Consider the following 72,089-nt stretch of genomic DNA (forward strand, 5'->3'; position numbering starts at 1 on the left):
GACCCCAGGCTCAGAAATCGGGGGTTTATATAGGAAAAGTTAGGGAGTTTGGCGCGGGTACACATAATTGGCTGATTCAAACATAAGTGGGCACATGACTACATTGATTACATCAGCAAGTAGTACGTGCAAATTGACATTCCAGCATTGTGGTAGGACAGTTTATTTTGGTTAGCAGGGGTCAAGTTAACCTTAAAGTAAAGGGAAGAAGGGGGAAAGTGGGTGACACCAGATGGTCCACAGCCTTGTGGAGATTGTTTATCCTCCATGGCCAGTTAGTTTTTGATGATTTGGCAGTCTTATTTTAGGCTTGTTTAGGTATGTTCAGGCCTCAGGCCTGTCCCTCTTTGTTTCTTTTTCTAAGTTCATTTGCTAGACTACAGATTCTGTGCTTTAATTATGGGCACTTAAATTTTAACTCCTTCAACATGAGAATTGCAAAAGCAGTGGAGGTGCTAGGTAAGTGCAGTAGAGATTTACCTAATAGGCAGGAGGCCCAGTTCAATTCCCAGCACTATACGCCCACACACAAAATCAAGGGATGAACTAAAATCTATATTTGTTTCAGATTCTATGACTATGTATGAATAAGATTAATCTAAGAAAATATTTGAATTGGTACTAATAATAGTGTTTTTAAGGTGTACTGGCTTAAACCTCAAAATAGAAATTTTGGCACAGAGCATGTCTATATATGAGCAACAACCAATTAGAGAATATAATGGTCTCATCCCCAATAGCAACGAAAACATCTAAGTTTTCAGGAATAAATCTAAAACAAATCACATGAAAAATATTTATGAAGAAAACTTCTCAAACTCCAGAAGTAACTGAGGAATGTGTGTGTGTGTGTGTGTGTACACTATTTATTTATACAGACATTCATATGCGTACCCAAAAACATACACCATTCATGCAAGAAAAAGTGTCAATATATTATAAAGAAGTCAGACCCCCTGCAGTTAAAGATTTAATTCTTTTTCCATAAGTGCATGTTAGTACAACAAGATTTTTATTTTTGGAAAATTTAACTGGATTTTTCTAAAACTCAAGTGAAACATAAATGACCAAAAATAATAAAAAGCAATTTAAGGAAGAAAAAAATAGAAGGACTTTTGCTAGCAAACATTAATACAGTTAGAATGATTCATACTCTGATATTGGTGCAATGTCAGACAAATATAAAAGCAGAACCAAATATGAAGCACAGAAACAAACTAATGCACAAAAGAAACTTCTTAAATGACAAATGGGGCACTATAATTCAGTGTGGAATGTATAGACTGTTCATTGAAAGATATCCGGGCAATTGGCTACCCATATGGAAAATAATAACATAATGTCAACATGCTGTGACAAAATAAATGCCAGATGCATAAAATATGTAGGAGGATATTTTTTAATTTAGAAAATGTAGGAGAATAGTTTAATGGTATGGAACATGGAAATATTTCCCAAGGAAGCCAAAAAACATAAATTTTGATAAATTGAACATCTTTGAAAAATACTACACTACCAAGGGTACCATAATAGTTTTTTTAAAAGTCACAGACTGTGAAAACAAAAATATTTGCCACACTCACAACTGACACAGTCTTAGTTTCAGGACCTATACAAAATTCCTAAAAATCAATTAGGAAGAAATAAACCATTCTTTAAGATATGACCTATGAAGATGAAAAAGAAAGTTCACTGAGGAAGAAATCTAAATAGCCAAGGTAAATGTGAAACAATGCTCCACTTCTACTAGGCAGGGAATTCAAATTAAGAAAATCATGAATTTTCATTTCACACTCATCCGATTGGCAAAAATGAACAAATGTGTTAATATTAAATATTGGCAAGGTTGAAATGGGAATTTTCATGAGTGCATATGGGAATCAGAAAACCACTATTTGGGTCAGGGTTCCAGCAGAAAACAGATGACACACTCAAAAGAAGTAACTGAAGAGAATTTAATGAACGAACTATTTACAAAGTTGAGAGAGTTAAGAGAAATTGACAAGGAATGGCGAAGCACCATAGGATTAATAATAGTAGGAAGCTGTACTGCCTTTAGGTTTGAAGGAAGTTGACAGGAACAGCTGTCTTTACTGGACTAGCTACTAGATGAATTTGAGGCAGAAACTGATAAACCATATCGCACTAGGTTTGGAACGTACTTCTCCCCCTCTTCTTATTGTTTCAGCATCGTAAAAATTTCATGTGTCTTCCTTGGTCCAGAGAAGAGGGTTTTTCATGGAGAAAGAAGCCAGTCTTTGCAAAGTTCTTCTACAGGACATCGTTTTTATCCCCTTTCCTCCTGTAGGTCCCTTGTTGTGCCCTGGACCCTGCATGCACAATGATATTTGGGCCTATATCCCCAAAAAGCTATCCCCGCAAAGCTGCCCAGTGTTGATTCACATGCTTTTCTTAGTTTCTTCTTTGCTTCAGGCATCTGAACATTTTCATTATTCCTTTTTCAAGACCAATTGAATATATAGAATGAATATAATGCAGTATATCTCTGTGTTAGAATTAGGGCCATTCACCTTACCCATTCTGCTATAGTGCTGGCCCCAAACATCTGAAGTACTTCTGTCTGATGTCCTGCCTTGGTTCTTTTCACTCCTAACATCCGACAGGTGAACCTAGGCATTTTTATCACTACATAGCCAGGATGATGAAAATCCTGCTAAAGACAACACTAAAAAGTTGTTTGCATCTTTATTTCAAAAGTTTAGAATGGTACTTAATTACCACAGAAACCAACCCAACTTCACTCATTGTATCCTTCCGCCCCTCAGCCTTCTCTGCTGTAGTTAGCAACAGGCGAGCACTTTGCAGGTCAAGCATCTTTGGCTCTGTCCTAATGCATCCCAGAAGCAGGAAATCCCAGAGTGCTCTTAGAATGGTCTGTAAAATTGTCAGCTGTGTTTTGAATACTCATAGGATTAGGGATGTTTGGATGAATTTCAAAATGTATTTCAGATTTTAAAGTATGTTTTATAAGAAAATAAACAGTTTGGTTATATTTCAAATATTGGTCTATTTTGATCAAGGACACTGCATTCAACCTGAGTTTCCTCTGTTTCCACTAATTTGTATTAGGAATCCAACACAGCATAAACTGGCTAGGCTTCAGATGTCTTTGTATGTGGGTGGGAAAACAGTCATGAGGATATTCAAAGGGCAGCAACGTTTTCAGAAGCACCAATAGGGACCTTTGTAGCAGTTCTAAATTTTCAGTAGATTTCCCCTCAATGGATATAAATATCCTTGAAAAGCCATGTGAATTGTATCACAGTAGTTCAGGAGGAATGTTTGCTTATTTCTCAGCTGAGATATTTCTGTAAACAATAGGTCCCCATGAGAAAGCCAGATTCCCAATGTGGTTGATAATAGTTTGCTATATTTGCCAAATTGGGGAGTTTGGCAATGTTCTATTTCTCTCTCTGACAGGAACTATTTCTTCATTCCAAGAGAATGATTATTTCAGAGCTACATATAAAAAATCAACAAGATGCTCATTTTTGGCTTCCCAGTTTAAGAGGCCTTTGGGTCCAGTGTCTGGTATGGCTGCAAGTCCTGTATTTAATAACTACTGAGTTGATGGTCTACAGTTAAAGTTTGCCTGACTATAAAAGAATCAAGGATGAAAATAGGAAGGTGTTAAGAGTTCTACTTTGAACATCTTGCTTATAACACCGGTTGATTTTCTTGGCTTTAATAAAATGTGACCAGTTGTGTATTCCCTCTTGAAGAATGCATAAGCATATTGATTTGTAAGCACATAGGACTAAGTAGTGTCCTTAAGAGCAAGACTCTAGTTTAGGCACTTTCACAAGCAGTATGTTATTTAATCTGAAACTATTTCTTTTGCAGGGGGGCAAAAGAAACATCAATCCAAGCCATTACTTTTTATGGCCAATTCCATTATCTCTTCTCCTATAATTTGTCTGCAATTCTTCTTTACCTCCTGTCCCTTAGCACTAAAGTCCTCATTCATACCTTGGTTGGAACACACACATCAAGAGGCTTTGACACTCAGGTGCAATTACCAGTGATGCATTTGCCTCCATGCAAATGTCAGGATGTAGCAGCAGAAAGGTTACCTCCCAGCACTGCAGGGATAATCACTCTGTGAAGTGCCAAACCTCCAGTTCGCTCCTCATCCTTTCCAGATCCAATGGGAGGTCTCTGGCATCAGTCACAGAAACTGATCCCTAAATCTGCATCTCCTGGGACAGTCACACTCAGGGGCCACCCCAGGTTTCCTTTTCTCTGAAGGCTCAGAGACAAATGTTCCTCTAGGAAACCGTAGGTGAGTTTGACTTAACCAGGATCCATTTTTGGAGGAATGGGTATTTACCTCCTGTCTTGTAAAGAGCTTCATTCAGTCTTTAGAGTGGTCAGTCATCTAGTTGATGTCCCCGGGGTTGAAAGTCAGGGGAATGTGCCATCTGGATTCATAATGAGTGCCTGGCATCTACCTCTTTCAGCCTCTGAAGAGCTCATCTCTTTGTCCCAGTCTTTAATTATTCCACTAAAGAGAAAAACAGGTGAAGCAAGAATCACTTCTGGGGCCTCGGGAGAGAGTGGGAGACAGCGATATAAAGAAAGAGGGGTGGGGAGAAGATGAAGAAGAGTGTTTTCGGCTCCCCTGGTCGTTGCTATTTTGCTCGGCTCACCAGTTTGGAGGAGGGGTGGGGACACACATGCTGGCTTTCTCTCCAACGCAGCTGAGACCTTTATGAAATCACTGCCGAGGCAGGGGCGGCAAGGCGCTATTTTTATCTCCAAATTGATTCAGCTGCAGTCGCTGCTGTGCCTCTGACTTCACTGCTTCCCGGCCCTCCCCCGGCTGTCCCCACTCCCAGCTTCAGCCCGATTTGGAGACTTATCTTCGGCTTCCTGCGCCACCCGCTTCCCCCTCCTCGCCGCTCCCTTTCCCTCCCGGCCTCGGCGGGCTGGGCGAGGGCAGGCTCCTGCCGGATACTGATAGTGACAGGAGCTGATAGTGCCGCAGGCTCTGACATCCCGCAGAGGCACGCGGCCAGCCAGCAGGAGCCTCTCCTGGCCAAGTCAGCATCTGATTGTTCACCCTCCAATTTACCCTGCCCTTGGGAATGGGGGTCCACAAAGAAAGTTCATCAATTGAAATGCTGCACGCCTGAACATTGGCCAAATGTGTCCCATCTGAGTACGGTCCATACTTTCAAAAGTGGTTGCTAGGAAGAAAGGACATTAACACGTTGGGCTTTTCATCTTCTCCTTCCGAGGTCGATGCGCTCGGTTCTGAAGCTCCTGGAGAGGGAGGCTTGCCTCGGAAGACTGGGAGAGTTCGCCTTGTTCGGGAAGGCAAAGGAACAGGGCATTATCTGCCACTCACCCTTGTTGTGCTTGTAATGTTTGGAGTTGCCTCTCCTCCCTCTCCCTGAAGGGCTGGAGCGCTTCCAAAGCCAGGTTTTCTATTCATGTCTCCATCCTCTGTGCTTAGCAAACGGGGATGACACTCAGAAATGTCTGTTTCCGTGAAATCACTGGGTAGGTTTTTTTTTTTTTTTTTTTTTTTTTTTTTTTAAGAACCAAAAAATACTATTAGAAAAACGGAAGAGTGTGTTTGTAGGGTGAGGATCAGGCTGTCTCAGCAACTCATGGGCTGATTGGCCAACTCTCTGACTTAACATGGATGCAGTGCTGAGCAGGAGGCCTGAGGAACACTGAGCTTCTGTGGCTGGGTGAGTGGGCTGACTGGTAAGTGAGGGAGGGAGGGACTCCCACTCAGGACAGGCAGTGACAGTCTCCCAGTAAAGGTGTGGAGATAGTGAGTGTCCTAGGAATGCTGACCTAGATCAGCCTACCTGCCATAGCAGGTCTGAGTGTCCCCTAAAATTCATGTGTGGAAACTTAATCACCAATGCCATGTTATTAAGAGGTGGATCCTTGAAAGTGATGGCTCTGCCTTCGTGAATGGGATTAACAACCTTCTAAATGGGTCTGAGGAAACCAGTTCACCTTGTCTGTCCCTTCTGTCATGTGAGGACCCAGCATCTGTTCCCTGTGAAAGATGCAGGAACAAGGTACCAATTTTAAAGCAGAGAGCAGCTCTCACCAGACACTGACTCTCTCAGTGCCTTGATCTTGGACCTCCAGAACAGTAAAAAATAAATTTCTGTTGTATACAAATGACCCAGCCTGTGGTCTTTTCTTATAGCAACACAAATGAGCTAAGACATCACCAGGGAGCCTACTATCTAACAAAGAAGATATGAGCAAATGTAAAATGCAACTTACAACAGCCTACCTAAAGTTAGATAGACAGTAAAGAGGAAAATGCCTAAGTAAGGCACAAATGTTGACTTTAAGGATGAAAACCTATGTCCTGTTTACTAAAAAATGGTTATATTTTGGATGTAAAATGATAAGAAGAACATTATTCTAGGCCTGTGCGGTGCAACACAGTAGCTACCAGCCACATGTGGCCATTTAAGTTTAAACTCGAGTCAATTAAAATGAAATAAAAAATTCAGTTCCTCAATTACACTTGCCAGTTCTCAAGTACTCAGTAGCCACATGGGACTAGTGACTACCATATTGATAGTCCATATCATGTTTATCACCGCACAACATTCTGTTGGACAGTCTTGCTTTAGAGTAAGAAACGTGAAGAAAGGCACTTGTATAGAAAATTCACTAACTTGGGGTGATGAGCATAGGATGAATAAAAGGAAGTAATTGGAAATAGGGGGACTAGAGGATGCAGGTTACCAAGTATGAGCCTCAATTATTAAGTATGTTATCCTCGGTGGTCAGCAAGCAGGGAAGTGACATGAACAGAGCAATGCACCTGAAAGATAAGTATAAGCACTGTGTCTAAGATAGTTCTGAGTGCTTTTTAATTTTCAGATCCTAACACCCCTTTTATCTTAATTTTCAAAACAAACTTGGATAGACAACAAAATATGGGGAAAAAATGTAAAACACTAGGACAAGCCAATTGGCCAAGGTCACTAGGGAGATGGAATAACATTGAAAACAGTCACAAAGAAACAAACAGAAAATTTCTCTTATCCGTGGAAAAACAGTTTCCTTCTCTCATCACATTACCCCATTCGTGAATTTTGCTTCTTACAGCAGAAGCTACTGATAATGCTACATTCCCTTCCAGGCATTGAATTACGGTATTAAAAACTGATAATCCTGAAGAAAAGACAAAAGGCTGTGACAGAGTGGCTTCAAATTTGACATAGGAAAGACAAAATCATAAGGACAAATCGGAGCCATTAAAACAAACCAACTCTAGGGAGAATTTATTCTCCACCAGGAACTGCACTAGGCTGTGTGACTGGCACCCCCTGGAGTTGGTCATGTCCAGTAGCCCAAATCATCCGCAATTGGAAGAGACAGCAGGTACCACCTAAATGCAGAAAGAAAACTGAGGCCCCCAACTGATGTCAGAGCAGCTCGTGCCTGCCTGAAAACGGTGCTGAAAATCGAGCATGGTATGAGTATTCCTGGGAAGGAAGACTTCTTAAAGACCTTCAAATCAGACTTCATGGATGGCTTTAAACTCAATGTTTGGGAAGAAGAGCATTAATTTGGTCATCAAGCCAATTTGGAATTGTCTTCTATTTTCTGCATCCTAGCTGAGTGCCCTGGATAAGCTAATTAACTTCTTTGACTCTAACTTTTCTCATCTATACATCTATAAAATGTAATTAATACTTATCAGAATTGTTGAGAGGATTCCATGTGAGACATATAAAGCATATATTGGGTACCCAGTATACATGGTTAAGCTTCCATAAAGATAGATGTGTGTTTTGTGTCATTTTTTTAAAATGTACTTGAAAAGGCAAATGGGATAGTCTGGTTCCAGGTCAGGAAAGCAAAGAACATTTATCAGACAGTAGTGAAGTCTCCATTCCCAGTCCTCAAGAATTATCATCCCTCTCTTAGAAAAAACAGAAAAATTTTCCAACTCCTTATTGAGAGACAGTAAATTCACCAAATATCATGTTTCCCTGCCATGGATTTGAAATGCAAACCGAATTGGGTTCTGAGAGAAGGTTTATATAGATTTAGTAAGGTGCAAACCCTAGCACCAAGATAAACTTGATTTCCATCACCCGTAAGAACACACTGCTTCAGGCCTAAGCTCCTGTCCCCTCCTGTTTTTAATCCTGCTTTCTTTCTAGACCCAAACAATGGAGCAAATTTTACTGGCCACCACATTCCCCATATGTTATTGCCTCCTTTGTACAGTTTTGCCATGTATTCTGGGTTTAAATAACTACAAGTATTTATAGGGCAGCTTCCTCTTCCAGGAAATGTAACAGTTACAACACAGAATATCAAGAAGTCTTCCCGACATTTTTTTTTTCTCTTGGTTTCTTATATTTGGGAAAAGGTTTTCTTCTAATAGTCACCAAACCTGCTGCCTCTCCCAATCTCTCAAACAAGACAAATCAAGACCTCCATTTTAATACGTGGGGCGGGGGGGGGGGGGGGGGGGGTCGTTTTGTTTTGTTTAAACAAAGACAGTATTTGAAGCAACAGAAACAAATGACTTCTAAAGCTTACTCTAAATCCCGTAAGAGGTAGGGGTGAGCAGATGCTGCTTCTTCCAGCAAAGCACTTCCAGTGACTCCAAGGATCTTGCTGGCTTAATTCCCTGCTGGCCCACACTAGCTAAGAAATAAGAAACCATGGTTTAAAACTACATTCATCTTTTCCAGGAACCTCTGAGAGCTTTGAGTGCACTTTTTTCATCATTCTTTTCCTTGCAGCCCCAATTACTCCAGGTACTTCTGGGTTTCTGGTCATTGAAGTTTCTTTTTAAATAGAGGTTGTGTGGTCAAGGGAGCAGCCTTCCTGCTGAGCCCAGGTCCTACTTGCAGGAAACAAATGCTTCTTTGGCATACTATGTGCGGCTCCAAATGCAACCTTTGTAGCATTAAGGTAAGAGGGTGGGGGGAGGGAGGGAGAGAGAGAGAAGGAGAGAGGTATTTATTTAACCTTTCTATAATTATGCTTTCAGTACTTTCCTGCTGTTTTCAGCGCACCTCCCAGTAGTCTCAGCAGCTCCTCAGTCTGAAGTGTACTGATGAAGGGCCACCTTGCCTCAGGCAAGAGAAACCTGGCTCCACCGAGCTGAAAGTTAGGGAGAGGTGATTCATCACAGCCCTGGTCTTTCTGCTTCTCTTACGCTTCCTGCAGAGAATGCCAGGCAGGCCTGCATTCCATAGCTCTTAATGACAGGACTCTGGGATGCTCCCAACCGAAGGCAGGGTGTGGTTGGGAAGAGGACTGCTTATTTTTGACAAGAAGAATTGTTCAATGAGAGCTTGCAATCTATGGAAATGACCTGGAGGGAAGTCGAAGGAAAACAACAGAAGAATGTTTTTTGCCAGGATATCTGAATCTTTGAACCACACCAGTGATTTTAAATGTGAAAATTTCCAGAGGCCTGATTTTAAAACATTTCTTTAAAAATGATTGATTTTTTGAGCAGTTAATTTGACCAAATTGATGGGATTGTGGAATAAATTACCAAACTTTCCTCTTGATTTGTAAGTGTATTTCTCCTTTGTGCATAGGAAAGAAAATCTCAAAACAGTAAAACAGCAATGGCATCACTTTTTTCTTGTAAAGCAGTCACATCCTCTCTGAGCTGGAAAACCCCAGCCAACTGAGGGTCTTAGCACTGGTGGTTCTTAAACTAATAAGAATTGGCTTGGGGCAGATCCTCTCCACATCTGAGCCCATAGTTCATATTGATGGAGTCATGTTACACATACATCATGGCCTGAAAGTGGGCTCTTTGCATAAATAGGAATGTCCATTATTGGCATGCAATGTTATTTCTAATAATATAATTCATGTTGATTTCATAATTATTCTTGTGCTTTCTATGACATAAGTACATTTTCCAAGTATTGACCATCAAAGACCATTTTATTCACCCCCAAAACAGCAACAAAATCTGAAACAAGCAGTGGCCATGAAAGTTAAAAAGTAGTTGAGCCTTCCTTTGCCCATCCCTACTATATAATCCCTAAATGTCCCTTTCCATGGAATATCCAGAAGATTAAATTAGATTAAGTGATATAATGGATGTGAAAATGTCTACCAGTGGCAAGCACATTGGTAGGTTCTTTTTTGGGGGAGGAAGAGTGGGGTACCAGGGCTTGAATTCAGGGGCACTCAACCACTGAGCCACATCCCCAGCCCTTTTTTGTATTTTATTTAGAGACAGGGTCTCATTGAGTTGCTTAGCACCTCTCTGTTGCTGAAGCTGGCTTTGAACTCCAGATCCTTCTACCTCAAACTCCTGAGCTGCTGGGATTACAGGTGTGTGCCACAGTGCCTGGCAAAATGTTAGGTTATTGATGAATATGTGTTTGCATCCTTTCAAACAGGTAAGACATGGTTCAGCCTCAATAGTGAGTTCATCTGTTGAGCAAAACAGGTACTTTCATAGAAGACTTTGACAAATGAAAAAGTGTCTTCCATATAGCTGTCCATCCTTAAGTAATATCCTAACTTGGAAAATGTAAAAAGCTCATTCTTTGCAACACAGAGAATATAATATCCATTACCTCTGGGAAGGATTGCATAAAATAATCATTCCTGTGAAGGAAGACAGGAATATGTGCAAGGAAATTAGAGACAGAAAGAGAAAGAGCTATAAAATTGATGAAATCCACATAACTGAGGCAGGACAACTGAACTTCAAAACTGGCACCTTGCCCAGCTACAGACAGAATTTGCTCAATATAATAGAATATTCACAGTAATGCCAAGAACTGGTACAATCAATGTGGCTACCAGATATGGAGCAAAGGACACGTGTCACAAACACTGATTCTGGAAAACTACAGAACCCCACAACAAAACAGAAACAGGATTTTTCCTATCTCTGCCCACAGGTGGAACTGAGATGTCAGCTGATAGGAGGGCCTATGACATGAGACAATTTGCATCCCTCCTGTCATCCCCACAACCACAGGAGGTCAACATTTATGTCACTATCTTAAAGATGAGGAACTTGAGATTACTTAATTTACCAAGGGTTGTCTCTGAGGCAGTTAAACAAGAAACAAGACCTGGGTGTGTTCAACTCTAAAGCCTTACCTCCTTACATCACACATGTCCGTATTTATACTTCTGCCTGGTTTGTATTCTTAATACACCTAAAATAATTGCAAGTGAAATACTATGCAGTTCATACGATGAGATATTTTATTATTATCAATGAATCCTGCAGTTATCCTGTGAAGGCCCCACGTAAAAATATCACCCCTAGTTACTTCTACAGATCTAAATCAAATCTAAGTGATCTCAGTTAATCTTTGTCAATATCAGGATGACCTCATTGAATAAAAATTGCAAGTAAATATTTCTGTCTCCAACTTTTACAAGGTACCTAGTTTTCAAGTGAAATTAGTTAGTAAAAATCTTCTTCAAAAGTTGTGTCATGGTTTAAAATACTGGATGCCATTGCCACTATCACAACTGATCATAGTCTTAAGACATGAAGTATTAACTGATCAAAGAGAAAAGCAGAGCTGTAGGGTGAAGCCAGATAGGGGCTGAGCCTGGCTTGCAGGCACCCTCTTCCTCTGTCTCCTCATCCGCCTTGGAGGGGAGCCTAAAGAGTTTCTGTTGCCCAGGGGACCTAGCTAGAAGATTCCTGATTTAAGCTGTTATTTTTGCAAACATTTTTTTCAGACTTAAGGCAGGCTGGTAGACGCCATCCATGTGAAGGTAATTCAGATATGACTCTGCCCTCAAAGTCAACGAGGGAGACAATAAGCTTCAGTCTCTTTTTTGTCAGTTTTCTGCCAAGGCATCATCTGCTGAGTCAGCCTAACACATGATTCTTCTAGTGCATAGCTCCATTTTGGTGCTCATTTAAACATTTACCTAGGAGACAAGCATGCCTGGATTCCTAAATACTAAAACACTTCTGGTATGTGTCTAGTCTGCTCACGTATTGGCCACAGGGTGGTGGGGAATGTGGAAGAATCTAGCTCTTTTCCCTTCTAATTTTATTTTTGCTAGTGATACAGTTTTTAAGTATACATATAATACTTAGAACAGCCAAGAAGCCAAACAATCAGTTTTTCACAAGTGTACATTGTATTTCTTTTTAAAAATTTTTTTAATTTGTTCTTTTTCATTATACATGACAGTAGAATGTATTTTGATATATCATAATGTAACAGTGGTCCACTTTATGCTTTGAATATAGCCCTTGCTGTTCTGCCACTGCAACTTATTTTTAAAATGGATATGTTTCTTTCTTTTTCTGTCTCCCTGCTCCTCTCTAATCTCTCCCCCTCCCTAATTTCAGTGGAAACTGGATTACCTTTCTTACCCATTTTTGGCAGATTTCTCTGTCCTTGAGTACATACCCATCATAGGAACAAAGTAATTCAGATTTTGGGGGTGGTACCAGAATATCTCAGAAATGACTCTCTCCCAAATTAACAAGTGAATTACAATGCCCACAGAGAACACGTGAAATATAGCCTTTGAATCACCTCTATGAAAGTCCCCTGTTCCTGCTGATAGGTAGAATCAGCCTCTGGGACAGTAATTCCCTGTGTTTCTCTTTTGCTAGCAAAGCAATAAATCTTCTTTTCCCTTTTTCTCAAAACCATGTCCTCATTATTGGGTTGGCACTGGGGACAAGGATCAAGCTTTCAGCAACAATAATACATGGAGTATAACTTCCCACTTTTGTGGTTTGTACATTGTATTTCTGAGTTTAAAAATCTACAGCCCTTTCCCGAGGTCTGAATACATGACACGCAGGTGCTGGGCCAGAGCAACCCACAGTTTCTGGGTGAAAGATTTACCCTTGGAGTCACCCTGTACCTTGTTCAGTGTGTGCTCAGAGAGGCACACAGTTGGTTACTTCCTTTGCTGGTTATGCTTTCCTTGGGTTGGTCTACCAGTGTCTAATGTGGCTGTGGCAGGAATATTGGGTCTTCTCTGAGCTATCACAATCCCCTCTGACCACACCACAACCACAGGATGTTCTATGGAAACAATTATGTACATAATGGCTCCGCTGCTATGCTGTTAAACCAGAACAGACACATGCAGGGTGGAACAAGAAAACAGGAGATGGTAGATTCAGAAAGGGAGAGACAAGAAATAAGATTTTCACAAGCAGGTCAATCAAAAGTGAAAATTAAAAATCAGCTCTATGACAGCTGTATTATAGGCTAAGACAGCATTTATGGCCTTACTTGGAAATCTGTTATTTCCTAGGATGTCTTTGCAAAAATGTATATATATTTGAACAATTAGAATACATCAAAGTTAACCTTAGAATATTTTCATGAGTAGCTGAAACGTTGAAGAAGGTTCCATGAAAGGCCTGATACACATATTTGGTGACCTCCTGATTCAGAGAAAGAGTCAATTTTCCAGCAACTTTATTCCAAGCCTGTTTCTCCAGGTTCTAGAGGTTGCCTGCTTCAGTTTGTTTCCTGCATTCTCCATTATTCAGCTGTGTGACTGGACAGATTGCCATTCCCACATCTGTAAAAGGTAGATAATAAGAGTGCTTATTACTTGTTATGAGGATGAAACGGCTTGGTGCAAGTGACATGCCAACATAGCTCCTGCCAACCACTCCTGCACAATCACCACCTTTGTCATTGCCATCGTTAGTATCATTAGTAGTCCTCTCTGGTGACACCTTCCTACCTCCATTGTGTGTGTACCTCACTATTGACATCTCTCCTCCTCTGCTTCACCTAATTCTCTCAGGATCCTTCTTCAGCAACCCTTACTAAAGAAATTTTGGGACTTAAAAAAAAAAAAAAAAAAAACCCTCTTTTCCCCCCCTTTCTCCATTCTTTACAGTCTTTCTTTGGATAATTTCTGTCTTTTGTACCTTTAAATACAACGCTTAGGTGAAAATATCCTCATTTACCTTTTTAACATGTTCTTTACTCCAAAATAAAGTCCTGTTTATCCAACTGCTATTAACCATAGATGTAAGATAGGAATCTCAAACAAAATGTGCATAAATTGAACAAACAGTGGATGTAGTTATGCACCCTCACAAACTCCATAAAGCAGCTCTTGCTGTTCAGCGTCCTCCTAAAGACATGATCATCTCCATCTTCCACTGCCTGTGCAGTCCTCTGGAAAGTACTTAAGTTTTTCTTTCATCTCAAAGAGTTAAAATACTTCAAATGGGGTATCTATGAAATTTCTCAGATCCAAATGAGAATTTCGCAAATTATATAATTAACTAAGAGGTTAATGGTTGTCCATAATTAGTCCTCCTTTGTAATTTATGCCAGTGAAACAAAATAAATCATAACCTTAAAGTTTACAGCTGTTCACCCTACTTGGTCTTAAGATCATGGCGTCACAGGGAATTTGGGCTGCTCTCAACTGCTGTGTGTTTTGTTAACACCAGTCACGTACCTCAGCGTTGGGGAAGCAAAGAAATCTCAGAGAGAAGCTTCCTTTAACCACATGATGAGTTCTTAGGGAAAGAAAAATCCACAAGCAAATTAGGTACACAACTGTGTGGCAAGTACTAAAATGGAAAATTCTATAGAAAAAGGGCAGACTTGGGGAATCTTAGTTCAACACCTCAACATCTAAAATATTTTCAATTTGGGCAAATTGCCAAGATTTAGATTGATAATTCAGAGGCAGCATCTTCCTTATCTTTTGTCTTAGTCTTTGTTTATGTACCAAGCAAACTGCTCATGGTTCACTGTGGCATCCTCCTGAATTTAGAACTCTTCTTCTTACATGCTGACAGGAAGTACTTGAACACTAGCAAAAAATCTTTCCCTCCAAGCTTGAACTCTTTTGAGTATGCATAGTTATCCTCTGTCTAATGAACTAAGTAGGATTGGCCTCCACCCTGAAAGTACTTACCACATGATTTCAAGAATGGTTTTGGAGTCATATACGGTTTAAGTCATCACATGGCAAAAGTAGCCTTTGTGTTCTTCAGATTAAAACCACTCATTACATTTCACTTTTTTCTTCATCCAACAGTACATTTTATAAACACACTTAAGTAACTTTTTTGTTCCCCCAAACCCACTAGACTACTTAGTACCCAAGGTAATTTGGTGGACAGTTAGTTCTTAATAAGAACCAGGTGGTTCATTTCATAGGACCATTACGTTAGCTTTCTAGTGTTTTCATAAGGTTCTTGCCATTCATAATATGTTTCTTTTGCATAATGGAAAAAAGTTAGACATATCATCATATCCCATATTATAGACATATCATAATGCCTACCCTTCTGTTTTGATCTTTCAGTGTAAAGTCAAACCACACTATAAATTCCTTTACTGTACAACACAGATCTAGTTCCAATGTGCATAGGGTCACTGACGCTGGAAGTCTCATGTCCTGTTATTTTAAAAGTTTCATTCCCAAAATTCCTTTGGCACCAAATCTTGATGTTCCCATTTTATTCCATTTAGTAAGTCCAAGGTCGTCTTTAAAATTCATAATCTTCTAATCCACAAAAACATTTGTAAGTTCTTACTCTGTCTGGATACTAAACCAGATGCTAAAATTGCTATCGTAAAAACAGTGAGTGCTGAGCTTCATAAAATGACAGGTGTGCTTCAGCGTTACCCCTGCCTGCGTTCACCTCCACAGCGCCATGATCACAGAGGAATTCTTCTGCATTTAGCAAGAAAGGAGAAATGGTATCCTCTTCCCTCCACCTTTCAGTTCAAATCAAATTCACAAGTTCCACTACAACTCAGCAGAGAGAAGATGGCACCATGGCACTATTTGCCTGGGATCTGCAGATGCAGCAATCATGACATTTACTACCAACCCACTGCCCCAGTGGGGGCAGAGGGGCTGGGCAGCCACTTCACACTCGGAACAACACAAATAACACCTCTCTCATGTTTAACACCAAAAATCACAGGAAGAGCTCTATGTGTCTTTGGAGATGGGATCAGATGTAAAAACAATTCTAAAGCTCACATGACTCCTAATCCATTGTAAAGTGGTCACTCTCAAATCATAACTTTTGCTCCAATATGCCATTGCTTGTAAACATTGATAGTCGTCAGAGCTGAGTTTCAGTATAATTCCAGGCAAGACCTTTTGTAATAGAATGTTAATATTTTTCAAAAGAATAATTTTGGGACATTTCCCAGATCAGCATCTGGCTTTTTTATAGTTCCCTAAGGAAAGGACTTACAAGAGGAAGCAGTAGAATAATTACATTTATTAACAGTTTATTTTATGCGTGAATTTTTTTTTCAGCACATCTGTACACAACCCACACTTCCTCAGGTACCAACTGGTCCTGTTTTCTTTTATTTGTCTCTGAGTACCTGACTTGAATGATAATGCCTAGCAATGTACCCCATCCATACACACTTCAGTGAGGATTCAGTAAGATTCAGTTCCGTAATGCATAACTGTAGTTTGTTGGGTGGAAAAGATTTTTCCAATACATAGGCTCTTCTTTTGTAAAGAAATGATTTTTCAGGAGCTGTCACTAGTCCTGGTAATTTCACATGGAAGAACAATTAATAGACAGAACATGGAGAAAAGTTAAAAATCCCAGACATGAAAAGAGAAATAACATGGAAGCAGTGGGTTCTCCACTGAGCCAGGAGAAAGAAACAAGTGTGACCATGCAATCGATTGCAAAATTTAGAAAATGTGCTGTTTATCTAGTGAGAGGATCTGTAAAATATATTGGATTATCAACAAAGTCCAAAATGTTCTTCTTTGATAATATCCCTTATTGAATTTTAGAAGACATAATGAAAACAATAATAATATTAGGTTATTTAAATCTGGGTAATAAATAGTAAATTGGATTATGTGTTTCAATTTACAATTTATTAAGTTTCTGAGTGACATTAATGTGTATAAAAAAGGTCTTTCTGAGCAAAATATATCCTAACAATGAAGACATATGTAGACATAGGCAAATTACAATCATAGGCATATTATCACACAAATGACTAAAATGGGACATTGATAAACTCCTGAAATTCTAAGTGCCAGATTGAAATCAGAATAGGAAAAAAAAATACAAGCAGAATTTTGAATGATAATTGGAATATAGGTCAGTAGATATAATGGGAAATATATCTACCATATTGTTTTAATATTACAAAAGTAAAAAAAGTAAGTGAATTTTGTCTCAATGGAGTGTAGTATAATCTTGAAATAAAACATAAGCAAGGAAGTTTAAAACAATGTGTTAAAAAAGAAAAAGAGGACTCTGTGATACCTGAGCAACTAGTTGTATAAAATATAAATAAGTCATTGAAGCGTGGATGAAATGCAAAGAGATATTTAAATTGTAAAATATGGCTGCTAAACTGTAGGATAATAAGTACTGTTACCAAGAAATACTATTGTTTTACTACATGTACTGGTGGTTTTACAGACATAAGTGTCAAGGTGTGAGCTGGGAGAGAAATAATTATTCTGTGTAGGAAACAGATAAAATGTAAAGTTTCCATTTAAAAAGTTCAAGAAAAAGAGCCAAAGAGTTAATGAGATTAAATATGCTTAGAGAGGCCGGGAATATAGCTCAGTTGGTAGAATGTTTGCCTCGCAAGCAGAAGGCCCTGGGTTTAAATCCCCATCACCGCAACAAATAAATAATAAATAAATATGCTTAGAAAGGGGGTCAAGTGAGGGGGGAAATGGTTGAAGAGAGACTTCAGGATGAAAAAAGAGACATTTAAGGAGGTCTTTTAAAGTTATTTTCCAAAGGCCTGTGATACGGGTCCTTTTCTAGTCCCTCCTATATAAGAGCATTCCTGCAATGGAAGTACCCCAGTACTGAGTTCTGTATCCACAGGGGTGGGGCTCCTAACGGGAGTGGAAGCTGCAGGCTGTGAGGACTGATGAGTATGTATTACCCTGTCAAAGGGGGACTTTAACCTGCAGGAAGAGGAGTCTGGTTTCCATTATTGCAGACCATGAGGAGTCACTAAAGATTGATTGAACTTATTTGTTTGCATCAAAAATCTGTTTTAGAAATATACCTCTGACAGACATGAAAGCACTGTTTTGGAAGAGGATATGGGGTGGGACAGGAACAGATTATGAACTGTTGAAATATTCTGGTTCGGAAGGATAGATAAACAGCAAAGAGTGTAGGTGTGGAAATGGAGAGCCAGTTTTGACAGGCATTCGAAAATAAAGTCAAGAAGAATTGGCACATCACCAATGTGAGTGAGGTTGAAGGAAGGATATCAAAGATGTCTCCTGGCCATCAAGATGCAAGCTCCTTTCAGTAGATTTATTGTTAGTAGGAATATTATGGCTATGTTAAATTTATTTTATAAACACAAACAATCTCATTAAATTTAAAAACTAATATTTTTCAACATGAGACTATAAATACAAATATTCAACCATTAACTGAAACTGGGTTATCTTAAATTTGATTTTAAAAATCAAACTATAAATTCACCCATTGTCTTTTCTCATAAATATATGCATATTCAGCTCTGTCCTCTGAAAAATACCTGGAAGCAATAACAACTAGTAACAATGAACACTTTAGCTCTTTGATTATTATCTCTCAACACCATCTTCATGTCAATAGGAAACAGGATTGAACTTGAAATATTTTCCCCTGGCCTGAGATGGAATCACTTGGCAGCAAAGTCAGAATGCAGAGTATTCAATAAGACAAATGACACATTTTCTCCAATAAATCAGTGGTATACCAAAAAAAGTATCAGTGTAGTATTGTGTAGGATAAAAGACACTGAAGAAACATGATAGCTAAATACAATACATGGTCCCTCTGTAGATCTAATTAGAACAACCCAACTTTTCAAACATATTTTATACAGTCAGGAGAAGATTGGATAGAATTAAGAATTTGTGCTTATTTCTGTTAGGTGAACTCATTATCTGATAGAAAGATAAAGAAAGGGAAGGGAAAATGTCCTTATAAATTTGAGATGTACTCTAAAGGTGGGTTGGTTTGTTGTTCTAGAGGACATGCTATGATGTCTAGAGTTTGTATTAAAATACTGCAGGACTCAACATAAAAATGTGTATAGAGGAGAGTCAGGGTGGAGTGAGGGACAGCAGGTAGACTCAACCAAATGTTAAATTTCTTTTAATTTGGTTGATATGTATGTGTATTCATTAAATTGTTTTCTTTAACTTTGTGTGTATTTAGAAATTTTCAAAAAAGCCTATTCCAAGGAAAGATAACTGAATTTTAAGCTACAAGGCAGACCGTTTTAATAATCATATAGTTGGTCTTCCCATCTCAAATATACTTCCATCCCCTGATTGTCACCATGTCCTCTATTTCTGAACATTTGTTTTATTTGTCTTGTGACCTCTCATTTGCCATAGTCTTCAAAGTCCCCACACTGCTTGCCAGATTAAGCAGAAATCACAAGGACCTGCCATTCAAGGCCCTTTGTTTTCCTTTTCCTCCTTCTTATGGAGGTAACACTGAGCATAAAATAAAGCCCGGCTAATTCTACGGCATTTAGTACACTCACAATGTTGTACAAACAGCACCTCTATCCAGTTTCACACATTTTCAATATCCCCAAAGAAAACCCACTGAACAGTTACTTTCACATGCTTTTATCTGATCCAAACTGGAGATCTAGATGTATCTCTGAACATGGTCAATGCAATTATTTTGACTCTTGCTCACATCAGTCTTCTCTGATAATGCCTCCCTCCACGACTGCCTTTAAGAACACTCTTTTAATGCCCACACCAAACTCCACTTCATTCATGAAGGCTTTACAGTGCCATAATTCAGGTTTGATCTTCTACCTCCTCTGAATTCCAGCGTTAACACCTCTTTCAATGATGAAAGAATATGTTCTTTTATAGGATAATATAGAACATAGAATTGTATTTCAGAATTTATTATTTTAATGACAATAGAGCCAAAGAACCTTAAAAGAAAGAATATTTTAAATCCAAATAGTTCTTTGGTCCTTTACGCCTAAGGGAGGAAAACTGATCTTGGAACAAGAGAAAACAGAGCTCACACATCTGCAATAGGTAATGCTTTGGAAAAAGGCTAGCTGCACATTAAATCACAGTGTGGGGGAAAATGTTACCACTATTGCCAATACTGTCAAAGTTTCTAGTAAGATAAAGTGTTCCAAAACAATTTAAAAAACAAAATGAAACAAAAAGCGCAGTGAGGCTGAAAATAATAATGAGAAAATCTATGGGTATAAATGTTGAGCATTTGACAAGTCTCCACGAGGTCATTGCTGGCCAATGCATTGATGTTCGTTGGGTCTGGCATTTGAATTATGCAGGAAAGCCAGAGACTCCAGTCCCCACCTGGGTCCACTTCATCAGTTTCATGGCCCCCAATCCTGCCAGGAGCAGAGCCTGGCACAGGTGGGGATGAGTCACAGAAATCTCAGGAATACTGGAATTTTAAAAAGCCTATGAGCTTTAGAGGTATCTGAGTCCAATCCCATCACCCTGCAGATGAATAATGGGGCTATAAGGAAGGGAGACTGACTGCTTTACCTTATGAGTAGCAGCAAAGCCAGTCTGAGAGTCCACACATTCTCATCTCAATCCCAAGGCTCTTTCTGCTCCAGGACCTAGATTATTTATTTGGTTCCTTTATTTTCCTTAAGTTTTGATGAACTTATTTCATTTTTCTGGGAATTTCTTTAAAAGTTTAGTTTGTGATTATTTCTCCTTAGGACCAAGAAAAAGAAAGTTGTCGTGAGCGTCATATTCATTTACATGCTTTTCTACGAAAGTAAAACATTTACTTACAGTAATTTGCTACAATTGCTCCGTATTGTGATTTCTATAAACCATTTTGCTAAAGAAGTCATGAGAAAAAAATGAGCAAAAGAATAAAGGTCCAAGATCCGTTCAGAAGTGCTGGAGAAATGTCATAAGAAAATCAAAATGTGGACTGTGGCAGACACAATTCTACCCTCAGGAGCAAGTACAAAATCTGATTCAGTCTCTCGCTGTCCGGTGGGAACACACAGCAGTAGAGTCCCTGCTCAGCCAGGCTGTGGGTCACAGAGGGTGGTGTCCTCACATGGCAAAGGGTAAAGGATGGTTGTGGAGATACAGAGAGGATCCTTTTGATGTCTCTTCTTATATAGATACTAATTCTAATAGATTGGGGTTCAACATTTATAGCCTCATCTATCCTTAATTACTTCCTTGGAAGCCCTGTCTCAAAATACAGTGACATTGAGAATTATCACCTCAAACATGAATGCTTGAAGGACACATTCAGTCCATAGCAACCCCCATCTTTATTTTCACGTTCACATGGTGTTCTCCATAACTGTGTACTTGTCTGTCTCTTGGTCCAAATTCTCCTCCCTTTGTAATGAATATCTCAGTCATATTGAATTAAGGTATTATGGTTTAGATAAGAAGTATCCCCCAAAAGTTCATGTGTAAGACTGTAAGATTTATGTTTTCTTTTCTATCAAAGTTAAACTTCTAATGCAACATAGGTATGTTTACTGTAACTTAAATTTCAGGTGTATAATGGGGCCATCTTAAGTTAGGAAACCATGTGGTCAGAATGAAGTCATTCTTAAATTTCCTAATAGGTATCCAATCACAACTGTAGCCCTTTCTCATGCCCTCCCCAATTTTAAATTACCTAATTGAGTAAATAGTTCCCCTGAGCTCTTCCTATCAGAGTGAGGTGCAGTGCCTCACTAGGGATAAAAACTGGCAGACTGCCAGGTGTGTGTGCTCACCAGATTCCCTTTGGGGATGCACCCTTCTGCAGAAGTACAGTTTGACCTTGCCCACCCATTCCTGAGCATGTGTTTGATTTCTTGCAGCACCTCAGTATTTCTAACAAGACAAGGCAGGCTGTTCTAGATGAGAAGTAATTGGGTCCTGAAAGCCTTGAACTAATCACTGCATTAATCCCCTAAGAAGGATTAACTGGGTGTAACCATAGACAGGTAGAATGTGGCTGGAGGAGGTGGTCATTAGGGGTGTGCCTTGGGGACATATAGTTTGTCTGTGATGAATGGAACACTCTCTCCCTCTGCTTCCTGGTGGCCGTGTCTCCAGCTGCTTTCCTCTTCCACACCCACCACCTCAGGATTCTGCCTCATCTCAGGCCCAGAGTAATGGCGTTGACCATCTATGGACTGAGATCTCTAAAATATTGAGAGCCAAATAAACTTTTCCTTCTCTAACTATTCTCATCAGAACTTTTCGTTACAGCTATTAAAAAAGGTGACTAAAACATAGAGATTTACTTTAATCTTGACTAATTACATTTGCAAATTACCTTATATCAAAATAAAATGCTGAGGAATTAAGATTTCAAACTTACTGGGTTTGCAGCTCAGTGGTAGAATACCTGTGTATGTATATGAGGCCCTGGACTTGATTCCCAGCACTGAAAACAAAACAAACAAACGAAAAAAAACCCCAGGAAGGATACAATCCAACCTATAATATATACATACCCTTCTCTGGGACCAAAGCATCCAATAGTTGAGATGATGTCTTGGCTTTCATACCTTCATCTAAAGATCCTGAGGCAAGACTTTGAGAGAAAGTTATTTGGGAAGTATATGGACAGGAGCAGGGGAGTGGAGAAGGGAAGTGACATGAAAAAGAGTGCATGATAAGTCAGGGAAATCCCATGGGGGAAATATGGGAAGGGAAAAATGATCACTCCAGAGAGCTAAAAGAATGGGAAGTTATTATTACCAATTTTCTTACATGGGGTTGGGTGATGGTGGTTGTGTCCTCTCCTTTCTTTCTCTCTTCCTTCTCCTTCTTTTCCTTGTCCTTCTCTTTCTCCTTCCTTTTTGCTTTAGCCTGGGTAAGTCCCTGGGGAAAATTCATATTCATGAGCAAAGACAAATCATGGTCATGCCTCACACCTCTGTATATTAACTTGGATTCCTGCTAGGCTTCATTTGTCTTATCAGGACAATACTTATAAACATTCGTGTTAGACAAGACTCTATTTCAAGTCTCACACTTGTCATCACAAACTCATCCGTAGCCTGACCTCACTCTGGATACGAAACTCTGAGTTCCCAACTTAGAATTCTACTCCGAGAACTAAGCACAGCACTTATCCACATTCTTTATCTGCCACAGAGGCAGAAGAAACAGCAAGCAAAACACATGAGGAAAAAAATGTAGAATTAGCTTCCTTAGAGTATCGGGCAATCTTATTCTGTAATTATGTTTTATCAGTGAGACCTGCTAATAGAGATTCCAGTGTTGCTTCAAAATAATTGTTTTTATTACTGTGACTTTTCAGTTCACCTCTAAATATCCTCCTAAAACACTTGGCCCATGTACATGAGTATAATAAAAGTGAAACAAAATAATTAATCCTAAACCCTGTATCAAGCTTTAAAAAGACACACCTAAAAAGCACAAAGACTAGAATTACTAGCTTACTTAAAAATGTCATTCTCCAATCATTTCAACCCCTTCTGGAAATGATAACAGGTAAGATTTACAGAGTGCTGGGGCAGGAAGGAGTTGATAGGAGGGAGTGGTAAACTGTGTCAACTCTTTCAAGTTTGGGGAAAATAAAATCAGAGAACTAGCTATTGGGTTTGGCAAAATCAAAAATATTAGAGACCTTGATAGCAGGTATTTCAGTGGAGTGATAGAAAGAGAAAGTTGATTAAAATAAATTGAGCAGAAAAGGGAAAGTTGAGAAAGTGGAAATAGTGAATCTTGACAGCTTTTAGAGGAATAAATATCAGTGGGAACAGAGAAAATAAACAAGAGGAGGGGTATCATGTCAAGGAAAAGAAAATGTGTATATAAACACCCATACACGTATCACACACTCACTTTTAAGATAGACAATATCAAGGCATGTTTTTTAAAAAAATTTTTAACAGACTGAATTTTGATTCATTGTACACAAATGGGTACAACTTTTCATTTCTATGGTTGTACATGATGTAGATTCATACCATTCATGTAATCATACATATACATAGGGTAATACTGTCTGTCTCATTCTACTATCTTTCTTTCCCCACCCCCTCTCACCCCATTTTCCTCTACACATCCAAAGTTCCTTCATTCTTCTCTTCCCCAACCCCCACCACACCCCTTATGTATTGTCATCCACTTATCAGAGAAAACATTTGGCCCTTGGTTTTGGGGGGTTGGCCTATTTCACTTAGCATTATATTTTCCAACTTCACCCTTTTATCAGTAAATGCCATAATTTTATTCTTCTTTATGGCCGAGTAATATTCCATTGTGTATATATACCACAGTTTCTTTATCCATTCATCAATTGAAGGGCATCTAGGTTGAGTCCACAATCTAGCTATTGTAAATTGAGCTGCTATGAACATTGATGTGGCAGCATCATTGAAATATGCTGATTTTAAGTCCTTTTGGTATAAACTGAGGAGGGGGATAGCTGGGTCAAATGGTGGGTCCATTCCAAGTTTTCTGAGGAATCTCTATACTGCTTTCCAATTCCACCAGCAATATATGAGTGTGCCTCTTTCCCCACATCCATGCCAACACTTATTACTGCTTGTGTTCTTGATAATAGCCATTGTAATTGGAGTTGGATGAAATCTTAGGGGGGTTTTAATTTCCATTTCTCTAATTACACTTTTTCATATATTTGTTGATCACCTGGATATCTTCTTCTGTGAAGTGTCTGCCCAGTTCCTTAGCCCATTTATTGATTGGATTCTTTGTATTTTGGGTGTAAAGTTTTTTAAGTTCTTTATAAATTTTGGAGAATATTGCTCTATCTGGTAGAAAAGATTTTCTCCAACTCTGTAGGCTGTCTTTTCACATTATTGATTGTTTCCTGTGCTGTGAAAAAGCTTTTTAGTTTGAATCTATCCCATTTATTGATTCTTGCATTTATTTCTAGGACTATAGGGGTCTTGTTAAGGAAGTCTGGTCCTAAACCAACATGATGGAGATTCGGGCCTACTTTTTCTTCTATTTGGATCTAATTCCTAGATCCTTGATCCATTTTGAGTTGAGTTTTGTACAGGGTGAGAGATAGGGGTTTAATTTCATTTTACTGCATATGGATTTCCAGTTTTGCCAGCACCATTTGTTGGAGAGGTATCTTTCTCCATTGTAAGTTTTTGGCACCTTCGTCTAGTATGAGATTACTGTACTTATGTGGGTATGTCTCCGTGTCTTCTATCCTGTACCATTGGTCTACCTGTCTATTTTGGTGCCAATACCATGTCAAGGCATGTTTTTGAGCCAATGAAAATGATCTGGTACATACTGATAATAGTAAAAGAACAAAAATAAGAATAACTGAACATATTCATGAGTAAGAAAGAGTAGTGGACAAGCAGCCTCTGATAGGAAGGTACCAAGCATACAGGTGCATGTGGGTTTATAGGTTTGATGGAAAGATGAGATTTTTCATCTGACTGTCATCTCTTTTACTAATAAAATACAGGATGAGCTCATCTATAAGGGGAGCAGAGCAGGAAGAAGTGGAGGGATTGGAATTTTGAGATGAAAGGTTGTATCCGTTCATTGTTTCCTACTGCCATAACAAATGACCACAAACCCGGAGGCTATAAGCAACGGGAATTTGTTCACTCTTGGTTCTGGAGACCTGAAATTTAAAATCGAGGTGATGTCAGGGCCATGCCTCCTCTGAGATTCAGCTTCTTCCAGTGTCTGGGGACTGCTGGTCTCCCTAGCTCGTGGCAATGTGACTCTAGTCTGCCCGTCTTCGTGCGACATTTTTCCCTGGGCCTCTACACTTCAGCCTTCCCTCTCCTATTTCTTATAAGGACACTCATCGTTGGATATGGGGCCCACCCTGTATCCAGGATCATCTCACGTTGAGATCCTTAATTACACTTGCAAAAAAGACTCTATTTTCAAGAAGGGTCACATTTGCAGGTATTAGGTTATATTATAATCACCTAGAAGAATCAGAAAGGTAAAATAACTAGAAAAAATGTTAGCTTTTTGTCACTATGTCAAATACCTGAGATAAACAACCTCACAGGAGGATAAACAACTTTTTTAAAGGAGGTTTATGGTTTTAGTCTGTGGTCCCTTGGCCATCTTGTTTTGGGTTTGTAATGGCAGAGTAACTTATGGTGGGAGAATGTACCAGAGGAGAGCTGTTCCCCTTAAGTTGGCCAAGAAGCAAAGAGAAGAGAGGGGAAAGGGCCCAGGATCCCAGTGTTCCCTTCAAGGACATGACTCCGTTGGCCTAACTCATGCCTTAACTTCCTTCCACAAGGCCCCACCTCTTAAAGTTTCCACCATCTCCCAACAGTGCCACAAGTTGGCACCCAGGCCTTTAACACATGGCCTTTGGGGGTCATTTAAGATCCAAACTATAAAGGAAAGTACAGAAAGACCATCTGGAGATGTTAAAAATCCACATAAACTTTCAATAATAAATTGAAACAAGTCTGGTCCACACCATTAGGTAATTTTTTTTTTTTTTTCTGTGCCAGGGATTGAATCCATGGGCACTTAACCACTGAGCCAACTCCCCAGTCCTTTTTATGTTTTGTTTAGAGACAGGGTCTCACTGAGTGGCTTAGGGTCTTGCTAAGTTGCTGAGGCTGGCTTTGAACTTGCGATCCTCCTGCCTCAGTCTCCCAATTCTCTGTAATTACAGATGAGCACCATCACACGTGGCAGGTGTTTTTCTCCTAACAATGTTCTGCCTCTTGGATGCCAACATGAATAAAGTGGAGAGTTCATTTAATCTGAGTTGTGATTTTTCCAGGCAGGTATTACAAACAGAAAGAATTAAAAAGATATTATAGACCTTGAACAGGAGAGGCTATGTAGTACAGAACTATATAACATTTCCCATAAAAGGTGAGTTCAAGAAGATAGAGATGATTTGTTAAAGAGTGTCAATGGAATACAGGTCACTATGAGGTTAATAAGTCAATGAAGTGAAGAGTGTTTGAACAAGGCCAGATAGAAAATGTGGCTTCTAAGTAGGATGCTTAAAATTAAGGTTAGGGTTTCTCAGCTCTAGTTTCCCTTTCAAATCACCAGAAATAATTCTAAATAATTGTCTGGGGTAGGTCCCTGGGATTGGTGGTGTCCCAGAATGAGAATAACTCATCTAGGATTCACATGACCTCGGAACCATGAGCATGTATGGAGGTACAGTGGAGGAGACAAAAGTTGATAGAGTTGAGGTGAGAGATTAGAGTGTTACAAGGACCAGTCCAGCAAAAGAGAATGTGAAAACCTTAGGGAACAGATGGCTCATGGGGACTCGAGAATAGGCCACTCCCTAGGATAGTGGTTTTTATGGGAAATGGACCATAAAGCCATGTGAAACCTAGCGCCACTGATGCTTCCCAAGTCTGGAAGGGTAGCAGGAGCCAGGGGTTGGTCCAGTAATTATCATCACAAAGTACTGGTTTAAAATTGTGCTTAAACCTCTTGTACCCAATGGTTCATTTGCCTTCCTGAAAGAGATGGTCAGGTCTAAAGAAGACCATAGCTCATAGCATTGCTTAGTAGTCTCAAATATAAAATGATTATTTTCTAGGCAATAGCTTGAAAGAAGAGCAGCCTGATTTATGCCTTGGAATCATGCCAGGAATTACCGATCAATTCAAGAGAATCTGCTTCGATGCCCTTCCCCCAAGCTGCTCAAAACCTGGGACCCTTGCCAACACCTTCCTTTGCCCTCCAGTAAGAGAGGACAGGGCTCATGCTGATTTCATTCTTGTTGCCACGGGCTCCCTCTGTGGCTGCCAATATCCAGTGACCCCAAGGACCATGGGCTTACGAGTTTATAGGTTTTACACCTCAACCCTGTAAGCCTTTCCGCCTATGTTGTTCTCTCTTCCTTGTGCTCCTCTGACCCTTGAGAGACATCCTGCAATAACTGATCACAAATGAGCAGTTACTGATTCCTCTCCCTTTAAGGGGAGCTGGACTTAGTGAGTTACTTCTATTGAATATCAAAAGGTGGAAGCGATGCGGTATCAGTTGCAAGAGAGATTTATAAAAAGACTTTGAGTGGGGCACTGACTCATGCTGACATCCTATTTTGTGTAAACACTGTTAATTTTTAAGCACTCTTTACAAATAAACAATGTTTGGGAGGAACACATGTGGTTTCATAACAGAGGTACCTGTATGCTCTGATCTGAATTAGTAGAATATTTATCTTTAACAGGTGAAGTTACTATATCCCTCTGTCTCAATACAGTACTACTTACTGTAATTATTTATCTTTTATACATTAGTTTGAGTTCCTCTAACAAGACCTCCTCACAGGTAAGATATGTAATAATCCGCTCAAAGTCAAAGATGGTACCATTTTTCTTTTCAATTTTCTTTTCCCATTGATGGTCCACATAGTCAAGCTATCCTTTAGGAATGGCTCCTCACAAAAGGACAAGGTGTACAAACTCTTCTTGTCCACAAAGTTCTATTGAACATTTTGAATATTTTACATAACACATAGTGATATTTTATTTATTTAAAATACTTTTGACAATAACCAGTTTGGTGGACAATGCAGATAAAATATCCCCAAATGAAGTGCTTCTCTCTTTCTAAGAATGACTAATTCATGCTTGAATAAATGAAGCAGGAGTAAATGTACATGTAATAAGCATATATTTTAGTTCCTCATTCTTGGTTGGATGAAGTATTTAGTTCAGTCTTGAGTAGTTGGTCTTAATATCCTTTGAATTTTAAGAACCTACGACATTGCCCAGTTTTTGTTAAACTGTCTCTGCTTAAAAGATGACAGATTTGATAATTAATTAAGCATTAATTAATCTGGAGCATTCATAAGATGACATAATGGAGATACCCACAAGATAACCTTTACATGGTCCTTCATATATACAAAACACCTTTTCATCTCCTTTCTTCTTGACCTCCTCAACAGAGGGAGCTAAATATATAGCAGATTTTTCAATTTCTATTTTTCAAATGAGGAAATAGAATCTCAGCGAGGTTAAATGACTTGTCCAAATCCCACATCAAGTAAGTTATGGCACCAGAAATTGAACAAGGACTTCTGAGGCCATGATGTGACTGATTGATATCCTGGTGCATTAAATCACCAGCAGAAAAGACTATCTTTTACACATGAGCAAACTCAGGTCTGATAGTTTTTGTTACATATACTCCAACCTTCTCAGGGACAGTTCTCATGCTTTATTTTATATGAAAAACAAAGAAACCTCTCCTGCATGCGTGGGCAATCCGTCTTTAAGCGTACTCATTTGTGTTTCACATGACTGAGTTCACTGTGCAGGGAATCATCAGGGTATTATTCCAAATGGAGAAAAATCAGATAAAACCCAGTGTTCCCGGCTGCAGCCTGTGTGATTATGAACACAATACTGTACTTACAGTAGGATGCCAGAGTGAATAGACACTGCTGCCTTTGAAAGGATGAGCATTCGCTTTGACCTAATAACTATCTGACGCTGGGTACAATTATCTTTCTCCAAGTGGCACATTATTATTTGACACATTAATTGTTGTGTCATTTCTTTCTGAAAAGCATGTTGGGTGTCTAATACAGACCAGAGGCTTCATGAATTATCCATGTCAGGGGGCTGCAGCACTAGTTTACCTTCCCAAAATAAAATAACCCCATCTTATCTCCTTCTTTCCCCGACCACAGGCAGACCTGTGCTGCCCTTTGACCTCAGTGCTTTCTTCTTGTTCCCTGGCATTCTGATAAATATCAGCAATCGTGCATTTACTCATTACAGCCATGAAAGCTTTCCTCCTCTTAGGGAAACCACAGAGACGTCGCTTTGTAGAATGGAACATTTTTTATGGCTTGGTTTCTGCCCAGGAGGCACTGCACAAGCGTAATAAGGTGGTCTGCTGTCTCTGCATCTACTCCCACCCTGGTTCCTTTTCACTCTTCTAGGAAGGGGTCTGCATGGGCTGTTTCCAGACACGAAAGACTCTGGCCCTGGCCAGAGCTCAGCACTCAAGTCTGGATGATCTTCCATTGCTGCAGCTGCTCCTGGGCAGCCCAGGCTGGATGATGGGCTGGCGGCCCTGGTTCGCCTCTGGGCCTGTCATCTGTCGTGTTGTTAGACCACTGATGGGCTCTCTCTGCTTGCCCTGTGCTTCCCTGTCTTCCAACTTTGGCTGCTACTAGAGGATAAAAATCAAGCCTTCATCCCTTTTCAAATCCCAGTGGTTGAAGCAATCTCACAGCAGGAAACAGAACCTCCCCATTGTCTTCCCAGATACCTTTGGTGTGCATATTCCATAGCAAATTTACTGTTTTAAAAAAAATCAGAATTAGAATGTATTTGATATTCCATACGTTTGCTGCTAGTTAATGCTGTGCCACCCTAAAGACTCATCTCCCCTTTTGGTTTTAATTGGGTTCTTTCTGTCGTTTTCATTTCAGTTTGCACCTGACTCTGACATATTCTGCCGCTGATTACCAAGTGAGTTGTTCGGTGAGCTAGAGGTATGATAAATTAAATATGATATGTATCACTGAATCCGTCTTTGGCTGCTTCATGGTGCATTATAATTTGGGAAGGGACTATTAAAATAAAATATTAAAGAATAAGCAGAAACAGCCCACTGTTAACATGTCCAATGGCAAGAGAAAATTACAGGTTTCATTGTATATGCGGCACCATCTGCCTCTTTGCCGAGGCTCAGCCTTCGGCTCTCCCAGGGGAAATAGCTGTGGATAAGTTATTCAATTAGAACAGCATTATTGGCCAGCTACCTTGGAGAATTGGGTTGATGATGTTGTGATTATCCTGCTCTACATTCCTTCATGTCTCCAGCAGGCTGCAGCGCATGGCAACTTCCTTAAGTGTTTACCAAGCCCTACAGTTGAGGTGAACAATTGGAATGAAGAATATCAAGGATTCCTGAAAGAAAATCAATTTTGAATGAACTTTTGTTGCTTAGCCGCAGCTCCAATATTCTGAGTCATACTGTATTTTTGTGGACTTTCATCGAATTAAGTGACAGAAATAGCAGTAGGGAGGAAAGTGAATTTCATGATATGCATTTAACCTGTGGCATGGCACAAAATAATTCTTCATGTGCGATTACAAGGTAGAAAAATACTCAGGCTTCCTCAAATAAGATATTAATCTTAGGGATGGGAAAATCTCATAGGGGCATACTGCTTTCTTAATAGAGACTATAGCTGTTCTTCAAAAGCATTTGTATCATAAAAGGTAATAATTATTTATGTCAGTCTCCCAAAAGGTTAGGTCCCTTTACAGATCATGCCATCCAACCAATTGGCTTCCTATACAAGAGCTTGTTGAGAACATTCATTGTTATCTTTAGGATTCTGTGGTTTGTGACTAGATCAATGACATATCTCTTGCTTCATCAAAACAAAACAAAACAAACAAACAAACAAACAAAAAATATATATATAGTATTTGGGGCTGGGGGTGCAGTTAGTGGTAGAGCACTCACCTAGCGTGCAGAAGGACCTGGGTTTAATCTGCCCAAAAAGTGTTTTTGCAAAATATATATGTAGTATTTTTTCTTTATTTTTAAAATGATAGGTGTTTATTAAAGAAAATTGGACATGATGCAGAAAAAATATTAAAAAATTAAAATCCAAAATCATTTATTATCATGCCCCTTATAAATATGTATATATTCATACACCCTCACATACCATATATTTTCTGGGTGCTTATTTGCACTCCAGGGGCAGTGTTGACAATGTCCTGTGACTGTTGACTGAGCAAGGAACTCGAATGTGACCCTTATCACTGGTTCAGATGCTAGTGTCTTTGGAAGATACCTGTCAGTATTTCAGTATTCATGAATTATTATAAGATCATATATTTTGTCCTTTTTGTATGTATGTGTTGGCAGTATTTCAAGTTAATCATTTTTAAGAGCTTCTTAAATATTAAGACATTAACCCTTTATTGCAAAAACATTTTTCCCGGTATGTCATTAATTTTCACTTAGTTTATGATATTTTGGATATTCAAAATATTATTTGCAAGTAGTCAGATCTGCTTTTCACCAGTGTGGTTTTCTACCACAGTATGTTTAGAAAGTCCTACTTTGCTATAGACAAGTTAAATATTTACCCATATTTTCTTATTTTAAAATTTGGAATTCTTTTCTAACTATTTAATCCATTAGATATAGATGTTCCGCAGTATCCATAGGTGTTTGGTCTCAGAATGCCCCCATGGTTATCAAAATACTTAAATGTTCAGACCTTTATGTAAAATGGTATAGTATTTGCAAATAGCCCATGCATATCCTTGCGTGTACTTTAAATCATCTTTAGATTACGTATAATACCTAATACAATGAAAAAATTTCTTATATTTATTTTGAGGATGGTGACAAGGAAAAATTCTATATATGTTTAATACAGATGTAATTTTTTCCCCTGAATATTTTGGATTCACAGCAGGTTAAATGCAGAACTCACAATAGAGAGAGTGACTGTATGTATGTTCATACGCATGAATGTAATTATTTAGTACTAAATAGTCAAAAATAAATGCATCTATGAGAACATACTATATTATCAAAACCCCTAATACCTCAGTAGTAAAACACAATTTATTTCTGCACCTGTGATGTCCACATGTGGCCTAGAATCTCTTGGACAGATGTCCTGTGCATGGTAATCTCAGTTTTCCAGAATGCAGCAATCTTATGGCAACTCTATCTCAATCAAAAGCTTTAGGTTCACCATAGAAGGAAAGGAAAGGATGGAAAACTGCATATCAACCCCCATGTGCTCTGGGCCTGGAAGTCATGCTTCTCTCCTCACAGACACAGCCCTGCGAAGGGACCAGTCATCTCGCCCCACCCACTGAAGAAAGCACAGGGGAAGTGGAACTGGAAATGTGGGTAAGGACTTGTGGTACCCGGTCACAGTCTACCCTTTCATTTCTCCAAATATTCAGTTCACTCTCCCTTGGGCACAGATATTACAATTACACCCACCTCCTAATTTAAATTAAGTTTGGCATAAAGCTGCCTCCATATATACTATAAATTTTACCCAAAAGTTTCTCTGTTCATAATGATGTGCAGCTTAATTTGATTGTAAACAGATTATAATCTACCCTTGCAAGAAGTAGCCAAATCTTAGCCAATCAAAGCAGCCCAGTATAGTCAACCTTAGATCACTACTGAAAACTTCTTTAAATAAGGTCAACACCGAGATTTAACAGATCCGGCTATCTTTGTACCTCATTTCCACTTTTTTGCACATAACTTCCCTCTCCCTACGAAATGTTATCCAGCCATGTGGTGGCTCCAGAGTCACTCGGAAACTATTCTGATTCTGTGGGCTGCCCAGTTCTCAAATCATTCCTTGTTTAATTAAACTCTTTTGAGTTTGTGTCTAAGTATTTTTTATTTAATATTCCTCCCCAAAAGGGACACCTCCAAAATCTCCCACTCATAACATCAAGCACCAAGTCCAGAATCTCAGGGCGGTATATGGTATTCTCTATATCAAGTCTAGAAGTTGCTCCCTTAGCTCTGGAAACCTATCAACAAAAATAGAAAGCTATCTACCATTCACACATCCAATGACTGAAAATGGAAATTAATTTCTGATCCTGAGAAATTCTGAATTCCTTCTAAGCAGATATTTAAGGAGCCTGCTACCTTGATTAATCCCTGACTCTGCTCTCCTGGACAAGCTGATTTAGCCCTTATTTTCTATAACTTCTGGCTCCACCTTCAGGGAGATTTTTTTTCCTTTTAATTATCTGTTATGGTTTGGATATGAGGTATAAATGCTCCTTCTAATACAGGAATATTCAGAAATGAAATGATTGGGTGGTAATGGTTATAACCTAATCAGTCCATCCTACTTTTAAGATACTGACTGGGTGGTAAATGTAGGCAAGCGGGGGGTGACTGGGAGAGATGGGTTACAGAGGGCATACACTGAACAAAGGCATTCTTCCTGTGGCCCTTCCCCTCTCTCACACTCTGCCTCCTGACACCACACCCCCCATGAGATGAGCATTATTCTTCTGTTGGTCCCGGTGCCATGATGTGCTGCCTCATGTTAGACCCAGAACAATGCAGATGATCTTCTATGAACTGGAACTTCTGAAACCATGAGCCTCAAATAAATTTTCCCTCCTCTAACTTGTTCTTATCATGTATGTTGGTCACAATGACACAATAGCTCACTAAAACAGAAATTGTTACCAAGAAGTGAGGTTGTTACTATGCTAACCTAACCATGTGGTTTAGAAGCCTTTGGAGCTGGTTTGTGGGAGGAATTTTGAAAAGTTTAGAGATGAAACCTGAAAAAGCTTTAAATTATTGTAATTGAAATTTGATGGGAGATTGTAGCAGCAGCTCAGACCAGATTCTTATAGGAATGAGGACTGGGTTCAGCAGGTTTCAAAGAGAAATGAGAACTCTTTTGGGGATTGGACTAGAGGCCATTTATGCTATATTCAGGCAAAGAACTTAGCTAAATCTTACCCATGTTTTAACTTTGTGTAAAACTGAATTCAAATGTCATGGGTGGATTTATCTGGTGGTAGAACTATCAGGGTAGCACAGCATTCAGTAAGTGGCACAGATTTTGTTATCTGCTTTAGGTTTACTATGAGAAATAGGGGCAGAAAGCAGAGCTAAAGTATCTCAAAAACTTGCAGTTTGGCCAGAAAAGTGCTGGTAAAGCTGAGGTCAAGAAAGTTGTGCTTATTGAAGAGATTATGGTCCCTAAAGAGATGCTAAGCACTTTGTATGAGAAATGATGACTTGAGGGCATCTCAGGAATTTACAAGACCATACTGACTATAGGCTTCAGGGTATAGAAGAGAAAATTCTTTGGAGAAGAGATCATGGGGGTGGCCTGCTTCCACAGGACAGGGGTGGGGGGGTAGGAAGTTGTTTTACCACGCTGACCTGTGCAGGGACTTAAAGACTGCTTCAACCATGATTCCAGGGTTCCAGGTATCATGTAATCTGGCAGCTAAACTTGGTGCCATCACGTGGTGATGGTTCTGCAGGAATAAAGAATGCTAAAATTAAGGGTCATGGAGGCTTCCACTGAGATTTTAAAGGAAGGCCTAAGAGGCCAGGAAAAGTGTAGCAGGGTTGGAGTCCTGAAGGTAGGGCTATGTATGATGCTGTGAAGTTGAAGCTGACACTGCAATGGAGACCCCAGGAATTAACAGGTGCCGGTAACATGGACTGTGTGCCGAGAAAAGTTGCTGGCTGCAAAGAGAGCCAGGTTACAAGAACCCACTGGCAAAGCAAAGGAGCAAGGCTGCCCAAGCCCTTTGGAGAGCACATCTCACAGCCTTGCGTCCTCGATGATGTATATAGAATTATGGGACCTGTTGGCCTGGTTTCAGTCTTGCTTTAACACTATTTCTTCTTTCTATGTCCCTATTCCTCCCTTTGAAAATGGAAATGTTTGCCCTGTGCCCACAGGATATCAAATATATGTAACTTGCTTTTGATTTTTATAAGGGTTCACAACCAAACCTTTGCCTTGAGTCTCTTAGTCTGTCTTAATGCAGGAATGCTCAGAGATGAAATGATTGTATTGTAAGAACTATAACCTAATCAGTTCATCCTAGTTTGAATGGCCTGAGTGGTAATTGTAGGTATATGATGCATGACCTGAGGAGATGGGTCAAGGGGTGCGCCCTGGAAAGAGGACATCTTTCCTACAGCCCTTTCCACTCTCTTTCTCAATCTCTGCTTCCTGACCCCAGGATGAGAGTAAGAGTTTTTTTCCACTCAGTTCTTCCCTCATGATATGCTGCCTTACCTTGGGCCCAGAGTAATGCACCCAGACATCTAGGACTCAGACTTCTGAAACCATAAGCCCCAAATAAACATCTCATCCTCTAAGTTGTTCTTGTCAGGTATTTTGGTCACAGCCAGGCAAAAACTGACTAAAACATTATATTTTCTTAAATTCATTTTAAAATGAGTGCTAGGGAATATGCAGCTTTCTTAGCCCACTTCTTATCAAGTGCTCAATAGTTCTTTTTGAGCCCTATCACTTTCAAATACTTTATTCTTTGCCAATATAACACTTAAAACTTTGTTGGCTTCCAACTTGCTTGATCCCTATAAATTCCATATACCAGTAATTACAGCTACAATACTTTGCCTAACATAGTTCTCAGATCAACTGCATTTCTTTGCATTCTTATGCCCACACCTCTTCCAGCTTAAGGAGGTGGTAAATACCTTAAGTCTATTTGGATTTGGTGGGAGAAATGAGCCCTTAACCATTTTACCTGAGCATTTTTCCAAATGGAAAGATCACTGAGTCTCAGGACCTTAGTTAGTTTGATCTTTACCCTGAGGCATTTTATTCTACTAAAAACTTACGAGTCAAAGTGCAAGGAGATTTTTGTTGTTCTTGCTGTTTATTCATTGTTTTCTGTAGTGGGCTCAATTTTAAAGTCTTTTGCCATTTATCTCTTACTGTATAGGATTGAAAAGAAATTACTGTTTCCACTTATTCAAGGACACCAAATAGCTGCACTATGTCTTTTCATTCTTGCTTACAAAGAAGCAGGTCTTTTCAGAGCTGCATTTCTTATGATTCTTTCCCAGGCATGGCCCATAACAACCAGCATACATTTATAAGATTTGTCTTGCAAATTCTCACAATAGACACATATGTTCATTAGGTGCACATTATGCTTGTTGTGTTATCAGAAGTGACAGTATTACCAAGTGTCTCCCCATTGCAAAGTGGGACTCCATCTTTCTAAACATAAATGTCTGCAACACAAGCAAGAGCATGGATAATCAATCATTCACTGGCTCCTACTTGGTTTATGAAAGCAAGTTACCCTCTAGAACATATTCCCTTGTGTTGCCACACAGGGGAGATTTCTTGAAGTGTCAGTAATTATCTAGACATCTCTATGCCAATAAACTTGTATTTTCTCCATAGAATGAATTTCACAAAACATTTCATTCAATAATTGTCCTCCTCCTGTGCTACTTTTTAAAATGAAGCATTTCAGACATACTCAGGGTTATAAAGAATAAGTGAACCAATATTTATGTATACCCCCTGCCTGATACCAGAAATAAAATTCACCAATAATCCATCTAACTGCATGCATTCAGTCCCCTTGAGATATCTCTAATCCAGAACTTGTGTTTAATCATTCCCATATATTTTGTACTTTTACTACATATCCATGTGTTTGGCCATTTAAAAAATTTATGTTAGAAACTTTCAAACAAATGGCAACAAAGAAAGAATAATCAATGAATTGATGTACTTATCAACCAGCTTCAGATTTGTCAGTTTTGTTTGCCTTCGTCCCTTACGTAATTTTTGGTGGGTGAAATATTTAGTTTTCTGTATATTATTGAGCATTGTATAAATAATATTACATTTAGGCCTTCTGCAATACAGTATCTTTTTGTTCAGTACTTGTAAAATTCATCCTTGTGTCTATGAACATATCTAAGTAATTCATGTTATTATTATATGGAATTTAATTATATTTATATGCTATAACCTATCCATTCTCCTATTGGATAACATTTAAATGCTTTTTATTTCATGCCCCTACAAACACTACTGCAACAAATATTTTTGAACATGTTCTCTTGTGCTCCAGTGTGAGAATTTCTCTATGATATAAATGTGGAAGTAATTATATTATAGGTTATGCATATCTTCAACTTTTCAAAATATTAAGTTTATATTAAAAAATGAGTTGACTGTATATGAGAGGTCCTATTATTCCACATCCTTGCCAAGAATTTTAGTCGTCATCACTTAAATTTTTTTTGATAAATGATGTGCCTTATATTATATGTTGTGGGATTTTATCACATTTTACTGATTATTAGTGAAGATATGAATCTTTATATGTTTCCTGGGTACTAGGGTGTCTTTTTTGTAATTTATCTATTTATATTTTTGGCTCCCTTACTTAATTTTTCAAAATCTTTTATCGATCCATAGGAGCTTTTTATGTATTTGTAGATCTACTCTTTGTCAGTCATGCTAATTGTAAATATCATTCCCAAATCTGAAGATTATTTTCTCACTTTGTTTCTGGTTTGTTTTAATTCACAGTTTTAATTTTTATGTTAATTAGCATTTGGGGTGTGTGCTTTCTGTGTTTTGTTTGGGATATTCTTCTTTCCTTGGATCATAAAGATACTATTCAATACTTCTAAAATTTTAGAAGTTTTCCTTTAAATGTCCTTTGACTTTGTGTGTATGGTGTAAGGGAGGAGCTCCTTTCCTCCCCAGCTGTTCTCAAACCAGTGGTTAAATAAACTATGCTTGTCTCTCTGCTCTACATGTCTCCTCTGTCATATGAAAATTCCCTTATATAAGCAGGCCTGCATCTGATATTCTATTTTGGCTTCTTAGTGTTTTTGCCTTTTTCTGTACCAATGCCATATAAACATCCTCACTACAACTTCATCACAAATGTTTGTATTTGGTAGGGCAAATTTTCTAGAATTGCTCTATAAAATATTTCTGCTTTTCATGGTCCTTTGCAATACCCATTAGTTTCTAAAAATTATATATTATACCCTAAGCTCTTCGGTACTAGTGTTAGTCTATGTCATTTGTGTTCATTGATTCTGTCAGTTAACTGTCTGGATTTTTTGTTCCTTTGTAGTGCTGAGTATTGAGCCCAGGGTCACATACACGCCAGGCAAGGGCTCTACCACTTGAGCTACAGCCCCGGCTCCATGTCAATTAATTCTTATATTTATACTATTTTATTTTTTGAAGTTATATAATGTGTTCTAATATTTAACAGGGCAAGGACCCTTCTGCTCCATTTATGAAAAAAAATTTCAAAACAACTATTTGTTCTTATCTGTTTATTCTTCTTCCAGTAAAAATTTGAAAGTTTAACAATTCAAAGAAGAGCTATTGGGACTTTTATTTGAATGTCATTAAATATAGACACTTAATTAATATAATAAATGTATTTCATGTATTCAGTCTTTTCATCTCAACTGATATCTACATTATTTAAATTTTTTCTTATTTTTCCATGAAATATCTTTTCTTCACATAATTCAACTCATGTAATGCTTATGTATTTTATGTTTTTTCTTTTTGTTGTGACTTGACTTTTCACATTTTCATCACACTTTATAGTTCATAATTTATAAGACAAAGAAACATAAAGCATGCTTTCTTCATTTTGTTTTTGTGTGTGTATGGTACACACATGTGTTAGGCAAGCACTTTGCCACTGAGCCATAATCCCAGACCAGCATGATGTTTTTTCACTTATTCTTGAGTCTATCAAACTCTTTTCCATTCTTTTTCTGGATTTAATAGGTGTATGTAATCTATTAATAATGATGCTTTGTGGCTTTTCTGTCAATATTCAGCTAATTTCTACTTCCTGTTTCATTGTAATCCTCACAATTTTACTAGCAAAATTTAAAAAAATCATAATTCTATTAAATAGGACCATTGCCTTATTAAAATTTAAATGAAATGCATCTAATATTTTAAATAAATTACAATGTGAATTTAAGAGCACATTTTTTAATGCCATTATCGTTGTATGCCTAGTTTTACCAAAAAGGAAAAACATTAAGAAGAGAGGTTGACTTTTATCAGAGACTATGTCCTTTAATTGATATTCACATGTGTTTTGGTTTGCCCTGGTTGAATTTTACTCATGATCAGTAGTGTGTCAAAGTCAGGCAGTAGGAGCTGTCTGGTCTGGGTACAGGAGATTGTTTAGAATTTAGACCAAAAACAGTGTTTTGTCTGGGAGGAATATTTTATCTCTGACATTATTTAGAATTACTAGTGCATGGTTATGATAAAAAGTGGAGGGAATTTTCATTTCATTATTGTTCTTGAGTTCTCTGTGTACAATGTACCCATTTATACTCACAGGCACAACTGATGGCTCCCACTAGGCTACCTTGGTAGGCCATTACCTGTCACACCTTACCAGGTAACAGGTTTCCCCAAAAAGTCATCTTTCCTTCCTGGAACCAACCTTAGAGAACTGTTTCCAAGAACTGTTTTGCATTATTCTCTGTGTCAAATTCAGTTTATAGGTCTCTTATTTAGGGTAATTGCCTCTACACTTAAACATTTTATTTTGGGGAGGATGGGCAGACATATTACACATATCAGGATTGACTTAATTACATTAAGTAATTAGGTTACTGCCCTTTTATTGATTTTTTTAAATAGTTTTTACTTCCTTTATATTTTTTATTCTAGATTTCATTGTCAAGACTCAACTACCTCTCAGAGACTATTCATCTGCAGACACTCTTGATTTTTACCATGGACTTCTTGATCACTCTGATGCTACTACCTATTACCCATGTCCCACTTATAGGAGCAGAAGCAAGAGATCCCTGTCACCTTGGCCTATAACCCGGGCCAGCAGGAAATAATAAAAGAAGGACCCTGATATCCACATCCCTAAAAGATTTCAGAGTCTCCAGAACTGGAGGGGGGATTGTTAGGTAGCAGTCAGACATGAGCAGTAGATCAGGAGTTTAAAAAGTACTTAGCACAGCTGGGCAGAGTGGAGAATGCCTGTAATCCCAGAAACTCGGGAGGCAGAAGCAGGAGGATCACAAGTTTGAGAACAGCTTCAGCAGCTTAGTGAGGCCTGAAGTAACTTAGTGAGATCCTGTCTCAAAACGAAAAATAAAAAGGACTGGGGATACAGCTCAGCACCCCTGGATTTAACTCCCAGTACTAAAAAGAGAGAAAGAAAATAGTGCAAATCAACAGCCCTGCCTGAGTGGCACCTCAAGCTCTGACAAAATAGCTGTTTCAGGACCCTTCCCTTCTCAGCCCTATAAACTACTCCTCTACAACAGGAGGAAGACAGATTAATTCAGGGGAGAAGCAAGATATGTTTGCTTAGCAGGCCTAATTGCTGTGCCTAATTGCTAAGACACATTAAGCAAGACTCTATACAAACAACACAGACCAGAGATTCCAAGACTTAGGAAAAGAAGGATGATTAAAATTGGAGCCCACCCACCATAAATTCTGTAAAACCAATTCCAGTTAAGACCTGTCAGCCTGGCCAAGATGACCAAGAGTGCCCTTAGGTCCTTAGCTGATGTAGTCTGTCAATCCAGAGCTGAGGGTTGGGCAGGGCCTTCTAACAATCTCCCTCCTACCCCATAAAAGCTCACAAGGAAGTGAGTACTCCTACCCTCCACCTCCTCTCTACCCATTCTCTTCCTTGAGGGTGCTTCCCCCGCCTTCTTTCACCTCTGGTAAACTTTGCTGTCCTTCTAAGTCCTAGGTCTTGCTTGAAATCCTCTCAAGCCAAGACACAAGGCTATTACAATAAAATCTTATCTCATCTCCATTATTTTATCTTATCTCCATTATTATTAGGGACGGTATATATAGAAAGAGAATTATTTATTTCTTGAAAATTCAAAGGAATTTATCCAAAAAGTTATCTGAGTTTTTACTTAATAATTAAATTGTCATCAAAGATTTTTTTAAAAATTGGAATTTCTATTTCTTAATAAAGAGTATAAACATTTCACTGATATTTAAAAATATATTGACACAGCCTTTTATAATTTTGTTTTCTACTAATTTCTTTTACCAATCTTTATTATATGTATCTGGGTGAGTTCTAATGCTCCTGAATTATGATTTTCAAGACTTGGTGTACTTTTTTAAGTTATTAGAATTGATCATTTGTCTGCTTTTCTGTATCCTTATTCACTGATTTATGTTATCTCTGTTGATTCCTGTTTTGTTTTTTAAACTTTCCTTCTCTTTCTGCATAATTAATCTATTTTATCCTCTTCTTCTCATTTAAGAGCCATTTAGGAATTAATTGGACAGTTAATGGGCAGTGGTATTATTTTCTTTACATTTTATATTATCTAACATTATTTTAGATTTTTTGATACAATAGTTATTTGGGAGCTCTAAATTTCCATTTTTTTCAATTTTTATTTTTAATTTAAATATTACAAATTTTATTACAGTTGTTGGATATGCTCTGTTCAATTTTTATTTGGGGATCAACGGGTAAAAATTAAGAGCTAGTTGTTGGTCTTTTTCTTCCTTTTTTATCTTTTGTACTTGATCATTAAATATTTTTGTTAAAATACATGTTTCATTAAAAACTGTATTCTTTATCCAAAGATCTCTGATTAAAACAAAAACCAAATTTGCAAATGAAAATGATCATTTGGCACCCTGGCATGGTTCAGTCAAAATGTTCCTTTCTCTGTGGACTTTAGAAAACTGGAATTGGTTCCATACCACTTTTTATATTTTTATGCAATACAGAAAAACCTTGATATGAATCCCAGCTCAGCTGCTTACACACTGGCTGTGACCCTGAGCAAGGAGTTGAAATTCTGATCCTTAGTTTCCTTATCAGTAAAATGAGGACAAAAATAAAAGTACTTCAAGGAGTCTTGTGAGAATTCAATGAGTTACTGAAGGAGGAGTACCATGTCTGCCAATAACTGGCACTAAACAAATGTTGGTTCTTCCTGTTGTCATTATTTCTGAGAACTTCTTTTAATTGAGTGTTTGTGAGAGACCGATGATTCTTGTTCACTCTACCTTGAGGTCACTCTTTCATTCTGTTCCCTTGGCTCTTAGTGCTAACTCCTCCAACAGTCTGTCTCAACATTAGCAGTCGAGGGGATTTTATACCATCCCTAGTTTAGATAGAAAAACTGCTGTTCTTTTAGCACTTACATGCTGCAATTATACTTCCCTGTTCCCTGACACATGGATTCTTCAATACTTCCTGAGCTAAAGTATGGAGGTCTCGCCTCAGTATGTGTTTCTAATCTATTATATTTAGAGATTAGTGTAAACAGCATTGAAAATAGACACAAAATGTTGAATTATCACTCATGTTTCTGACTAATTTACATTTTTACTTACTGGTCAATTAAAAAAATACATATTTTTAAAACAACTAAACCACTATGAAATATTTTGATCAATTATTTGGAAAATGTGTATTGTAGCCCAAGTTTGTGTTCTTGGTTTGTTACTTAGCAATACTTCTTGATTTGCTAATTTCAAAGTGCAAAAGAAACAGAATACTTTCTGAATGAGGTTTAGAAAAAGCACAGTAATCATATTCTTTACTTTTGCTTAGACATGGTTAGAAAATCAACATCACATTACTAGATTTTTTTTAATTTTTATTTTTATTTATTTATTTATTTATTTGTGGTCAAAGAATTTACAGTGCAATTGCTTTTAGAAAATCCTAAATCTTTTTCTGTATTAAGAAAGTATCTATTCAGCCATTAACATGGGATCTATAGAATGTTCATTGCCATTCATTTTTTGTAGAGAGAGTTCTGTAAACTATGTAAACATACCAGTGAGTGGAAAAGGTATATATGTTACTGTAGTTTTTTGGGCAATGAGCATAAAATAAATCTGTAAGCAAATAGTATGATAGCACTTCAAATGGTCTTTGTGAGATTACGAATATGGTTAAAGCTTGGGAGTTAGTGAATAAACAGGTCATGAAAAGTGGTATACCTGAACTCCATTAACCATCTACCTGATCTAACGGTATAAAATAGTTCATCCAATGTAGTGTGAATTTTCAGGTGTCATATATCACACAGTACTTATTATCATTTTATTAAGTGTGCAGAAAAGAAATTGAAGTTGAGAATTTATTTTATATCCAAACTGACTGTCAGGATAAAGGCCACAGGAATATGATTGTGATTATTATTCGTGTTTCCTGGAACCCCTATGGAAAAAGACACTAGAACATTGAGGGGGGATAAAATTAATAGCAAATCTCAATATTTCTCATCACAAGGAACCAACATCTAATAACTGAAAATGAAATGTGATAGAGCAAGAGAGAACAATGGTCTTATAGTATTGATATATGAATAAACATTAGGGAAAAATAAAACCTTCCTAAATACTAAAATGTTTATTTAAAAAGAGAAAATAAGAAAAAAAGGGCCATTTAATGACAAACTATTTAAACAAAATATTTGTCTGAGCATTAGCAAAATATAAAAATATGACTACACAGAATATAGATATAGATACATACAATCTAGAAATTTCCTTTAATTTACAAAATATATACACACCTTGTAAAGGAAATTTTTAGATTGTCTGAGAAATAATTACATCTTAAAGAAAGTGATTAAAGAGTGTTTTTATTTTTGTTATAAAAACTGACCAAAATATCTAGAAAATATATAGTTCAGTAAATTTTAAATGAATCGGATACATATCATAGAAATGAAGCCATGCAAGTAACAGCAGGAAATATGGGGAAATCCTATATATGCCTTATGAGCAAGTGTTTTAGAATTTCACACAAAATCCAGAGATAAGAAAAATACATTTGATTACATAAAATTTAAAAATACATGACCAAGAAAAAATGAGCAAAATAAAAAATTATGATATTCTTGCAAAAAATATTTGTAACTTACCTCATGTACCATGTTAATATTGCTAGTACATATACTTCTAGATATGAAGAAAATCATCAAGAACTCTACAGAAAACTGAGCTACAGATATGAACAAATAGTGCACAGTGAAAGAAATAACAACTAGACAGCAACTGTGTGAAAAATATGTTCAACTTTGTTCTTCAGTGAAAAATGTGGATTAAAGCTACACTGAGATACCATTTTTCATATATTATGTTGGCAAATATCCAAAATGAAAGGACATATTCTCTTGGAGAGGCTGTGGGAAAACTGGCACTCCCATATATTACTGTTGGAAAAATAAAAGGTTATATAACACATGGAGGGAAATTTGGTATTATCAATGAAAATGGTCTAAGCATTTACCCTTTGACTCCCAGACATTTTACTGAAAATACACTGGAAATTTTCAGAAAGAGAAATGCACAGAGTTATCATGAGACTATGAAAGCAGAAGACTGGAAAGACGTTCAATCCTCATCAACAGAGAAATGATTGGCTGGGCATGGTGTCACATGCCTGTAATCCCAAGGTGAGGCAGGAGAATTGCAAGTTCAAGACCAGCCTCAGCCACTTGTGAGGCCCTGTCTCCAAAAGGGGTAGTGATGTAGTTCAGTGGTCGAGTTACCTCCTTGGTGACATGAATAGAATGCCCACATAAAGGTATACTTGCATGAGGATCATCTGTAATGATTTTATGATAAATACTGGGAGCTTAGTCATAGAATCCGATTGTGGTCTAGAATCTTTGGGAAATGGTTCATCACCAATGAGGGAAGAAACAAAAGATTTAAGAACTTTCCAGAAGGGCTTAAGGAAGTTATGTGTCAGTTGGGAGGTATGGCATGAGGCTAACTGAATAAGACTTTAGGCATTGCTGCCAAGCTTCCACCAGAATACTTCCACTTCATTGTATTTTTGGGGATTCAATATGGGATTTTTTTTTTTTAATTTTTATTTATTTATTTTTTTAACTGACTACATTTTGATTCATTATACACAAAAGGGGTATAACTTCATTTCTATGGTTGTACATGATTTAGATTCACACCATTCATATTATCAAACATGTACATAGGGTAATGAGTCTGTCTCATTCTACTATCTTCCTTTCCCCTTACTCCCTCCCCTCCCTTCATTTTCCTCTACAAAGTCCAACGTTCCTCCATTCTTCTCTTACCCCTCAACCCCAGCTCCTATTATGTACATCATCCATTTATCAGAGAAAACATTCAGCCTTTATTATTTTGGAATTGACTTATTCCACTTAGCATGACATTATACAACTCCATCCATTTATCAGCAAATGCAATAATTTCATTCTTTCTTATGGCTGAATAATATTTCATTGTGAATATATACAACAGTTTTTTTTTTTTTTTCCATTCATCTATTGATGGGCATCTAGGTTGGTTCTATAATCTAGCTATTGTGAACTGAGCTGCTGTAAACATTGATGTGGCTATGTCACTGTAGTATGCTGATTTTAAGTCCTTTGGATATAAACCAAGGAGTGGGATAATTGGGTCAAATGGTAGGTTCATTCCAAGTTTTCTGAGGAATCTCCATACTGCTTTCAGAGTGGCTGCACCAATTTGCAACTGCACCAGCAATGTATGAGTGTGCCTTTTCCCCACATCCACACCAACACCTATTATTGCTTGTATTCTTGATAAAAGCCATTCTAATTGGAGTGGGTTGAAATCTTAGGGTGGTTTTGATTTGCATTACTAGAGATGTCGAACACTTTTTCATATACTTGTTCTTTGAAAAAGTAAACAAAATTGATAAGGGATTTTCTTTTTAGAATCAAATCTGCAGTTCACAAAATAATTTGAAAACTATTCACTTAGAGAAGAAATAAAATGTTTCAATTGCAATTCTCTTACACATTAAATCTATATAAGATTATGTATTCTTACTATTAAACAAATATAGATTGCAACAAAATTCAAATATGTACATCAAACTTAAGGAAAACCTGAAGAATACTGAGGTTAAGAATTAAAGGAGAAAATATGCTTACACCAAATGTCAACATAGCTGTTGCTACATATAAAATTGGCTCTAGATTTGCAAGATGCCAAAAGTCAGGTAAATTGGAATAGCTCTTATTTTCAGAAAGAGTAGAGAAAAATAATTCAGTAAGGAATATAATATGTTTCCTGGTACTGTATTCAGAAAGAAAAATTATTTGGAAAACAGCAATGAGTTTATTATTCAGAATCCCTTTAGCAATAAGTAACAGAAAAACAACTCAAGCTAACCTAAATAAGGCTGAGAAAAAAGGAGGAAGAACCCTCCAAAAGCCTACAAAACATGTCTCCGTGTCTCAGCCTGAATTGGGATATTTTCTTCTTAGACCAATAAGTCCATGAAAAGGACATTTGTGCACTCTGTAAATTGGTGTTGAATACCATAAAAAATCCTAATTTCTGCTATAGAAAAGGAAAAGGGATTAATGCTGTCACAGGCTAACCACAGTAACTATTACAATCACACATTGGAAAATGTTATGCCAGCTTTACTACAGTCACCAAGATGGATTTTACAATACTGCTTCTTGTTTATCTTTGTTAGAAGTTGGGGGCCCTAGGAGAGGACATCTCAGTCAAGGCTGATGAGAACTATATATGCAGCCTGGTTATTTTGTTTTATACAGATGAGCTTGGATTCAGAATTGCTGGATTAATGAATTTAAAGCACTTCCTTTGACTAGTTTTCTAACTCAAAGTAAACTTCAGACCCAGTGAGTTGTAGGTATTGTGTAATACAAATTCAGAAAGTTAGGAAGTAAAAGATGGGAGAAACAGAGGGAGACTGTAATGTCATGGTTCTCTAGAGGAACAGAATCAACAGGAAGTATGATTATAAAAAGGGAATTTATTAGATTGGCTTACATGACCAGAAGCTGGATAGTACACAATGACCGTCTGCAGTTGGAGAGCTAGAAGAACCAGTAGCTGTGCAGTTCAAGATGCAGAAGTCCCAGAACAAGAAAGATCAACAGTGCTACCCTAGTCCAAGACCAAGGCTTCTGGAAACTACCTGGAGAGTCAATGGCAGAGTCTGCTTTGGAAGAATGAAGAAGCAAGAGTCTGATGTCCTCAGATGATCACAGCAGCAATCAAGAACCCCTTCAAAAAGAGTTGAGCTTGCATCTGCATCTGCTTCCTTGTTCTTCCAGCTTTTATTCCAACCTATTGGGCAGTGCTGCTCACACTTAGGGAGGGGCTTCACTTTAGTTCTTATCTTACATTCCAATTATTCCTAGACACGCCCTCATTGACACAGCCAGAAGCTTCTTAATCATCTGCATCTCTTAATCCAATCAAGTTGACAATTCAAATTAACCATAACAGAGACACTATGTGGCAGGACCCAATCATAGAGGAAACCAGGAAGGAGCAGGCTTCGAGACTTTGTAAGTCATCCCATGTAAACAGCACTTACTAATTGTATCAATAAACATTTATTCTAGGGACTAGGTAGCAAATTATTTTAAGTTACCTCTGTGAAACAAAAACTTCAATGCCAGCATTCTATAAAGGTTAGATCTATAAACATGGAAACCAGGCAAAAAGATTAATTATGGAGTTTTCTCACCAAGGGAAGCCCTACTTCCCTCTTTATAGAAGCAGGCTATTGGGGATTGGAAATTGGTTCTTACCTAAAAATGTCTCTTTAATAGACTCTTGGGCCGAATGCTTGACAAAGATCATGAACTTCCACACTAGGGAGCAGGATAATGTTTTTTCTTGGCTCATTTTTAGAGGATGTATTACCATAATAGTGCCATAGCCACTGGGTAATCTCAACAGCATTGTTGTGGAAAATTGCAGCTAAACATCATAACCATCGAAATTAAGGTAAAAATAGCTTATTGCCCTAACATAGCTGCCATTTTGGTAACCAAATAAATTTCCCAAATATGGGGTGATATTTAAAAGTGATCCATGCAACATTAGGGAATGTCTGTAACAGGCTATGCTTTAGTTTTCTTGTAGTTATTCTGAGCAGTCCTCCTCTGAAGGCAGCTAGATGCTAGAATCATTTGTCTCCTAAGTTCACACTTGTTTCCCGCTATTAAAGCTGTCATCACATACTACAGGGTCTTATGCATGAAGTTGATCTGAAAAGGGAATCAGATCATTAAGATATAATTTTTTAAAGAAGGGAGAGAAACTGAAACAACACTTGAAATTAGTTTAGAAGAACTGAGAAAGTGTGTTAACCTCCTGCATCTTGGCCCATAGCCATTTTCCCATCCACAGAAGTGATGACAAGTGAAAATTTAATGAGAGCTACCAAAAGATGCACATTGTTGAATTGTTCAGGATTGTATTCAGCTGCATATTACAAAAATCTGACAAACAATGGCTCAGACAAGTAAAGATCTTTTTTTAAAATCTCATACAACAAGGAACAAAATTGAAACCCATTTTAGGGCTGATGCACAAAGAACAAGCCTACTTCTACACAGAAGACAAAAAAGATGTTACAGTTCTAGACATCATATTCATATTTAATGAAGGAAGGAGGCAGATGAAGTAGTAAATTTTAGACCAGTTTATAGTGTGTGTAACAGATAGCCATACCTATAAACAAAACTACCAGAAAACCCAAGTTTTTCCATGAATACCTCCACTTATATCACATTGGCTAGGGCTGGAAAACATAACTTCCTTTAGCTTCAAGGAAATATAAGGAAAGTATTTTAAATGCAATGCATTATTTTCCTCTGAAAATAGGAATTCTGTTAATAAGGGGGGGAATGATCCCACTCCTTGGCCTATACCCAAAGGACTTAAAATCAGCATACTACAGACATACAGCCACATCAATGTTCATAGCTGCTCAATTCACAATAGCCAGATTCTGGAACCAACTTAGATTCATCAATTGATGAATGGATAAAGAAACTGTGGCATATATATACAATGGAATATTACTTGGCCATAAAGAATGATAAAATTATGGCATCTGCAGGCAAATGGATGAAATTGGAGAATATCATGCTAAGTGAGATAAGCCAATCTCAAAAAACCAAAGGACGAATGATCTCGCTGATAAGCAGATGATGACACATAATACGGGGTGGGAGGGGTTAGTGTTAGGGTTAGGGTTAGGTTTAGGGTGAGAGTTAGGGAGGGTGGCAAGAATGGAAGAAGGAAGGACTGTACAGAGGGAAAAGAGGGGTGGGAGGGGTGGGGGGAAGGGAAAAAAACCAGAATGAATCAAACAACATTACCCTATGTAAATTTATGATTACACAAATGGTATGCCTTGGCTCCATGTACAAACAGAGAAACAACATGTATCCCATTTGTTTACAATAAAAATTTTTTTAAAAAATAAGGGGGGAAATGATATTGAGTAGGCAATTAGGAATATCTATTTCAATTATTCCTAGGTTTTTCTACATCATTTTTTAAAAGGCCATAACTGTGTAAAATCTAGAAAAAGCTGGACCTATAATCTTGCTCTTAACATCATATGGCGGACTAAGTGATATTTATTTATTCATTCAAGAATGATAATTTTATGCAAATTTTGACCAGGTACTCAGTTAAATATTAAGGACGAAAAGGAGGAACACAGCTGCCTTCAGGGAGCTAATCCTCTGGTAGGTAGACATAAAAGAGTAAAAATCATGAAGGAGCTATGAACACTATTGGCAGTGAGCAGTATCAACAATAGAAGAAGTGGTGAAATATTCCTGGGAAATAAGAAAGAGGAATGTCAAAAAGGACTTCATGCCTGAGTTAGTCATTGAGAAATGTCTTGAACGAAAGTAGGCATATACTATACAGATAGCTAGGGTGATCTAGAGGAAATGGTACATTTCTATCAATTTTGTAAAATTACATAGGAATTAAAAGCTTAGAGTGTTCACAGTACAACAGGACTCAAGCAATTTTCTTTTGTTGCATGAATTTATGAGACAAAATAAAAATGAAACTCAAGTAGAAAGGTAAACGCTTATACAGTATAGACAATCACCAAAAGTTTTGTTCTAAATTTGTTGGAATACTAATTCTCAAATTTGTTGCTTAGAGAGGAAGCCCCAACAAACTTAGACTGATTTGTCCTGAGGGTTTAAATAAAAATGGAAGAATTATTTTCACCCTCCACAGCCATGAACTAGTACTGTATAAGCATGTGATAGGAGGTTTCCATAACTGCTAACCTGGGGCGGGTAAAAGTTTGTAATTCTATAATTCTTCTCTCCTAGCTGCATTGTTGAATCCATTGCTTCTTCTGGTTTAAAGGGTCAAATGGTCTCTATGGAATACCTTACAATATCTTCATTATTCAATATTTCTATTGCCTTGGTTTCAGGTTTTAGTGAAAGACCCTGATTGACAGTTCCCAGTAAAGTTGTTTTGCTTTGTTTTGTTTTATGAGAACTTCTGTGCAACATGGCTATCATTGCTAACAAATAAATCCTTGGAATAACTGGCTAAATATTTCCCTCCTGGTCTATACAATCAGATACTTCTTAGTTTGGCTGCCACATAATTTTCAAGTTCCATTGTCAAAATATTCTGTCTTCACCATCTCTCTTACTAGAAGAAGTAATTTACTAATCATATTAGTTTGATTTTTTTCCAGAATGCTATTACTTTTTTATTTGTTCTGTTTAGTTATACATGACAGTAGAGCATATTTTGACATATTTATACAAATTTGGAGTACATCTTATTCTACTTAGGATTCCAGTCTTGTGGTTGTACATGATGTGGAGATTCACTGTGGTCTATTCATATACAAATATAGGAAAGTTATGTCAGATTCATTCCACTGTCTTTCCTATTACTAACCCCTCTCCCTTCCCTTCATTCTCCTTTGTCTAATCCACTGAACTTCTATTCTCCCCCTTCCTTGTTGTGTATCAGCATCCATATACCAAAGAGAAAGTTCAACCTTTAGTTTTTTGGGGATTAGCTTACTTCACTTTGCATGATAGTCTCCAGATCCATCCATTTACCAGCAAATGTCATAAAGTCATTCCATTGTGTATATATACTACAATTTCTTTATCCATCATCTGGTTGGGAGGGCACTTAAGTTGGTTGCATAGCTGTAAACTGAGCTGCTATAAACATTGATGTGACTGTGTCACTGTAGTCCTCTGATTTTAAATTCTTTGCATATATACCAAGGAGTGGTATAACCAGGTCAAATGGTGGTTCCATTCCCAGTGTTTTGAGGAATCACCAAACTGCTTTCCAGAGTGGTTGCACCAATTTACAGTCCTATCAGCTAGGTATAAGTGTACCCTTTTCCCCACATCCTCACCAAAATGTATCACAACTTGTATTCTGGATTGTTGTCATTCTGACTGGAATAAGATGAAATCTCAGTGTGGTTTTAATTCGCATTTCTCTAATTGCTAGATGTTGAATAATTTTTCATGTATTTGTTGACCATTTGTATTCTTTTGTAAAGTGCCTATTCTATTCTTTTGCCCATTTATTGATTGGATTATTTGTTTTGTTTTGTTTTTGTTAAGTTTTTTGAGTTCTTCATGTATCCTGGAGAGTAATGCTCTATTTGAGGTGTAGGTGGCCAAGATTTGTCCCATTCTATACACTCTTTCTTCACATTCTTGATTGTTTCCTTTGCTGTGAAGAAACTTTTTAGTTTGATACCATCCCATTTATTGATACTTGATTTTACATCTTGTACTTTAGGAGTCTTGTTCAGAAATTTGGTTCCTAAGCCAACATACTACAGAGCTCTAGTAACAAAAACAGCATGGTGTTGGCACCAAAACAGACATGGAGACCACTGGAACAGAACAGAAGGCACAGGGACAAACCCACATTAGTACAGTTACCTCATACTAGACAAAGATGTCAAAAACATACACTGAAGAAAAGATAGCTTCTTCAGCAAATGATGCTGGGGAAAATTGAAAATCCTTATGTAACAGAATGAAATTTAACTCCTATATTTCACCCTGCACAAAATCAACTCAAAGTGGATCAAGGACCTCGGCATTAGACCAGAGACCTGCACCTAGTAGAAGAAAATGTAGGCCCAACACTCCACCATATCAGCTTAGTGTGTGTGTGTGTGTGTGTGTGTGTGTGTGTGTGTGTGTGTGTGTGTTTTCTTTTATATCAGTTAAGGTGCTGGTAGGAAACAAAGCTCAGTCCTTGAGGTTTCCAATAAACAGACTGTCGTAAAGGGAAGCACTGCCACACTGAAAGTTGAATGCACGAGGGAAAGGAAAGACATTTCCTCTTAGAGTTTCCTGTGCCATGTGACTTGTGGTGGGTGGAGCCCCCAGAGCAGGAGCTATGTGTGTGGAAGAACACAGCTATTGCCAAAGACAAGGCACCAAAGAATCGGAAGAGGGAGGGTGAAGAAATGCTTTGACATTCCTTTTTTTCTTCCACATCTCCTTTGGATCTTTTCATTGACTAACCTCAAGGAAAAACCAGACAGAATTTTCAGGCACAGAGCAGGGAACAGAAAGAATGACTCTGTCGGCAGACAGCAAAATTCAGAACAACCATTGAATCAATCTGCATATTTTTAAAATTGACAACACTGCTTTTTCTTTTTTTTTTTTACATTCTAGGAAGCTCCAAGTACCAGATGGCAAATTACTCTTTTGCTTTTGGTTAGGAGCAGATCTCCTGGAACTTGGGCACTGAAATGATGGGGTAATCCAGTAACATTTACTGTAATATCTTTTTATCTTTTAAAGACTCATGTTTTTCCCCAGGATTGAATCATGGCTCCAGTATTTATTAGATTGACCAACTTGCTTTACTTCTATAAAAGATTTTCCCACTTAACAAATGGTAAAAACTCATAAAATTATCAGGAAAAAAATAAAATAACTTATGTTTAGCAATCATCACAGTGATTAGCTAATTATAAGTATTTTGTAAATGTTAGCTCTAATTATTAGAAGTTATAAATTTGGCTATTTTAACTATGTAGCTTTGGACTATAGTCATAATCTCTACATAATAAATTGTGAAAATTAAATGAATAAATAAATGTAAAGCACTTAGAAAAAAATTCAAAAGCTATTATTGTTGTTGTAATTATTATTAAAAGTCATGCTTTGAGAGCATAGTCACTGAAATTTTTTAAAGCTCATAATACATTGCTGTGTTTTTTAAAGTAAGAAAACATGTACAGTATGGTCCAATTTTTACAAAAACTTTATGTACCATGGTGCCCAGAGAAGAACTTTATTTTAGTAAAACAACTACATCATAGGGTTGCTAACTGTTAATACTAGAAACACCACACTACCATGAAGCATGACTCTGTTTTGAAAGGACACTAGAATGGCCTTTTAATTTATTCATTATAGAAAATGACCCTCTTCATTGACTAGTCCACAGATCTTGAGAGGGTACCCTTGGGGGATTCTCTGCTATAGACTGCGGTTACTGACTTTAGGAGCAATGATGTCTGATGCTCATTTAATTATCCACTTTGGCATCATAATTCTCTTATGATATAAAATCCGTCTTAAGCCTCAGGCTGTTTAAAGAGGCGTTCTATTTTTTGAGGGAGGTTGTTGACAAAAGTTGGTATTTAATCAAAATTGGTGATGAAAAACTTGTGACTATGAGAACTATGAAGAACTGTACAATTACAAAAGAAAGAAATTTCTAAACTTGAAAAACTTCAGTCCTTTGCTTGCTTCAAGCATTTATGTTGAATGCCTGAATGCAAACTTTAAGTCGGAAAAAAACTGAGGATTTAATGTAAATAATTTACCATCATTTTGATGTGATATATAAAGATTTTACAAAGATTGACAGGCAGACAATAACAAAAGAACATCTAGATTAAATGTCAGCATTCTGAAATGCTGAAGACAGTGATTTAATTTTCCAGAACAAAATGAAGTTGGTGGAAAAAAAAGTCTTAAAATATGATGCAAATGAATGTTTTATGCTACAAACTATGTTCATCAATTGCATTCTAAACTACAGCATATTTTTTTCTGTCTTCACTGTAAGCACTCTGCTTCAGACAATCATGGCCACAAGGACCTTCTAAAACCCTTCAATGGTTTCAGTTTACACTTGGAATGAGAACTTCATGCCCTAATGTTTAAAGGAGCAGACTTGTCCTGCATAACTCAAACACTGATCTAAATTTCTTCTACTCAGTGACAGGACACCAACTACCCTTCAATAGGAGACATTCCTCCCTACATTGGGAACTTAACACATCTTCCTTCAATCTGGAATACTTTCCCTCAGGATCCCTACATTGCTGGCTTTTTTTTTTTTTTTTTTTAATTCTGTTCTCAGTTCAAAAGTCAACTTCTCAGAACAGCTTTCCTAGATCATCATTTCTGAAGTCCTTTAGAAATATTTTTTTCCGAAGTTCATATCATCATATGAAATTATATCTTTTTAAAAATTTTTCTGTCTTGCTGAGTGAGAAGCCTCACTGGAGGTGTAAGATAGACAGCTCAGAATCTCTATTGAGATGCAGAGATAACTAAAACTTGGACAGGCTGACCAGCTGGCCAGAGACATTCACTATCATCTTCCATTCCTGTACCCTTCACCCTTCCTACCACTGGGAGTTCACATTTGATGGAACACAGACTTAAGTACTGTCTTTTCTATGGATATTGCCCTAGCCAAAAATTAGCAAACAAAAATATCAACAGCAATCTGTGATGCTCAGGATTCTCCTTACAGAGTTCATCACATCAGCTCCTCCTCACACACACACACACACACACACACACACACACACAAAATCCATAGGAAAAAGTACACTGAGTATATTGCAATATGGCAAATATACCTAAAAGATAAGAGAAGATACACATGTTTACATACATGTGTGTATAAAAAATACCATAAATTAGAACTGAAAAAACAAGTTATTTAATACAAGAAACCATATTGCACTATTAAAAAATGGAATAGAAAAATTACACAATGCAATGAGTAGAATAAAGAGTAGGAGGGATCCATAGGTAGAAAAAATTATCCAGAGCTGGAAGAGTAGATTGAAATACATGCTCTGCTAACAACAGGAGAGGGGAAAAAAGGTAAAAAAAAAAAAAAAAAAAAGTAAAACGGGACATGCAAGATAAAAATTGAATTACCAAATCTAGAAAATAGGTGTCCCAGAGGAAAGGAAAAGAGTAGATAGAATTAAAAATTCCAAGAAATTCCCAGATTCAAGATGAAAGACAGAAGACCTCAGACTGAAAATGCTTGTAGAGTTCAAAAAAAAGAAAGTCCACACCTAGATACAATATAGGGACATTTAAAACATATCAAAGAGAAAATTTAAGTTTCAAAGAGAAAGAGTAGATTATCTGAAAAGATCAATAATCACACTGACATCAGACATTTCAACTCCTACACTAGATTTAAGAGGCAGTGGACCATGATTTTAGAGTCAACTAATTTCAAAACTAGAACTTGAAATACAATTATTTAAATGAAGAACATTAGAATCTGGACAAACATCTGCAAAAAATGTGTCACACATTGATCCACTTTTACAATGCTTAAAAAATGCAAGGATAGTTCAACATCAAAGTTTTGTCATATAATATGCCAAAATAACAATCAAAGGAACAATGCATACTTAGGACAATGGTTTGCAGAAAACGCATATGATAAAATTCAAAGCCCATTTATAATTTTTTAGAAACAGAAAATTTGGAATAAAATGAAATATCTCTAATTTAGTGATGTTATATTTTTTAAAAATCTACTGCAAATATTATTTTTAACAGAAATATTAGACAAGAATATCTCTATCAGCAGTACGATTTAACAAAATTTAACAAGGTATTAGAGATTCACTAATATGAAAAGAAAATAAATAAGTTTATGTAAGGAATGGCATAAACTGGTGAAACTATCATTTTTGATGAAAACATGTGTATATCTTATGTACATACTTATACATATTGTATATATATGCACATACATATATATAGTTAAGAAACTATTAGAAATAAAAAGTGCTCAGCAAAGTAACTGAACACAAGATCAACTAACAAAAATGAATAGTATTTATCTATACTGGAAAGAACAAACTAGAAAATAGGTTTAAAAATACATCATTTGTAAACAAAACAAAAACTGTAAGATGTCAACTAACCCACTCAATAAAAATGCACAGGATCAGGTAAATTAGCATACTGATAAATTACATATATGCATGCTCCATGATCCAGCAATCCTGTTAACTAAGGAATTTATCCTAAATATATTCTTAGACACAACAATCTCTTATAGATGTTTATTACAGCATCATCTTGTGTTGACAGGAAGTTGGAGTCCATTAAAGCATCCTTTCATGCAGATTAGATGTGACCAGTAGAATACAAAGTCACTCTGAGGTACACACAGCAACATGAAGAGCTCTTTAAAGCATCAGGCTGAGTGAGAAAATGAGAAACCGAATGAGATCTTGACTACAATGTCATCTGAGCAAACTTAAATGTCACGCACACAAATAACAATCTGTATTTTACAAAACACAAAAAATAGAAAGCTATACACCAACATGTTAGAATGATGGTTTGTTGTGTTTAGAGATGGGAAAGGGATGAGTATGAGGAAGGGGATCGAAAGGAAAAAAATAAAACTGTAAATAAAACAATAACCAGAAAAGAGCACAGCACAGAAAAATAAATGTAGAGCGCTATAAACCCAGGACCATAACTAAACCAATCTCCCTTATTTTATATACAGAGAATTAAAGAAGATAACCTTTTTCTATCTCCTTAAACAGCTGTGTTCAGAGCCCCTGTAGCAATAGCAGCAAAGGGAGGTGAAATGGTTAAGGCTGGGCTGCACTGTGAACAGATCCACAAGATAAATGAGGTGAGGAGACAGCACCATTGGTTCTATGCGGTGTCCATCTTTCTTGCAGCTCAGCAAACAAGACAGCAACACATTGATTTACAGTAAAAGGGCCTATCTTTGCAACCAGAAGGGTTGGAAACTTTATTTTTTTCCGATGAGAGCAAATCACTCTTTTAAGAAAGTCACTGAGCATCTAAAGAGAGGCTTTGAAAAATAAGTTGATGAAATAGATGGTTCTTCATGTGTCTCCTCAAAGAGCATCATAATTTTCAACTTTATAATAGCCATTTTCTCCTACCTTGCTGGTCCTAGTGCAACTCAGGTGAAAACAGACTTAACTGTGGACAATCCTGAAATGGAGAGAGCTAAGTGGAATCTATGTTCCCGGTCTTCATGTTCTTAAGGCATAATGAATAATACATAGCATCATTATTATGTCCTAGAAAAGATAGGGGTGGCACCTGCCCATGGTGAGATAAATGGAGGGGCTTTAGCCTGAATCCCAGAGGTGCCTAGAAGTTTAGGAAATGAAGGATGTTATTTCCTGCAAATTTTGTTTACTAACAAAATGCCAACTTAGGATTCACATATCACAATGGCCACTATGCCACTTGAACTTCAAAAGGAAATATCCTCTCTGTCTGGGGTTTCTTTAACTGCTTTTAGCTTGTGTGTTTTGGCTGTCTGTCTGAATTTTATTCTATTCCTAATATCTATCTGGGGAAAAAATGATTCACTTTTAGCTTCTTCAGCAATAGCCCAATTTTTAAGCTCAGTGGGGAAAAAAGAAAGCATGAGAGACTTTGGGCAAAGTTTCCAAAGTTACTGCTTTGGAAATCTGAAATGTCATTATTGAGCTTACTGATAAAACATTCTATTTATTCCATTTAGAAAAAAATGAATATTTTCTTATTTATCTAAGAACCTGCTGGAAATGGAGAGCATAACTTTAAGGAATACAAAATGTGCCAAAAATGTAGCCTCTAAGGCATAGATTCAATGTACTAGGGATAATAAAAATGCAGCTATTTGACTTTTTTTTTAATCCCCAATATTTATATTGTTTAACCCAGCTCACAGTCATTGAGGATGTAATTTTTGTAGGTAGTTTGTATGATACAAAATATCACACAGATATTGTGACATAAACATGCCCCTACTCTTGCCCTCAAGGAACATAAATATCAAAAAGTATAGAATAAAACATATACATAACAAATTACAGTGAAATATATAAGGTTAAAAAAAAAGAGTACAGTAGAAATCGAGAGTAAGTAATATGGGTAGAATAGAAGAAGGAGAAATTTACTTCTGATTGGGAATCTGGAAATGGTCTACAGAGAAAGTGATATCTGACCAGGGCATTTAGAGATATACAGAATGTCCATAGATTGACAGGGGAGTTCAGTTGCTCCAGGCAGCAACCCCAACATGGGCAGGCTAAGGAGTAGAACCCTCTTTTGCAAAAATGTGGAACAAGTGGATGTCTTAGGCTGGGGTGTGGAAGGTTTGGTTTTGATGCAAAGGAGCCTGGGTCTACTTTGTGTGCATTGCTCACGTTTCCACACCTATCTGAGCAGGGTAGGGACAACATGTGTGTGACTATTGCTTGCACTGAAGTGTGAAGGATGGATTTGGAAGAGGAGAATGGATCTATGGGAACCAGCTAGAAACTTCAAAGAATTCCAAGAGAAGAGTAGGCGTAATGGAAAGGAAGAAGTGCCTCCAAGGTCATTGTGGACACATTGTTCGAAAGGTTTATGTTAAAGAATATATTAGTGTGCTGTTGTTGTTAAATTTACACAATTTTGCCTTCCTTAGGCAGAGGCAGACATTTGACTTAGGAATAATTAGACTTGTAGTAGTAAAAGTGAAGAGAGTAATGAAAAGGTAATGTTGAGACCTTAACCATTAGAAGAGAATTTTGAAGACGTTCTTAGGGTAGCCTTGTTATACCAAGACTATTTCGTATGAAAGATAAAGAGAATTAAATCTAGAAAGGCTAATTGCATGTGTAAGAGATTGTTATGAACTAGTAGGAAGCACTTTAATCAGGAAGATTAAATAGTTTTCATTGGAAACTTTAAGTACTTCCAGTAACCCCACCACCTCTGTCACCAGAATCAGTAAATTAGGAGTTCAAAAGTGTTATTACAAATCTATAGTAAATAAAGTTACGTCTTCATTGCAGTCCCCTACATAATCCACAGCATTTACTAACAAATCACATGGGTTGGGAGTAAAGGGAATGAACCAGAAGAATAAAAGTAGCAAAAGCAGTCTTTTTTTTTTTTTTTTTTTTTTTTTTTTTTGTCACCAGGGATTGAATCCAGGGATACTTAACCACTGAGCCACATTCCCAGCCCTTTCCTGTATTTTATTTAGAGAAACGTTCTTGCTGAGTTGCTTAGGGCCTCAATGAGTTGCTGAGGATGACTTTGAACTCACAATCCTCCTGACTCAGCATCCAGAACTGCTGGGATTTCAGGTGTGTGCCACCATGCCCAGCCAAGCAGCCATATTTTTGAACATGGGTAAGAGGGGACCTAACAATACAAATGGTCAAATGGGGGAACAAGTTGGAGAAATGAGAATGGCAGGACATGTCCAAAGCTGTTAACTCTAAAAGACCTACCTAGCATCCATGTGGTCCAGCAGGAGGTTGGAACATGGAGTCCTGGTGGGGGTCTCCACTGGGCAGTCATAGTATCAAATTGATCACTGAAGCCTCCTGGAATAAAGTACAATGAAAGAGAAAACAAAGATGGGAAGATATCATGAAAATAAACCTTTAGGGGTGTAGACATGGGGGGAGGTCGAGAATCTGAGAAGGACTGAGAGGAATCAGTCAAGGAGGGAGGATCCAATCAGGAGCACAAGGGTGACGTGAAAGGCACCAAAGGAAGAGAGCCGTGAGTTCGAGGACGTGGCCAACTCATTCCAATGCTGTGGGAAAGGTAAACGTGAGGACTAGAAAAGCCCATGGCACGTGGCCACTAATAGGTTACAGGTGGTATTATTTGATATTCTTTAAACCTCAACAGGCACAGAAGCTGTCAGAGTTGTTCTCTAAATGACACCACCACATGGGCATTTAAAAATGCTTTATCTAAACAGCTTTGCCCTCTGCTTCCCTATCTGAGGGATAAAATATAATTCAGGTTTAGTTATTCAGTGAACTTACAAACATGTTAGGAAATTGAATTAACACTTTCAAATGTGTATCTTTACTGACCAATATTAGGGTCTTGAGACCTGTCCTAGTTAACGAAGCTTCCCAAGTGCTTAATTAATGGACAACAAATAGTATTTGCAACAGGACATTTCCTGTGCCATAAGCTCCTCTCTGGCTATAAGTTTTCTACGAACGTATCAATTAGCGACCTGCCGTCACAAAATGGATTTCTCTTTCCAGCTTTCACCAAATGACCCCTAAATTTACAATTGCTGTAATCAGTCACTAGGCTGTGCACATGGTACTTAGAACTGTCTTTATATATTTGGAAATTACTTGCATATTAGCATTATACATTTGAATTCACAATCTCCAATTTAAAATTTCAAAAAGTATTCCTTTACCCTTTTTATAAAGCCAAACAAACAGGTCAGTGGTGAAAGACAACCATCTAAACAGTTTGTACAAGTCTTGGTTTCTTTTGACAAAGAAGCTAAGAAATGGCTACTGAATGTTTTGCTCTTATTTTGTTCTTTCTAAAGAAACCGATCCTGAGAGAAGGGATGACTGGTAAAAACAACTACAAAAATGATAAATCCATTGGGACAAGCATATACTTTAGATCATTAAGCAGCAAATAGTCAAACTTATCATGGTTCTGATTGTAGTTTAATTAAAGAATAATGATGGTGATGAAGGAAGCAGAGGAGGAGGAGAGGTAGAAGAAGAAACATTTATTGAGCTATTTTTTTGCTAGGATTCTAGATGTCTGTCATGTAATCTTCATTAATCCTCACCATAACCCTTTGAAATAAACATTATAATTTCATTTTATTTATTTATTTATTTATTTATTTATTTATTTGGTACTCCAGATTAAACCACTGAGCCACATCCCCAGTCCTCTTTTATATTTTGAGACTAGGTCTAGCTAAGTTGCTTAGGGCCTCACCAAGTTGCTGAGGCTAGCTTTGAATTCCATCCTCCTGCCTCAATCTCCTAAGTGGCTGGGATTACAGATGTGTACTACTGTACCCTGCTAAAATTTTATATTCTAATGGATACTATAATTATGACTATTGTGCAGGTTAGGAAAATGAGGTTCTAAAGTGTAATGGTTAATTTGAATTGTCAACTTGGTTGCATTAAAAGATGTTGAAGATTAAGAGGTTTCTGGGTGTGTCTAGGAATGATCATATAGGATAGTGAACTGAAGGGGAGACCCTCCCTAAGCATGGGCAGCACTGTCCAATAGGATGGTGGCTTGGATGGAATAAAAGCTGGAAGAACAAGGAAGCAGCAGCAGCAGATGCAAGCTTGATTCTTGAATGGGTTCTTCATTGCTGTTGCGATCACCTCGGGATATTAGACTTTCGATCCTTCCTTCTTCCAAAGCAGACTCTGCCAGTGATTTTTCAGGTAGTTTCCAGAAGCCTTGGTCTCTGACTAGGGTAGCACTGTTGATCCCTCTTGTTCTGAGGTTTCTGCTTCTTAAACAGTGCAACTACTGGTTCCTCCAGCTCTCCAGCCTTTAGACGGCCATTGTGTACTACCTAGCTTCTGGTCCTATAAGCCAATCTAATAAATCCCCTTTCTATAATCATACTTGTTGATTCTGTTCCTCTAGGAAACCCTGACTAATTCAGAAATATTAAGCAAACTTTCCTAAATTGAGACAATTGAGTTTTCTTATTGAAGTTCCCACTCATCACTTTGATGCACCTCTTAATGCTCTAAGGAAGATATAACCAACAGGGAGGTGAGGAGCATAGCTCTTCCTCCTGCACCCCAAGTTCAAACCATACCTTCATAGTGTTACTTACATCCTACCTTTACTTGTAGATATCAGTTTAGTTCCCAGAACCAAACTATGTTGAGTATCATACTTTTAAACTTGTGGCGGACGAAACCCAGGGCCCAGGGTTACGCCACATGCATCTAAAGATGGTGACTGGCAGAGAGCAAACGGCATCCTGATTATGCCTGGAGAATGGCAGAAAGCGTTTACTATTGGCTGTATGATAATCAGTTCTGCCACCTAGCGCGTGGACAGATATACTTTACATGTATGCTCCAGCGAGTGATCGCTTGACCTTTAACAGGATTGGATGGACATATCTGGTTACAATTGCTTATGCATGAGACTGCTTATATATTGAGGGTGTTATTTGAATAAAGGGAAAGCTGCTTCATGAACACTGAAGCGTATGTGTCTTTCCTCCCGCTGGTCGGGCAGTAAGAGCAAGAAGCGGCGGCGGAGCCGCTTGGAGCAGCCGGGCAAAAAAGCTGGGTTTTCCGTAAAACTGATGTAAGAAGAAAGCTTGCCATAAATAGCACATATCCTCAATGATATGTGGAAGCTAAAAAGTTGACTTTGTAGAAGTAGAGAGGAGAGGAGTGGGCACTAGGTGCTATGAAGGGAGGGGAGAGAAGGAATAGAGAAAGGGGGACAATGGGTACCAGCACAAAAAGAGGAGGGATAAGGCACCAAAGGGTGACTGGAGTTTATAATTTATTATATATCATATTAAGAATTAACAGAGAGGAGTTTGAAGGATTCCAACATAAGGATATGATAAATGTCGAAGGAGCTGGAAATGTTAACAAACTTGATTTGATCATTGTGTATTATATTCCTGTTTCAAATGATCATAAATGTGTACAGTTATTATGAATTGATTATAATTTTTTTATATTTTCAAAAAGAATTTGAAGTGAATTCTAGCTCAGCTCTTAAACAGCTTCAAATAATCACATTTAAAAACTCTCTGAAATAACAGCAAGGGAGAAATATGCTATGAACTATTTTTATAAATACAAAATTCATCATCAGTACTATGTATTTCAAGAAGTATAAACTGAATTTGTTCATTCTTATATACAATACAGATAAGTCAACACACATTAAATATTATAGCACTGCTGTTTTTAAACACTGCTATTTACCATTTTCTTCATGAAGGATAGTTTTATAATCACGATGACATCAGTTCTACATACCTTATCTGGTTGCCATAGGAGTCAAATGAGATAATGGTTCTGAAGGTATTTTGCAAACCATAGCACATCCTAAAAAAGGCAAGTTGTTTTAATTATCATAACTTGGTTGAAGTAATCCATTATGATATGAATTCTCAGTTACCTGGATAGCGGTGAGGCACTGTAAAACTATTGCTCTTGTAAGAAACAGAAATAGAAATTATAAGTTACTCTACAGCCTACTGAACCGTGATCTCAGAGTTCACACATCAGTCTTGGAAGCTGTATTCTCCCTATCCCCTCATACCTCTTTCTCTACCCTGCTTCCTTCTCTGTCAGTAACTGATTGATTATTGGACCTCCACTGACTTTAATTAGGCCCTCCCTATAGCATATTCTCCTTCTCCAAAATCTAGGGGAGTAGATAAGTTTATTTATTCATTCATTTATTCATTCATTCATTCATACTTGATTACTTTTTTCCATAAAGGGTTTAGGGTCCCTAAGAGTTAATTTATTTGGATGTGCATGTTTCATTATTCAAATAATATGATAGAGAGTTCTAGAAGGCATCAATCCCCAGGGACTAACTCCTGAATTACACCAATTCAGTTGCTATCTGTCTGGGCACAGAATCACTAAGATTTTAATAAAAGGAACATGCTACCATGCATTGAGGATTTTTTTTATTTTTACAAAACAATACACTGGGTTGTTTATTATCTCAAAAAAACTTAATAATTTTATAATTACTATTTATAATTTTATAAACTATTAATAATTTTATAAATTATTTTTTATAAATAATTTTATAAAGTTATTATCCCACTTGTCTAGATGAGGAACTCAGTAAAACTAAAGTGATTTGCACTCAAATATGTATACTTGGTAATGCGTGGGGCAAGATCAAACTCCATCCTGGCTGACACCAAAACCATGTCATCACACTAGGGAAGTTTATTTATTTGTTATGAAATCATTCACTAACACTGTTTTGCTTGTGAACATAAAGCAATATTACAATCTTAGAGCTGCACAGAGCACAGGTCTAATTTTCTGGCTACTGGTGTGGGTAGGTGTTTTCATTTTTCTCCCCTTTTCTTCCCTAGTTAGATTGCTCCCTTAGTACCCCCTGTGGAGCCCAATCACCATGAGGACTCCTCTCCCACTCTCCCTTCTTCAATCTCCCCAGTCAGAGCTGTCCCAGATCCACCAGAGAGCATGTGTGGAGTGTTGGTTCAAGACTCAGTAACCCTTCTAGACAATTCTTACCTACAGCAATGGTCATTCCTCTCTATAAATCCTTGTTCGCTTTTCTGTCAGGTAGGCTTATCCTAATATATGCAGACTTTGAAAAGTCTCTTTCCTTGTAAACTGTTTTCTAAGTATTAAATCTTATCTCTCACTCTGTCTTAGTCCCTTTGGGCTGGTAAAACAAAATACCATAAGGGAGTAGTTTTAGACAATAAAGATTTATTCCTCACAGTTCTGGAGGCTAGGAATTCTTAGATCAGGGTGCCAGCAGACGGTCCAGTGAGGGCCCTTTCTTCATAGAAGGCACTTTCTGGATGTGTGGGGTATGGAGGTCTCTGTCCAGTCTCTTTTATAAAAGGGCACTAATCACATTCAAATTGTCTCTGACCTCATCACCCAAACATCTTCCAAAAGGCCCCACCTAATACCATCATATTGGGGGTGTGGTTTCTCTATGAATTTCAGGGGTACACAAACTCTGACCGTAGTACACACTTTGCGCTCAGTCACACAATTCCTTCAGCACTTTCATAACACTATTCAGGTCAATTGTTGGTTGATAGTTCAATGCTGTTGCAATATTTTCTGTTCCTTCATTTCTCCTTTCAACTGTGAACTTTTCCAAAAGCAGAAGCCATTGTTCTAATGGCTAATTTCCCCTAATTTCCAAAACATTTGCCCTTCATGAGCATCTCAATCATTATTGTTAATGTCAGTAAAGTAACTCAGAGTATAACATCACACATTTTATTTTGAATATAAGTAACATTCAAATTAATAAGATTTGTAGGTACCTATAGGTTTTTCCAAATCTCATAAAACAAGGGAGAAAATACATGTAATCATAGGATCTATGGTTTTTTTTTTTTAATTTGGCATGCATTCTTTATGAAAACAATATATAACTTGAAGAAGAGAAGTATTTGTCATTTTACTAATTACATACAATGAATTTCAGGGTTGGTATTGTGGCTCAATGGTGGAGAGCTTGCCTGGTATGCCTGAAGCATTACATTTGATCCTCAGCACCACACACAAAACTAAATAAAATAAAGTTTAAAAAAAAAAAAAAGATAAATTTCTCAGCATCTGTATTTTTCCCTTTTATTTTTGCCATTTTGATGTCATAAAATACGCTCAGTAAAATTTGACATGATTTTTCAGATGTTATGATAAAACTACATAGGATTGATAATCTCCTTTTTTTCAGGTAAAGTGCTGCTGAGTCTGTTTTCCCATTTTGCAATTTTGTAACTTAGTTGCAAGGTGGAGCCATGTTTCATAAAGCTGAGACATAGCTAGTTCTAAAAGCAGCACACATGAAGTTGCAGTAAGGCTATAAATTGTGAACACTATGAACTATGTACACTTATGAATAGCTAAGCTTAAACGGTTATTGGGTAATTTGCCAAGAACAAAACTTGCTGCCAAAAATGTAGAAAATATCCAAGCTTGAACACACCTTTCTGAGATGCTTATTCTCCTCCACACAGGTCATTAAAAAAAAAAATCCACCCAGATCTGGGCATTTTACCAAGCCACATATTTTGGATTTTCTTACACACTTTCCTCTCTCTGGGTACTCCTTCCTAAAGCAATGTAATTCACCACAGTTAGCTGTGGCTTCATTAAATATCTGTTCAACCTCACCCAAATCAAAAAAATTGTCCCAGAAACAGGGTCCTCACTCCAGTATCTTCTTCACAAAAGCTTTTCCCAAGTTTACCCTTTGCTGGACACAAGGACCTCTGCTAGTGAGAAAAGTTAGAAGGAAGATTAATTGAGGAAACCCTAATGAAAAGCTCAACACACAAGCTAAGATATAATAAGCAGTTAAAAAGATTAGAACAGGAAAAAAGTTTCAGAAAAGATTGGCTGTCTACCAAATTCATTCCCCTTCTTCCTGGTAACACGAATAGAATACATGCCCCACTTTTCCTTATGGTTAAATTTTACTGTAAAACTGTCACTTAAGCTCAGGAATGGGGTCAGAAAGAGTGTTTACACTTTCAGGTGTCCTTCACTCAATTCACCATGGCTTGGCCCCTCAGAACGGAGATCACCTTCCAGGGAGATGTTCACTATGATAGACACATATGAGGGAAGGAGACTAGACTCCTCATTCATCACCTCAATGGAAGTCACCCAACAAGGGTGTCCACATTGGACTGTTCGTCAGAAAAAGAGAACTTTCAAATTTTGTTAAGGTACTCAAATAAAAAGGTTATCAAAGGCTAGTACTATCTTAATACAGAAATGTATGCCCTGAAGTGGGAGCTTGCTTCCACAGCAAAAATCTAAAATATTGAGTATTGACTTAATGTGAAGATATTGGCAGGAAACTCATATCAGAAGCCTGGAAAATGGTGCAAAACATTTGGTAAAGATGTTTCTGATTCCCAAATGACCAGACCAGACTAATCCCTTAATGAAGCAACACTGAAAAAGCAAGAAACTATTACCTGAGGGCATTAGAGAATAAGAAGTTAGATTCTGAAAGGAGTCAAAGAAGAGAATGGCCACAAGAATAGTTTTCCATTTTTGTGCCTTTTAACCAAAGAACAGGCTTAAATGGGTAATGTTCTCAGTGACTAAACATGAGAGAAAACCAGTCTATCCAACATGAAGATCAATGGGTAAATTTTAGGTAATGACACTATTGCAAAATGAGGAGGAATCTTGGAAAGGAGAGATTCTGAGAGGTAGCCCTTCAAACTCTGTACATAAACTCTACCCAAATCTGCCAATCTCTGAACCATACATATGTGGGAAAGACTCCAAGCCCCAAGATGAATTATTAAAGAACTGAAATGTTATTTAACTCTTGTCCAAGAGATGAGGGTTTCAGTTTGAGTACAATTAAACTACTACAATAACAGACAGAGAAGAAGATGGTTTGGCAAAGCAATACAATAACATCTAGAGTATTCCTTCAAAATATTCAAAAATTATTCATTATACAATTTAAAAGTACTCAAAATATAAAGAAAACAGGAAATATAACATTCTTAAGAGAAAAGATAAAGCTAAGCTCAAGTAGGCTGATAATGAAAAATGTATAGAAAATTTCAGTGGAGAAATAGGTACTATAGAAAAGAAGCATGAAAATCCTGGAACTAAAAAGCCTATCTGAAATTTTAAAATTCACTGGATGGCCTTAAGAGTAAAATGAAGAAAGAGAGTAGCCAATGAACTCGAAAACATTTCAATACAATTTTCCAATTTAAAAATAAGAAGGAAAAAAGATTGAAGGTAAAAGAACATAGTCTCAGGAACCTGAAGAATCACTTCAAAAGCTACAACATATGTGTAATTGCAATCCCAGCAGGAGATGGAAAATAGGGCAGAATACAATTATTTTCCAAAAACATTTCTAAACTTTGTGAAAGACATACATTTACAGATTCAAGAAATTTGATGAAGCCCCAGATAAATGAATACACATATAACCTCACTTAAGCTTCCCATAGTCAACTGCTAACCACATATAAAGAGAAAATCTTGAAAACAACCAGCCCCTCCCCCCACCCCCCCAAAATGACACATTACATACACAGGAACAACAATTCAAATGATCTTGGACTTCAGAAACAACGGGGTGGAAGTCAATACAAGGACATTTGTAAAATGTTGAAAAAGTGGCAGGGAGCCTGTCAAGCTAGAATCCAGAGGATCCTTCAAGAACGAAGGCAAAATAAATAGATTTTCTAATAAAAGTAAGCTAAAAAAAATTCAATGAAACTGTCCCCTCGGATGAAAGGGAAGGCAGACTACATGCACAGTGCAGCGAAGATCAAGAGCAGTGGTAGGAAAGCACCAGAGTGGTAGTTATCCCTGTCCTTGCTTTAGTCTTTCAGCAAAGTATTACAAATATAAACTCAGGAAAGAATTGACCGATTTGCAAGCAAAAGTAAAAAAGTATAGAAAACACAGATATTTAAGACCTTGAAATCTTAGAGGAGCTGGCTGGGATTTATGGAAGTGAGAACTAAAATTCTGTCTTGCAAAGCTACAGAGATTTTGGGGTTTTCTGCAACAGCGGATTTGTCATAATTAATATAACAATGATAAGTTTCTTTCATTTGATATACATATATATATGTTTGCACACATATATAAATTGTGATGAAGAGGTTGTTTATGTCATATAATTCTGTGAAACTACGTTCATTTAGTGCTTTTGAGGATTGGGACAACATTTTAATAATTTTCCTTTCACATTTATCTTTTTAAATCACTACTATATATAGAATGTTGCAGTTAAAAATATGTTGTTGATATAATAAAAGAAAAAGGAAATGTCACACCTTAAATAAAAGCAGTCATCTTGAAATGAGCTTTTTAGTTTATCATTGCCAAAATGCTAGTTTTCTTACATACTTGCCTGAAAAAACTTGGATTAGAAATGGAGGTTCAGCTTTTTAAAATAGTCATAAGGAGCTATGTTGGAAGTGGAGAAATGGACTGATTTGTTGAGGCAGCAATTTCTTCTTCAAAGTTCCACAAAATTATTTATTTTTCTAGTACACTGAATAAACAACTTTATTCTCATCATCTCCTCTGCTAAATAATTCAAACTCGAAACTTTTACTTGAAAAAAATTGGTTATTTTAGAATCAATAAAGAACTTTCTCCAAATGAAGGCTTAGTTATTTCTATTTTGTGAAGCACATATGCTAGAAAATTTTGCTAACCCATTTTATAAAAGAAGAGTTATATGATCTTATCACACATTAAGACTAATTTCTAGCTACTCAGATATTATCAGTTGAGTGAAAGGTCTGAATGATAGACAGAGTAGGTTTTTGTTGTTGTTGTTTTGTTTTTTGCCATGACCAAACCCTCTCCCTCAACCTGTGTATAACAACTTCCAATCAGGTCTAGTATTAAGAATTAACCTAGTGCAAAACCCAATCCCATCCAAGCACATGCTTTGAGGAAGCCTTCCTTGGGGATAAGATTACTGACTTCTTTTATTGTCCTACCTCCTCAATGTTGGCGGTGAGGAAAATTATGGGGAAAAGTCTTTTTCCTTTAAGAGTAAGGCAATCTGGTTGGTTGCTATCATTTCTCTGGATTGCATCAAACCTCTGTTTACAGCCTGTGGCAGATACCACGATGTTCTCAGATCTTTCATAAAAGCCTTGTGGGTTCCCCAGCACAGGAGATGTGACTATACCATGGAGCCCTCTACTTTTCTCCTTGGGATAACAAGCTGCCTCACAGTCCTAGACCCAGGAAACACCCTTGAATAGAAGGCAGAGGAGCAAGAGAGGATCTAAGGGGAGTGGAGGTCTGAGGAAAATTCCTAGTCCTGAACAAACCGGAAGTAAATTCAGCAAATACGGATTTTTCCTAGTAAGTCCAGTCACTGCTGAAACAAAATTTCTATTTGAGCTAAAAATTCCAAATTTGCAATAATTTGATATTTCAATTCCTTAAACTATATTTTAGTTTTGTTTACAAAATGTTATTTCAAAGTGCCAAATTAGAAAATGCAAATTTTTAAAAATCTTACCTTTAATGACCAATAAATTTTAAAAATGAATTCATAAAAACCTTATATATAATTTTAATATTTGTTATTATCAATAATTAAATAACAATAATACATTAGAATATTTTCTGTTATAATTGTGTCCTTATTGCAAAAAAAATTCTATATACTATGAAATGTGCTAATGTATTTACTAGTGAATTACCTATTTTAAATTTTCAAAAAGCTTTTCATTTTTTAGTCAACAGGTTAATAGTATCTACTATGTATAGAATATTTTTGTGGACAAGATGAGTAACTATTTTATAAACTATTACTCAATTAACTTAAATTAAAATGTTTAAGAAAAGTATTATCAACTCCATTTTCCACTGAGATCATTGAGATTACAAGAAACTCATACGAGGTCACATAGTCTAATGAGTAGCTCAAATTAGGATTTAAATTCATATTTTCTTACACGAAAGCCTGTTCCATTACCACTATTCTATCTTATTTACAGCTGATTTAAGCAGACCAGTCTGTTCTAAAATCCATTTCAGTCTTCGCTCATCAGTTCAAGAAATATTTTTTGAAAATATCCTGCTTAGATAGGCATTAGGAAAATAAAGATAGTAGATTACAGTATGAAATATTATGCCACTTTGAGAAAACCAACCAGCTCATCTAAGTCTGTGCTTTATTCCCATCAACATCCTGGCTCAATGGAAAGGGCATGGAACTCACTGGCTGGCAGAACTGGTGATGAACCTTGGCATTATTTACTATTCATATGCCTAGATTTGTGCTTCACAACATCAGTTATATCATCTATAAAATAATGTCATGAGCATCAACCTTATGGAAGCATTAGAAATTATATAATATATATTTTATTATATATATAAAATAATAATAATTACTGTCTAGAGTACCATTCTTCAAATAGCAATAAGGCCCCTAGCCTAGTCACAAGGAACAGTTGGTAGGAAAATACTGTACATCTTATCAATGTGACAGAGCTTTAAAGTCAGACATTAATAGTCACCTAATTCTATATGCAGGTTGAAAAATCATTAGTGCATTGGTTTTGTTTTCAAGAAAAATGACTTGTAGGTGTGTAGAAGGACATACACAAATATTACAACCTCAAAAAGAGAAAATCCTGGTACATAAACATTTTCTGAGCCTCCCTTCACCTCATCTCTACTAGAATCTCATTGACAGGAGAGAAGATCACTAGGCAGATCACCAGGACCTTGAGTCTTGTCAGAAGGCAATACCAAGGACTTGGGTAGAGGGTCTGAAATTACTGGTAGATGTGGGGGGTTCTGCCATGTCCAGCGTGGATGAAGAAAAGGATTTCTGTTGGAGGATGGTGCCAGCTATTGATTAATCACTAAGAAATGTATCTAATCAAATAAACACAGGAGCCAACAAACTTTTCAAATGGGAGGGGGTATAACAGATTGGGTCATTCCAAGATCTGGCCTCAATACAAGATAGTGGAGCCCAACCTCCCCTTTATTTATACTCACAGGTAAAGGGGGATGGGGAGGAGCTTCTTCTGTGAGGAACAGGATGGGGTGGAGTTAGGGAAGCCATTTGTTTAGGGAATTAGCATATCCTCGGATGGTGCGCCACCTCTGTACAGAGTCACCTACCCCAGGCTATCTGAAACAGTCTGTCATGGCTACCAGTTCCTGGGAGTCAGACCTCTGTGTCCCATGGCTCAGCCAAACCTGGTTCTGCTAAACATGGATGGCTTCCCACAGGTAGACATTTTTACAATCTATTAGAATTCATAATTTTCAACTTACCTTGGAACTCAAGGCACAAAACCAATTTGTAAGTCTTCCTCATCATTTAATGCCTGGTCTATTTAATCCATTTTGTTGGATATGGATATGCCTCATTCTCAATTCTAGTTCTGTTTTCCATCATGTTATCCTGAGGTTGTAATATTT

The 72,089-nt window shown here is 37.3% G+C and overlaps 1 long non-coding RNA gene across 1 annotated transcript; it reads right to left on the bottom strand.

Moving 5' to 3' along the window:
• Window positions 1-13,451: 13,451 nt before the first annotated feature.
• On the bottom strand, window positions 13,452-60,338 carry LOC306659164. Its single transcript, XR_013763229.1, has 4 exons — window positions 59,874-60,338; window positions 22,708-22,830; window positions 20,515-20,691; window positions 13,452-13,539 (listed from the first exon to the last, which is right to left on the bottom strand). It is a non-coding gene; the product is annotated as an uncharacterized lncRNA (long non-coding RNA).
• Window positions 60,339-72,089: the final 11,751 nt, after the last annotated feature.

The sequence above is a fragment of the Sciurus vulgaris genome, assembly GCF_902686455.1.
Source record: "Sciurus vulgaris genome assembly, chromosome: 4".
NCBI lineage: Eukaryota > Metazoa > Chordata > Mammalia > Rodentia > Sciuridae > Sciurus > Sciurus vulgaris.